The sequence below is a fragment of the Pipistrellus kuhlii genome, unplaced genomic scaffold, assembly GCF_014108245.1.
Source record: "Pipistrellus kuhlii isolate mPipKuh1 unplaced genomic scaffold, mPipKuh1.p scaffold_m20_p_1, whole genome shotgun sequence".
NCBI lineage: Eukaryota > Metazoa > Chordata > Mammalia > Chiroptera > Vespertilionidae > Pipistrellus > Pipistrellus kuhlii.
Genome location: NW_023425404.1, coordinates 117,788,965 through 117,861,053, shown reverse-complemented (window position 1 = coordinate 117,861,053; position 72,089 = coordinate 117,788,965). Strand labels below are relative to the sequence as shown.

Below are 72,089 nucleotides of genomic sequence, written 5' to 3'. Positions count from 1 at the left end.
AAGAGAAGTATAACCAACACCTGTCACCTCCATAGTAAGACAATATGTTATTTAAGCAAGCACACATCTCTATTTGTAGAAAATGTTTTGTAACCTGTCAATCAAAACAGTTTATAAACACCTAAAGAAAACTCTCTTACTTCAAATATCACACATTTTCCAACTTTGCCATATTTTTCACACTCTTCCTTGGTTTCAACTTCCAAGTCTTCATCTACCTCTCCTGCACCAACCATGTTCTATAAACAAAAATTAAAAAATTCAAGTATCAAGTATAATTTATTATTATATAAATAAGATGCACAAATAATTTTATGGTAGTAAATTCTCTCTATCTCAAATAACACAATGAAAATTTCATCCCTGTAATCCCCCAAAATTATTTCTTAAAAAAAATATATACACTAAACTCCATAGATTTACAAGAGCAATTATGCAACCATCAAAATACATAAACTAAGATAAACATCTAATAATTTCAAATATTTTAAAGCAATCACTATTGTCTTAAATATTATCTTTAGCAAAGAATCATTGGTAAAAAATTCTATTAGTCTTATGTGGAGTCTATCCAAAAATATCATTTGCAAAAGTATTTTGTTTCAGCAGTGTTTCCCAAAGTGTGGTATGTGTACCCCCAGGGGTACGGGAAGAGTTTGGTAGGGATACACGTTGCACTGGAGTTTGGTGGGGATATGCACTGCACCGTGCTTAGATGCGCCTAATTCTACGTTCTCATGGGTACAAGGGGTACTCAGCGTTATGAAAATTATAGAAGGGGTACACATAGGTCAAAAGTTTGGTAAACACTATATTATGGTATCAGTGGTGCTGAAAGCATACAGGAATAGGTTAGGGTGGAGTGACAATAAATCAAAGTGGGTAAACAGGTTGTTTCCTTCGGCTTCTTACCCTTAGTAGGACCACTTTAGTAGGACATTTAAGTATTTCAGTTAATGGATTTGAATCTGACTTCTTAGCTGCATCTGTAGAAAAACAAACAATGAGATATAGATATATTATAGCATTAAGTTTAAGTTACAATGAATAATTTATTTTTAATAGCAACCCTCTTATGTCCTGGAGTCATCTATAATCAGCTATGGCTGAGAAAAAAAATATAGCCCTATCTGTAATGGAAGCATATGCTTTACTTTGGTATAGGTTTTTACTGTAATTTCTGGAAATTTTTAGCTTCCCTGGTTACCTAGAATTTTTGCTTAGTTCACTTCCTAAGGGGTTGACAGAGCATATCAATTTCAACCCTTATACGTGAGTCTTGGCTTGGGAAGTGGTCAAAGGTCACTAGTCCAATATAATAAGCCAGCCACTGGCCAATTGCAGATATTCCCACAAATCAGGGTGGCTCTAGGATGACTGGCTACTTACTAAAGGTGTGTACTGAGAAAACAAAAAAACATAAACTAGGCATAATTTACCAATAAGAATCCTTACAAATTGGAATATAGCAGATATAATCATATAATGTACTATATATGGCTCTTTCATGCTATAAACATATAACCATAGCCCTAAGCAGTTTGGCTCAGCCTGGGGACTAAAGGATTCCTGTGTTCGATTCCAGTCAAGTGTACATGCCCGGGGCGTGGGCTCGATCCCCATAGGGGAGCATGCAGGAGGCAGCCAATCAATGATGTTTCTCTCTCTCCCTCTCCCTTCCTCTCTGAAATCAATAAAAATATATTTAAAAAACAAAACAAAACACATAACTCTGATCTTATCAATTTAACAAGATTATTTGCCTAGTAGAAGTAGCCATGAACTTATTTTCTTGGGAACTGTTCATTTTCTGCCAAAGTCATTATCTTTCCTCCTATGGGCCTTCCTATCTCTACATCCATTCTGAACAAATAAAGATGGTGAACCACAACACAGAATTGGAATGCATCATAATCAGAAATTCTCTTATTCTATTCAAGAAGGCCAGTCCTCTGCGTCTAGAATGCATCTCTCACTGCTTCTGGGGAAGACCCACCTTTCTCTGTGACTTCGCCCACAATGATCTTGCCTCCTCGCTTGCTTGTCTTCTCCACCGACAATGCCGTGCTCAGCCCTTGCTCATGCTTACCAAGACCTTGGCCTTCCCGAAAGCCATACTTCTGCATGATTTTATGTGCTACAGTGCCACTGGGAAGAAGAAAAGAGGAAGGTCCTTTACACTTAAGGTCATCAGCTATAGCATAAATTGAATTTTATATCATAACACTTTCCTTCTGGAAAGGAGAATAGAAATTCTACAAGGGCTTTGATGAGGTCACACATAATTAACAACAGGCCATTAGATGAAGTTGTGGGGATGTTCAGAATGAAAGATATATAAAAAATATTGGACATCCTGAGATTATCTTTAAGGTAAGGGAAATATTAGTTTCTCTAATGAAATTTCCCCAGTACCTCTGTTACAAAACATTAGCGTTCCTATGTGTTCTGCACTGCTATAGAAATATTTTTTTTTCAATCACAGTTTGCATTTAATATTATTTTGTATCAATTTCAGGCATACAACACATTGGTTAGATAATCATGTACTTTACAAAGTGGTTCCCCAGGAATTTTCAGTATCTACCTGGCACCACACATAATTATTACAATATCACTGACTATATTTCCCATGATGTATTTTATATCCCCATAACTATTTTGTAGCTACCAATCTGTACTTCTCAATCCCTTTTACCTTTTCTACCTTCTCTCTGGCAACCATCAGTCTGTTCTCCATATCTATGAATCTGTCTGTGTTGTTTGTTTATATTTATATTGTTCTTCAGATTTCATTCATTGATGTATGTCTTATGACCACAATTTACTTTTAAAATGTGCCTGTCAAGGAAGCACAGAGAACCCTAAAGTAGATGAACTCAAAAAGACCACACCAAGGAACATCATAATTAAAATGCCAAAGATTAAACACAAAGAGAGAATCTCTAAAAAGCAGCAAGAGAAAAGCATTTATCTACAAAGGAGCTCCTATAATACAAGACTGTCAGCTGATTTTTCAACAAAAACTTTGCAGGTCAGAAAGGACTAGTAAGAACTATTCAAAGTGATGAAAAGCAAGGATCTACAACTAAGATTACTCTACCCAGCAAAGCTATCACTTAGAAATGAAGGACAGATAAAGAGCTGCCCAGATAAGAAAAAGTTAAATGAGTTAATCATCACCAAACCAGTATTACAAAAAATGTTAAAGGGTCTTCTTTCAGAAAAGAAAGAAAAATAAAAATAAAAAATATGAATAAAATGGCAATAAATAACTATCAATAATTGGGTTAAATGATAAAATCTTGTAATCTTCAACAACATGATGGACATACAGGGCATTGTGCTGAGTGAAATAAATCAGAGGAAGACAAATACCATGTAATGACTTCACTTACAGGTATATGTGGAATCTAAAGAACAAAATAAATAAGCAGCCAGGACCGGTTTGGCTCAGTGGATAGAGCGTCGGCCTGCAGGCTGAAAGGTCCCAGGTTCGATTCCGGGCAAGGGCATGTACCTTGGTTGCGGACACATCCCCAGTAGGGGGTGTGCAAGAGGCAGCTGATCGATGATTCTCTCTCATCGATGTTTCTAACTCTCTATCCCTCTCTCTTCCTCTCTGTGAAAAATCAATAAAATATATTTAAAATAAATAAATAAATAAATAAATAAATAAGCAGAACAGATATACATATATATATAGAGAGAACTTTTTGCCAGATGGGAAGAGATTTGGGGAAATGGGTGAAAAAGGTAAAGAGATTAAGAAGCACAAATTGGTAGTTACAGAACAGTCATGGAGATGTAGAGTACAGCATAAGAAATAGTCAATAATATTTCAATAACTATGTATGGTGTCAGAGGGGTACTAGATTTTTTTGGGGTTATCACTTAGTAATACATAATATCTAATCACTGGAGTGTACACCAGAAACTAATATAATATTGTATGTCAACTGCAATAGAAAAATAAAAATTATTTTAAAGCCATAAAAATAAAAAAATTAAAACATGCCTGTCAAAAAGTATAGTTTCATGATGGAAATTACTGCATTTTTTAAATAGAGTTTACAATAACAGATTTTATAAAGAGATCCTAGAGATCATCTACTTAATCGATGGGAAAATAAACTGAAGCCCTGATTAGTCAACTAGGCTAGCTTAAAGCTGATTAGAAACAAAAACAAGACATAATGTTAGAAGTTATTTCTTACATATTAACAGTAAAATTGAAATTGGGACCCAAAATTCATTCTCAGTTCACTGCTCTTTCTCTAATACCTATTGCACTTGGGGATGCCTCACAGGTCTCAAGAGTGTCCCAGGTGACCACTGCTACTCAAGGCTTGAACCACAAAACCCTGCTTCAACTAGATTTACACCTACATTACTTCATGTTTATGTGATTTCCTTTAAAATTTCATTTGAAACTGTTCTAGGACTAAAAAGAAAAGACTGAAACTGCTGAATTGCACTGCACTACATCTTTCTCCAGCATAAGTTAAAGACTGAATTCCTGTTTAAAAAGGGATTCAGTAAGATATTTATTTATTGCAATTTTTATCATCAGCAGGAAAAAACACAACAGTTTCATGTGATTCCACCTTCCAGCATACATTCTAGGGCAGCCCAATGGACCTTGACGGGGACTGACCAATAGGGTAGCTGTTAGCCCTGTGTGGTTATTGAGCACTTGAGATGAGACCAGTGATTGAGGAACAACATTTTAAATTGTATTCATTTTAAATTAATAGCCAAACGTGGCTAGTAGTTACCATAGAAAACACAAGTCTGGGAAATGGATCCTAAGGTCAGAAACTCAAAATCCTCTAGCAATGCGGGAACCCCAGCCATTTACTCCAACTTTTGAATAGTCACCTCTCAAGGGCTCTAAGAATCAAAGTATATGCTCATAGGCGAGGGCAGATCAGTGTGATTACTATGGTCACAATATTTCTATCATAGGCAGAAGAGAACATAAAACAAAGGCCTTAGTGTAACACAGTTTCATTTGATAGTCTCTCATTGCGTGAAAGAAACAAAGTAAACATAAAACATGTTTTAACCAAAATGCACAGCAAATCCAGTGGGGATTTTAAATTCCACAAGCCACACCTGAAAGTCAATCTTAAAATTGATTTTTACATGCAGGCAAACAGTCTAATTATAGTTTGAATGACTTAAGTTTTTAGAGCCAAAGGTACAGAATCACGACCTTAAAGCAAATGGCCATTTTATAAAAAAAAATAAAGATGTCATTTACCTTTTGGAAATAGCATAAGTCATAATTCCTAAGCCACATTTTACTTGCAAATGTTTTGAAAATATATGTAAATAATTATGAGAAACTGTTTCTACCTAGAGAATATAATGTTCAGCAATGAAATCATCTGAAACTTACATCTGAAGGCTTTGTTTTGTATAGAATAAGATAACATTGTGCTGCAATACCCTCCATGTTACTCATATTCTCAAGAATGACACTGTGTGACTAAACACACCAAGCATCTTCCTACAATTGCAGAATGCCCTCACTTTCAACTAAGCTGTGTCTACTGAAAGGGCTGTCAACCCTTCACAATGAGTCTCGTCCTTCTTACACCAGCCAAGACGACAGCACTTGGAACCATTACCCCATGTTGGCGAGGAAGGAGTTGCCAGGGCCCGTTGGAGATCTGGGTCTCTCCTGCTCCTCATACACAGGGGGAGGAATGGCAGCTTTAGAAGACTGGGAACGAGGTCTTGACTCCTCTTCATAAGGAAATTCTCGGGGTACTATTGGATAAAAATAAAATAGGTTTACCAAAATACTACAAAAAAAATTCCAAACTGCACTTGTATAAATCAGTTATTTTGAACTAATTTAACTGATATTTTTAGTTTACTATAAAGAGAAAAAACAAAATCCATTTTACAGCTTCTACAGGGCTTTTAAAAATTATAGAGGTACAGTATTATTTTTCTAATTTTAGCTTTGTTCCAGCTGTTATCTTAAATGTCCTTTTTATACCGTACTAAAATGTTATCCTTTAACGGTGCTCTAAATGACAATTTTTATCTGAATGCTTAAGAGTTTTGTATGTTCCAGACAGATCCAAATGAAATCTCTTTTGATTCCCATAGCATCTTGTATACCTGTCATTGGACTCTAATCTATTTCATTAGCCTAGCATAAAATAAATAAAGGTCACTGGGTTTATGGACCATGTACCAGAGCAGTGATTTTCAAACCTAGCTATAGCAATAATTTTCAACAAGGAAGCTTAAAAAAAAAAAAATGGACTGGTTTCAATTGGGTTTATGGTTTGCTAGGTGTTTTTACACAAAAGATATTTAACAAAACTTTTTAAATTATCTTCTTTAAAAAGATAACATAAATAGTGTAACAGGTATTAAAAAGCATTAGGGATGTTTATATTTTCTTGGAATAGTTTAGGTATGGTCCAACCCAAAGGATAGGAAAATGACCTAGATGATATATCAAAGTTCAATTCTCCCAGAACAGATCACTGGGAGAAGAAACAGCGGGTGGGGTGTTCTGGCAAGGAAAGTGAAAGCATACAACCTGTGAGATGAAATCAAAACTAATGGCCGAAAATCTAATCAGGAAGGTACTGCCACCTTGTGGAAGGTCATGTACTAACAGCATCTAAAACACTGAGGACACAAATTGTAAACTGAGGGAGGAGCTATTATTGTTTTAGCCTAACTCCAAATATGAAATGTTGGAGAAGACAAAATGAATTTAAAAACAACAGTAGCCCTAACCGGTTTGGCTCAGTAGATAGAGTGTCGGTCTACGGACTCAAGGTTCGATTCCAGTTAAGGGCATGTACTTTGGTTGCGGGCACATCCCTGGTAGGGGGTGTGCAGGAGGCAGCTGATTTATGTTTCTCTCTCATCGATGTTTCTAACTCTCTCTCCCTCTCCCTTCATCTCTATTAAAAAAAATCAATAAAATACATATAACAACAGTAGGACGAAAAGAGAAAAACCAAAGAACTTATATACTTATATGCATAGATCATGGACACAGGCAATAGGGTAGTAAAAAACCTGGGGTGGGAGTAGGGGGTAGGAGCTGGGAGGAGGGGATAAAGGGGAGGGAGAATAGGAGATATTTGTAATACTATAAACAAGTAAAAAATATATTAAAACAGCCAGGACCAGTTTGGCTTAATGGATAGAGCATCGGCTTGGGGTCTGAAGGGCCCCGGGTTCGATTCTGGTCAAGGGTATGTACCTTGGTTGCGGGCATATCCCCAGTAGGGGGTGTGCAAGAGGCAGCTGATCGATGACTCTCTCATTGATGTTTTTGACTCTCTATCTCTCTCCCTTCTTCTCTGTACAAAAATCAATAAAATATATTTTAAAAATATATATATTAAAACAACAAGAAAGCACACCACTGTATAAAAACCCAAGTCTCAGAGCCTGGCATTAAAACTTCTAAAGTATAAGGAATGAAAGGGAACAGCAGTCTTAAGGATCCACACTGGGCCTCAGGGTTCAGGCCAGAGGACAGGCTTTGGGGCAATTTCCCTTTATATTCAGGAAACCTGGTTGATAGAGCTAAGACTGGCCATGGCTGGGTTAAAGATTTGTATCAAAATAAAAGAAGGGGAGACATAGATACATACACTCTTTGTCTTTCTCTACAAGAGAAGTGGGTGGTGCGATGGCGGCTCCGCCCATACCTGCAAAAATATAAAATTCCTCTGATTAAAGAAATGTTTCAGATGCCAGACTCTCAAAGACTATGATATATACCATTTGTTACTGGGGCTGACTGGCAGACCATGAGCGACGAATAAATGATTACTTTGACACACATTTCTGTGAAAGAAAGCGCTAAGATACTGCTTGGCTTGAAAAACCAAACAGCCCTGTTCACCTGCCTCCTTAGGCTTTTATTGTAGCAACAGCTTGAACTAAAATTAACTTCTAGATACTATCAGCAGGGTGAGTATACTTGAGATATCAGCAGAGAATCCCCCGGTATCCTTTCTAGATACTATTAGCAAGATATCCTTGAGATAACAGTAGAATATCCTTTCTCAGTATCCTTGAGAAAACCCATCTGCAGTGTCCTTTAAGCAAGGGTGTCTAAAGACTAAACATAAAGATTCCAGTAAAACACCTGGGGGCTCAGACTTGTTTGAAAAGTCAAGGCAGGGCCCCCGAGAGGCCCAGACTTTTCGGAGATTCTTTCTTATAGATGCTCCAACCAAGTTCCATACTTCCCAATAATTTGTCCTATCCCACAAGGAAGGAAGGAAGAAGGGAGGAAGCGGGGAGGGGAGGGAATGAAAGGGAGGGAGGGGAAAAAGGAAAGAGGGAGGAGAGAGAAGGAAGGGGGAGGGGGAGGAGAGGGGAGAACAGAGGGAGGAAAGGAGGAAGGAAGGAAGATAGAACTGCTACTTCATCCCTCCAGCTAATATCTAAAGAACTTAATATCTGAATCTAGGATTAAAAATGTAGAAAATGAAAAAGCCAGACAAACACAATTATTTTTTTCATAGTAGGCATTTAAGAACCCTAGAATCTGTACTAATAAAAGGGTAATATGCTAATTAGACTGGGAGATCTTCCAGACAAAGCCATGGTGGCGGGGCTAAGGCAGAGGCAGTTAGGGGCAATCAGGCCAAGAGGGTAGGGCAGTTGGGGGTGATCAGACTGGCAAAGGGTGGGGGCAGTTGGGGTTGAGCAGGCCAGCAGTGGGGGACAGTTGGGGGCAATCAGGCCGGCAGGGGGGGCAATTGAGGGCATGATGAAGTTAAAATAAGAAACATTTCATTCTCCCAAGAACAAACACTCAACTGCCTATCAATAGTAATCACTAAGGATTTAGTCTTAACTCAATTATAATTCAGCTTGTAAAATTTTAGAACTACAAGGTGCCTTATTAACTAGTTCAAATTCTCTATCTTCCTGCTCTTCAGATGACGTTGAAAGAAACCTACATCCAGGGAAGCTAAATGATATCCTCAGATTCATGCATGTCAGTGACAAACTTTCTGGAAACGAATGCTTTGTCCATTCAATGCTTAACAGCAATGAAGCTGGACACAGAGAATAGGTCAGTGTGACTATGCTACAAGTAAAGAAAAGTTTGTGTATATATTTCAAGCTATGCTCAAAGTATCTACTGAAAGTGGGTGGGAAACTCAAAAGAGAATATTCATAAAAATGTAATACAAATTAAGACTATGCAAATGTGTCATGCAGGAGGCAGCCAATGTTTTCTCTCCCATCAATGCTGCTCTGTCTTTCCCTCTCTCTCCCGTTCTCCCTAAAAACCAACGCAAAAGCATCCTCTGGTGAGGATTTAAAAAGGAGTAAGTGACTCCCTCTCAAGGACGACCATGTCTCTCTACACGAGCCTCTGAGGAAAAGCTACAAAACTCATTAACGGCTCTGAGTGCACCACACACTGACTTCTCATCGCTGTCTGCTTCCACGCCAGGCTCTGCGGGCAGACAAGGGGGCGTTTTAAATGTAAACACAGCCAGCCAGGCAGGTGTGGCTCAGCGTGGAGCATTGACCTGCGAACCAGGTCACGAACCAAGTCAGGACACGATCCCCAGTGTGGGGCGTGCAGGAGGCAGCCCATCCATGGTTCTCATCGTTGATGTGTGTGTATGTGTCTCTCTCTCTTCCTCTCCCGCTGCCTTCCTCTCTGAAATCAATAAAAATGTTTTCTTAAAGAAGAAAAAAAAAAAAAAAAAGACTATGCAAATGTGGATTGCTGGAATTCCAGAGAGAAAATTACCTAAATCAATGTCAACTGAACTGTATCAAATTGAATATGAAAAGCAAATAGTGGAATTGCACCATGTTGGAAATAAAATTTATGTTCATGCCTTACTTCTTTTTCTCCTTTCTCGCTCATAATCTTCATCTTCATCAGAATCTGGATCTGGTCGCCTTGAAAACCCACTGGCTTCATGTCTGTCTTTACGCCTCCTGTGATAATAAAAGAACTCATATTCATTACAGATGAGCCAATTTAGAGATGTGAACTCAATGACATCACCTTGACTTTATCTTAGCTAGAAAATATCCAAATCCTCTCTTTCACACTCAACTATTAATGGAAAGAGGGATTTGTGCAAAAACAACTGATTGAAGACTCTTTAGCACAAGTATGACAAGTGAACATATTTAATGGTTATATAAGTAGCAACACAAAAGTTTACTTTGTATTTACCTCTTTCAATTTTAAAGCATATCAACACAGGTAATAGTTTAACAATTCTAATTCTCTAGAACAATTTTCAACCAGTGTGTGAGAAGCACACTGGTATACCACAAGAATTTTTAAAAAAAGCAATACCTGACTATTTAGTCAAGGGCACTAACCTCTTTTCCCTTAAATGTTAAAAAAAAAAAAAAAAGAAAGAAAGAAAAAAGACAACACAATAGTCTGGTGTGAGTGAATCAAAATTATATCTATTGTTTTTTGCCAATCATATTTTGTCAGATTATATTTTTTTGGTATGCACCAAAATTTTAGTAATTTGTTTATGTGTGCCATGAGATGAAAAGGGTTGAAAATTGCCGCTCAAGAACATGCCTTCATTACATAAAATGATTCAATAAATAATGAGAAATACTGTATTACTATTTTATAAACATTTTTTTCCTCACACAATGACATGTTCATTGATATTTAGAGGGAGAACAGGATGCATGGAAGGAGGGAGGGAGAATGAAAGAAAAAGAGAACAGCCGAAGCCGGTCTGGCTCAGTGATAGAGCGTTGGTCTGTGGACTGAAAGATCCCGGATTCGATTCTGGTCAGGGGCATGTACGTTGGTTGGCAGGCATATCGCCGGTAGGGGGTGTGCAAGAGGCAGCTGGTCGGTGTTTCTCTCTCATCGACGTTTCTAGCTCTCTATCTCTCTCCCTTCTTCTCTGTAAAAAATCAATAAAATATCTAAAAAAAAAAAAAAAAAGAGAGAGAGAGAACAAAACATCCATCTGTTGCCTCCTGTACACGCCTCAACCAGGAATCAAAACCACAACCTTTCAGAGTACAGGACGATGCTCCAACCGAGTCACACCAGCCAGGCATATTTTATTAACTATTAACAATTAATATGCAATATTTTACAAAGAAATCATACACATTCTTATTGCCCATATTTTTATTTATTTTAAACTTTATTGATTTCACAGAGGAAGGAAGAGAGAGCAATAGAAACATCAACGATGAGAGAGAATCATTGATTGGCTGACTCCCGCATGCCCCACACGAGGGATTGAGCCTGCAACCCAGGCATGTGCTCTGACTGCGAATCAAACCATGACCTCCTGGTTCATAGGTCAATGCTCAACCACTGAGCCACACCAGTCAGGCCTTATTGCCCATATTATATATATATATAAATAAATAAATAAATAAATAAATAAATAAATAAATAAATAAATAAATAAATGAAGCATGTGTTGCCCTAGCTGGTTTGGCTCAGTCGATAAAGAGTGTTGGACTGCAAACTGAAAGGTCCCAGGTTCAATTCTGGTCAAGGGGACATGCTGGGGTTGTGGCCTGATCCTCAGAAGGGGAGGCATGCAGGCGGTAACCAATCAATAATTCTCTATCACTGATGTTTTTATTTCTCCCTTCCACTCTGAAATCAATAAAAATATACATATATTTTATTTATTTATTTATTTACATAAATATTTTTTAAAAGATTCATGTTTTAAAAAATTTCCATCTGGCACAAAAATAGTTAAAAATATAACAATTTGAGTATTTTATTTTTAGTTTGTGATTTTTTTTTAATATCAGCTTACTTTTTAATGTTTTTATTGAATTTTTTTTTTTTAAGAGAAAAAGGAAGGAAGGGAGAGGGAGAGAAACATCAGTATGAGAGAGAAATATCAACTAGTTGCCTCCCATACACACCTGGCCTAGGAACCAAACCCGAAACCAGGGCATATGGTCTGGAATTAAATCAGTGACCTTTTGGTACATAGGAAGAGGGTCAACCAATTTAGCCACAGTCACCAGGGTCAATTTAAGTATTTTGAATAGCTGACTATTGAAGAGTCATAGCAAAGGAAAGAAACTATTGTTCAACATCAGGTTAAAGTTGTTCTAAGGTACTTTTCTAATAACTCACCCAAAATACATACTTTTAAGTTTTCTGCATTTATACATGAAATTTGCTCTAGACTATGTTTTTTGTTTTAATGCTGAGATGTTAAAAAACTAATTTCAAAAAAACTAACTTCATCTTTACAGACAGCAATGAAGTTCATTCATTAACATTCTAATAAATATTTCAAATATAAAATAGCCCCGAATCCAAACAAGCCTTACTTTTCTCTCTCTTCTATTTCTTTTTGTCTTTCCAGCTCCCGCTGTCTCTGTCGTTCTTCTCTTTGGCGCTTCACTACTTTCTCATAATCATTAGGAAACATAGGATCATATTCATCAGCTAAGGGAATCAAAACTTCTCCTGCAGAAAATCCACTGGGTACAGGATCCTGAGAAAGATAAAAATGCCAAGGTATCATTCTCGTGTCTTAAAATTTTAGAATTCAAGTAAAAGAATATGAGGGTTGGAAGGAGACTTGATGACATCTACATGCCTCCTTTGTTTTATAGATGAGGAAACAAATGTCTAAGGAGGTTTAATGACTTGAGATGGTCACACAACTCACCAGGTAGCAGCAAAACCATGATAATGAATTTAGTTCAGTATTAATTCCATAAATATCCTATGGTACTTTTCTGAAATTTCCAAACTGCCACTACTTTTAAGTAATATAGTATACAATGAATACTTCTGTTTTTATATATCTCAGTGAAAACTTAAAAACCAAACAACACATAAATAACAATCATTCTGCCGAAACCTGTTTGGCTCAATGGATAGAGTGTCGGCTTGGGGACTGAAGGGTCCCGGGTTTGATTCCGGTCAAGGGCATGTATCTTGGTTGCGGGCATATCCCCAGTAGGGGGTGTGCAAGAGGCAGCTGATCGATGACTCTCTCTCATCGATGTTTCTAACTCTCTATCTCTCTCCCTTCCTCTCTGTACAAAATCAATAAAATATATATTTTTAAAAAAAACAACAACAATCATTCTTTTGGTCATTAATATTCTGAAGATATTTTTCCCATTGATTTTTTTAGAGAGTAAAAGGGAGGGGGAGAAAGTGGAGGGAAGGAGGGAAGTGGGGGAGAAAGAAACATTGATATGAGAGAGACACATTGACTGGTTGCCTTCTGCACGCACCTTGACCGAACTTGCAGCCCAAGTACATGCCCCTCGACTGGGAATCTAACCTGAAACCTATAGGTGCTTAGGCTAGTGCTCTCTAACACGGTCCAGGGCCTCTTGGGCTTTCTGAAATGCTCTGGAATACACCCCTTCCCTGGTAGACAGACACAGATGGATGTCATTCTCTTCATGTTTTCATTAATTTCTTTACATATGTTTTTATTGATTTTTTTAACAAGGGAGGAAGGGAGAAGGACAGGAAGATAGAAACATGAATCAGCTGCCTCCTGTACACCCCCTACTGGGGATCCAGCCTGCAACCTGGGCAGGTGCAATGACCTCTTGGTTCCTAGGTTGACAACCACTGAGGTCACTGGCCAGGCGCATTACTTTTTTTAAGGTCCACTAAGATCAGGTTCAGATGATAGATTATGCATTTCTCTTCTAAATATTTAGAAACTGGAGCTTCTTACTCTTTGAAAGAAAAGAGGTAGTCTTAACTAAGAAATCAAAAAGACAAAAGGCAGACAGTACAGCTAACTAGAAGATACATGATTAGAAAAGGGGCTTTACCTTAGGTTGGTGTCCTTGATCCCTATCTGGTTCTGAGAAGCTCCAATCTAATGTACAGCCTAAATTTCCTAAACCTCCATACTTTCTTCTTCCATGTTTTCTTAGCATAACTCTTTCTTATTATCCCTAAAAATAAGAGGCTTTAATTGGTCTCCATAGGCACCTAAAACAAACATAGCTTAGGACTAGTATTGTTGAGTGCCCATTCTGCATCTCTTCCAGGAGGCACACTGCCCAATACTATCAAAGGCAGAAAGATTGTAAAATGTATTTCATTTTGAACACAAAACTAATATAAGAAGAACCTTTGTTTTAGCCCTATGGTCGGCAAACTGCGACTCGAGAGCCACATATGGCTCCTTGGCCCCTCTATTTTGAAGAAGTGGCGTTAGAAGAAGTTTATGTTTTAAAAATTTGGCTCTTGCTGGAACCGGTTTGGCTCAATGGATAGAGCGTCGGCTTGGGGACTGAAGGGTCCCGGGTTCGATTCCGGTCAAGGGCATGTACCTTGGTTGCGGGCATATCCCCAGTAGGGGGTGTGCAAGAGGCAGCTGATCAATGACTCTCTCTCATCGATGTTTCTAACACTCTATCTCTCTCCCTTTCTCTCTGTATAAAAATCAATAAAATATATTTTTTTTAAAAATTTGGCTCTCAAAAGAAATTTCAATCATAGTACTATTGATATTTGGATCTGTTGACTAATGAGTTTGCCAACCACTGCCCTAGTCGGTTTGGCTTATATGCCTGGATTGCGGCCTCAATCCCCAGTAGGAGGCATGCAGGAGGCAGCCAATCAATGATTCTCTTTCATCATTGATGTTTCTATCTCTCTCTTTTCCTTCCTCTCTAAAATCAATAAAAATATTAAAAACAAACAAAAAACCCTGCTAAGTTTAACAATGAGTCATCCTTCTTTAAATGCTACAGAGAATAAAACAGCCTTAGCTGGTTTGGCTCAGTGGATAGAGCATCGGCCTGCGGACTGAAGGGCCCCAGGTTCTATTCCAGTCAAGGGCACATGCCTGGGGGTTGTGGGCTCAATCCCCGGTAGGGGGCATGCAGGAGGTAGCCGATCAGTGATTCTCTCTCATCATTGATGTTTCTATCTCTCTACCTTCTCCCTTTCCCTCTGAAATCAATAAAAATATAATTTTTAAAACACACACACACACACACACACACACACACAAATTGGCAATGAAAATTACTGATTTCTTTTTTTTTTTAATATATTTTATTGATTTTACACAGAGAGGAATTGAGAGGGACAGAGAGTTAGAAACATCGATGAGAGAGAAACACCGACCAGCTGCCTCTTGCACACACCCCACTGAGGATGTGCCCGCAACCAAGGTACATTCCCTTAACCGGAATCGAACCCGGGACCTCTCAGTCCACAGGCCGACGCTGAGCCAAACTGGTCCTGGCGAAAATTACTGATTTCTTAATGCCACCTCAGGAAGTCTATCCTAAGAAAATAACTTTACACACATAGAGCACTCTCTATGGAGCTGTGCATTACAGTGTTATTTATAATGCCAACATAAAAGCAGGTCTAGTTGGTTCTACAGTTAGGAAACACTTGTATAAGTTACAATACATTCACTTGATGGAAATTCTTTACAATTAAAAATTGGTTATGCCCTGGCTGGTGTGGCTCTGTTGGTTGAACGTTGTCCCCATGCACCTAAAGGCAGTGGGCTCAATTTTCAAACAAGGTACATGCCCAGGGATTTGATTCCTGGTTGGGGTGCATGTACTAGTAAGAGGCAGTCAATAGATGTTTCTCTCTCTCACATCACTGTTTCTCTTTCTCTCTCTCCCTTCCTCTCTAACATCAAAAAAGTATTTATTCTTTAAACAATTGGTTATGAACCCTGCCAGGTAGCAGAGTTGGTTAGAGCAGCCCAATATAACAATATAACAAGGTTCCTGGTCAGGACACATACTAGTTCAAGAATTAACCAGTGAATGCATAAATAAGTGGAACAACAAATCAGTGTTTCTTTCTCTCCTTCCCTCTCTCTAAAATAAATTTAAAAACTACTAAAACTAAAAAAACTAAAACTGGTTATGAAAACTACATAACATGAAAAAATGCTTATTGATTAGATATTTGGGGGTGGAAACATTATAGGTTCTAGAATCAATATACAATAACAGAAGATGAGGAATCAGCTTCTGAGTAGATAAAACTAGAAAAACTTAGGTGTTGCCGAAACCGGTTTGGCTCAATGGATAGAGCATCGGCTTGGGGACTGAAAGGTCCCGGGTTCAATTCCGGTCAAGGGCATGTACCTTGGTTGCGGGCATATCCCCAGTAGGGGGTGTGCAAGAGGCAGCTGATCGATGACTCTCTCTCATCGATATTTCTAACTCTCTATCTCTCTCCCTTCCTCTCTGTACAAAATCAATAAAATAAAATAAAATAAAATAAAATAAAAAAACTTAGGTATTGAATTTGTGGGAAACATGTTAAGCCACTAAGAACCCCCCACAGAGCATCTCCACCTGGGCCTCCCACCTCACTGTGGGGTGCCTGTCCCTCTATATAGACTATTAGCCTGTAGTAGTATCAGTTCTTCCAGCCAAGAAATCCTACCAAGAGCTTCAGCTATGCTGTGCCTGAGAATAAAAGCAAAGTGGGGGAGCAAAAGAATTCCAAACCAGAACAGTCAAAACTGAGGAGGATGAGAAACTAAATAAAGAAGGGAAGGGGCATGCAGCTGGAAGTGTGTCCTTTGGGGGTGGGGGATAAGGAGGAAGAGGGTGGTAGGAAGAGTACCTTGTAAGAAATAATCACCAATAACAGCATATTCTATCATTAACCTTTGGTCATTTCTCATCAAGCAACCTGTGCGCCTGGTATGTTTAAACTGCCACAGTCATATTATTTGAATGCCATATATAGAAGAATAAATGTATAAGTGTGGGTGTAATTTTAACTGTATATTATGTTTAATTAATTTGCCCCCAATTTTGTGTAGTTTTAACTATGATTTGGAATTATCCTTTTCCAGATCTTCCTCATCCTCAACCCATTTACAGAACTGTCTATGTCTATTTCTTAGTTTTTAAGCTATGCAAAATTATTGGGATAATAAAGGGTAGGGCAGTAGAATTGTCCTTTTTTTAATCCACAACAAAACAATGAATACTAAAATTCTTTATGATAGCAAAAATTGGGGGGATAGCATTAAGAAAATTAACTACAGTATACTTTCACAAGAGAATACAGTAAAGCCATTAAGATGAATATACAGTCCTATACTTTTAAAAATATATATATTTTATTGATTTTTCAGAGAGGAAGAGAGAGGGATAGAGAGTTAGAAACATCGATGAGAGAGAATCATTGATCAGCTGCCTTTTGCATAAACCCCACTGGGGATGTGCCTGCAACCAAGGTATGTGCCCTTGACCGGAATCGAACCCGGGACTCTTCAGTATGCAAGCCAACGCTCTATCCACTGAGCCAAACCGGTTTCGGCTACAGTCCTATACTTTCTTACAGAGATGGACAGTCCCAATATTTTAAGCAAAATAAGTATCGGGTCTAGTAATAATTAATGTCGTTTTTAACATTCGTTTAAAATCTTGCTTGGCGTTGACTTGTATTGACATAACCTTCAAACACGTGGTATCTACAGAACGTGTGAAGTGCAATTAACAAGTTTTGCTTGAAAAAGTTTGTGTTTGGTTTGGTTTTTGTTGCAAAACTAGGGCTAAGAAGATGGCGGATAAAGAGCATATTCGGCACTGCATGCTTTACGAGTTCCAATTAGGAAGAAAAGCAAGTGAGGCTGCAAAAAACATCTGTAGTGCTCTTGGTCAAGATGCAGTTAGCGCCAGAAAATGCCAGCGTTGGTTTGAGAAATTTCCCGAGGGAAATTTTTCGTTAGATGACAAGAGTGGTCGAGGCCGTGTGTCCAATTTTGATCAAGAAGCTCTTCAAGCTCTTTTGGTGCAAAATCCTCAAATTACCCAACAAGAGCTTGCGACAACTTTAAATTGTTCACAAAAAACAATTTCCAATCAATTGCGTGCACTTGGCAAAGTCCAAAAGTTTGGAAAATGGGTTCCTCATGAGTTGACCGACAACAACCGTAATCAAAGAGTCACAATTTGCAGTTCGCTCCTAACTCGTCAAAACCGTTTGCCGTTTTTAGAGCAAATTGTTACCGGAGATGAACAATGGGTGCTGTATGTTAATTTGAAAAGGCGGCCTCAATGGTTGGACAAAAATGAGGCTCCAGCAGCCCACGCCAAAACCTAACTTGCATGCGAAAAAAAGTGATGTTGTGTGTTTGGTGGAATTTTAAAGGAATTCTTCATTATGAACTTTTACCATCTAACCAAACCATTACAAGTGCAGTGAGTGTATAGTGCCCAATTGGAAAGGTTAGCCCAAGCTTTAAGAGAAAAAGAACCCGCGCTGATTAATCGGAAGGGCGTAATTCTTCACCACGATAACGTATGACCGCATACTGCAAGAATCACTGCTGAAAAACTGCGCCAGTTGGAATGGGAAGTTCTCCCTCAACCTGCATATTCTCCTGATATTGCCCCTTCCGATTACCATTTGTTTCGTTCTTTGCAAAACTTTCTTCTTGGAAAAAAAATTTAACAATGAAGAATGCCTCAAAAATGCATTGACCGAATTTTTTGCATCAAAATCACAAGAATTTTACAACAGACGGATTAAAATGCTTCCTGAGCGTTGGGCACAAATAGTAGAAAACAACGGCAACTATATTGTTGATTAAATTTTGTTGTATTGTTTAAATAAATTCGATTTTAAAAAGGTATTAGAAAACGACATTAATTATTACTAGACCTAATAAATTAGAAAACAGTAGGTAGAGGAGGCATAGGATGGGAAGATATTCCAAAATCTAAAGTTTTTAACTTCTGGGTCGGATTGAAGTCATTTGTTTTTCTTCTCGCATATCTCTAGTTTCTGATTTTTCTGTAATAAACTATTTTAAACAGCTAAATGTTTCAAACTTGATAAAATAGAGGTAAAAACTAAGTTGAAAATGATACTGACTAGGCTGCAAATGTTTACTGAAGACCGTGCCCAGAGTGACATATGCATGAAATAAGACATACAGTTAGCGGGAAAGACTGTCAAGGTCAGAGGACGGGCTTACCTTCAGGCCAGCTGCTACGTGAGGCGGGGTGTCCACAATCTGCCGGTCATCTGAAGAGCCGCCTCGCTTTAGGTCAATTACCGGGGCAAGGACTGTACTTTGTTTTGTTCTCTGGCTCTAAAATCATTGAAAAACAGAGTTTACTGAAGCTTCAAATTAAAATTCATACTATTTGTAACAAAGCTTTTCTTGAGGGGTCTGTGGAGGTCTTTGTAATTATTCAAATACAAGAAAATCATAATCTTAAAATAGCCTTTTAATTCAATTATTACTATAACCACAAACTAATTTCATTGGCTTTTTTTTTTTCCCAAAAAAACAAATTTTCTCTACTGTAAAAAGACTTATATTAAACTTGGTCAGTTTTATTTAAGTTTGCATGTGAAATCATCTCTACAATGGATTCTCCTTTGACCACGAGGGAAAATCTATAACAGCATATTAGGCTTTGACTAGTGTGGATCTTTCACAAAGAATGGGTATTTTTTTATAACCTGGGCAAAACATGAGAGTTTTTCCCCCTCCCAGTAGAATATAAAATCCTGCCCTACCTATTTTATTATGAACCTACAGAAAATTTTTTTTTCTAAAGAAAACATGATTATTCATATACCATCAACCATTGTTAATATTTTATCGTATTTGGTTTACCTTACACCTATATTAACGTTGAACCATTTGAAAAAAATTTGAAGACACCAGGATGCTATCCTTAATCAGCTAAAATTATGAACATCCTTTTACATAACCACTACACTATTACCACACCTAATAAAACCAATAATACCCTGTATCAGTTCCTATCCAATTCATATTCAGGTTTACCAAACTATCCCTCAAATGTCTTCTAAATAGTTGATTTTATTTTGAACCAGAATCCTACCAAAAGTCCACAATGCATTTGGTTTTTAAGTCTTCTGATTTAGGAATTATCTCCCTCCTTGCTGTCATCATTGTAATCATTTTTGTCTCCTCTTTTTCCTCTGATACTGTCTTGTAAAATCCTAAGATCTGTTTGATAAATTCCTGGTTGTCTAGTTTCACTTATTCATCTATGCCCTACAATTCTTGAAAACTAAGTTAAATCTTGATTAGGTTAGAGCAGTGCTCTTAGGATAGAATATGGCGGTATACTTCATGCTGCTTCACCCCAGCAGGCACACAACTCAGGCTGTCTGCTAATAATGCTAATCATGACCAGATGAGTACAGAGGTGTCTACCAGATCTTTTGGTTATAAAGATTTAAGTTCCCTCTCCCTTTGCAGTTTTAAAGTGTTATACATTTTCATTGTTATCAATCACTACAAAAGGCTCAAAATAAGCCACCATCTCTCTAGAATTTAACGTCACTTATCATGTCAAGCAAATAAATTTAATCCAATCAATAAGTTACAATTCACAAGGTAAAAACCAAAGTTTAAAGGACAATGGAGGTAAGTGGCATCAGAATCATACATTTTTCTATTTGATATGTTTTAAAAATGGAGATACAGATGAAACCACAATTTCAGTCTGTAGGTAACATTTTCTCTACCAAATACCTTTATAGATTTGGTTATGACAACCTGGTACTGAGTAATTAATTAGTAAATTAAATAGTTTATGAGAGCCGAAACCGGTTTGGCTCAGTGTATAGAGCGGTTTGGCTCAGTGTATAGAGCGTCGGCCTACAGACTGAAAGGTCCCGGGTTTGATTCCAGTCAAGGGCATGTACATTGGTTGCGGGTACATCCCCAGTAGGGGGTGTGCAAGAGGCAGCTGATCGGTGATTCTCTCTCATCGATGTTTCTAACTCTCTATCCCTCTCTCTTCCTCTCTGTAAAAAATAAATAAAATATATTAAAAAAATAAATAGTCTATGAGAATCAATGAAATGTATCTTTACCTCCCTTAATGAAAATACAACATTAATTTCACATTGAAATTGCAAAGATATTAGAAAGTTAGCAGAAATGATTTCATAAGCAACTTTTTATTTTGACCAATTATAAAATCTATTTGAAATCTTAGGAGATTTCCTGAAGTTAATGTATTTGGGTAAGTGAAAAGATGAAAAGCATAAGTCTGAAGCGTATACTACAGAGGATGTCTAAGAGTCTAGATTTTTTTTTTTAAGAGTCTAGAGTTCATATAAAAACATAACTTGCTTATCAGCACCCAATTCTTTACTTCTCATGTGAGTAAAATAATTGTACAGAAAAATCATAAATTTTATAACTTTTAAATATACTTCTCTTTGGAAGAATCTATTTTTCTCAGCTTTATTTTATTCAAGCTGATTTTTAACCTACTTATAATTATGCTGGCTGGGTAGAGAAAGTGATCCTAAAGTATTAGGCAGGAAGAAACAAATTATCTAGTAGTTTTTAATTTGTATATCTCTGGAATATTTTTATTCTGCTTTTCTATTTTCTGTTCCTAAAAGTATTTGACAGTAACATTTTAATATCAAATATCCAGTGGGCACCTATGTTTTTAATGTTTTACATGTTGAATAATTTCAAGGATACAGCCAATGCCCAACATGTATACAACTACAACAAAAACAATGACTTCCACACTACATATACCTGACATATTCACAACCAATCTGAGCCCTCAAAAACCCAAACTCATTATTATAGCTTACTAATAATTACTGCAGAGCTAAGTGCTGATTCAAAATCACCTACAACTAACAGTAGGAATATTACCAAAAATGCAAACGCCCAAGGGCCCCAACCTAGAACCAGAATTTACCAGAATATCAGGAATATGACCACCAAAGCAATACTTTAACAAAATTCTCAGTAATCTTAGACATACTGAAGTCTGAAAACCTGTACCACTGTTGGAAACAAAGAGTATTGCCTTTCTCCACTGGAATCCCTGAAATAGTTCTATTCCCAGAAATTGGGAAGAGCAAAATGACCCTTAGCTCCTTATTCTTCTCTACATAGAGCCTCTCTCCCCAATAATGTTTAAGCCTACATAATCAATAAAAAGGCAGCAGAGCAAGCTAAAATCATATTACACTTTATCTAAGGAGGAACCTGCTCTGTAGACTTCTACTTTCACACTGTGGGCTTATCTTACCTTTGCTTGAGTGAGAGCTGCCTTCTTCACCTGAAGCTGAGACTGTAGAAGTTTGAAGTTTTTGGACCAGCCTTCTGTTTTCGAGTCACTGGTCTCCACTCCCAGGTCATCATACAGTGACATCTTTTCAGTTTAATGCTGAAAGGCAAGGGAGGGGTTAAAAAATGCAAAATACAGTAAAGATTTAAAGTCTTTTCATGTTGCCTGGCCAATGTGTTCAGTGGTTAGTTGGTCAGCCCATGCACCGAAGGGTCATGGGTTCAATTCCCAGCCAAGGGCATGCGCCTGGGTTGCAGGTTCAGTCCCAATCCCAAGTGGGGTGCATGCAGGAAGCAACCAATCAATGTATGTCTCTCACCTTTCTCTCTCCTTTCTTTCCTCCCTCCCTTCCACTCTCTTTAAAAATCAATGGAATAAATATCCTTGGATAAGGATTAATAAACAAACAAAAAATATTCTTGTGTTAAAATAACTCATTTTCAAGGAATTGTAGAGGTAAAATGTATTTAAAGAGATTCCCCCAGCCTAGGAACCTTGGACAAAAGCCAAGACATTTGATATAACTAATAAGCGAACTTTCTAATATGCATGTATTATTTTAAAAATAAAGTTCTATAATTAATAAGATCATGTGGTCAAGGAATTTGTGAATGAAATCAGTCTGTTCTATAGCATATAATGAGCTAAAGATGAAAGGTTCTAGATCCAGGACATTATTAATTACATATATCCAATTTTTAAAATTCTATTTGGTCTCAATAGCAAAAAGGAGAAGGTTCACTAAGCACAATTCGCTACCTTTTATAGAAGAAAAAATTTAAACGTATCCCTAGAAATTAAAAAAAAAAAAAAAACAAAGAAGTGATCTCACAGAAGTAGGTTAATCAAAGGATATTTTTTTTTTTTTTTATTATTGCTTGTTAAGAGAAGTGTGGAGGGTTAGATCTTAAATATCCTAACTTCCTCATGACACTGGTTACAAAAAGATAATCGATCTACATGTGAATGATCAATACACAATATCCCTGCAGAATAGAGGAATACAAGATTACAACAAAAATGAAGACAACTATGGTTGCTCTAGCTGGTTTGGCTCATGGATAGACCATCAGCCTGCAGAGTAGATTTCGGTCAAGGGCTCATGCCTGGGTTGCCAGCTCAATCCCCAATGGGGGGCATGTAGGAGGCAGCTGATCAATGATTCTCTCATCATTGATGTTTCTCTCTCTCTCCCCCTCTCTCTTTCCCTTCCTCTCTGAAATCAATAAAAAAAATATATTTTTAAAAAAGAAGACAACAATTGCCAAAACCGATTTGGCTCAGTGGATAGAGCATCAGCCTGCAGACTGAAAGGTCGATTCCAGTCAAGGGCATGTACCTTGGTTGCGGGCACATCCCCAGTGGGGGTGTGAAAGAGACAGCTGATAGATGATTCTCTCTCATCGATGTTTCTAGCTCTCTATCCCTCTCTCTTCCTCTCTGTAAAAATCAATAAAATATATATATTTTTTAAAAGAATGTAATTAAAAAAAAAAAAGACAACAATGGCTAACATTTATTAAACCTTATCTGGCCAGGGTGGTTGTAAATGCAGTATTTGCTGAGGAAGCCTAGAATTAGGTTATAGATGGGGAACTGGGTGAGACTTCAGGAGATAAACCTGCCCCAAGTCATTTCAAACCCAGTCAGGTGAACACCACAGTCCTTTCAAGTAAATCCCTACTGCCAACTTAAAAACAACAACAAAAAAACCCTTAACATTCTGAAACCCACAACATGGCCCACTTCTCAATATAAGATATAACCTTTCTCAGGTGGAAAACAATTTTTTAAAATCCCTAAATTGCAAATAGGTAACTTCCTATTTATGAACACATCCAAAAATCTGACAGTTTCCAGGCCCGGACAGCATTTTGCTATAAACACTGTGTTATACAAAACCTGTTCTGCCTGAGTCTGTGTCTCAGGAAGAGAAAGAGACATGGACAAGGAGATTCCCCCCAGGGTTACATCTGACACAGGGCAAAAATTTCTCTCAGGTGTATGTTACTTCTCCACCCTTCTATGACAGGTATTCTAGGACCCTGCTGCCCAACTCTTTATCAATGGTGGGCAAACTGCGGCTCGAGAGTCACATGCGGCTCTTTGGACCCTGAAGTGTGGCTCTTCTATAAAATAATAACAATGTACCTACCTATATATCATAGTTTAAGTTTTAAAAAATTTGGCTCTTAAAAGAAATTTCAATCGTTGTACTGTTGATATTTGGCTCTGCTGAGTAATGAGTTTGCCGACCACTGCTTTAGCTGACCTTGGTTTCTTTGTGTGGAGTGGGAGGTGACAGGGGTGGATACCAACTTTATTCCCTCAGAATAGCTCTCTCTGTCTGGAAATCAGTGCCCCACTACATTGTTGCTTCTTAATATTCAAACCCTCAGATTACCTAAAAGCTCTGTTTTGATTTCTTAATGAAAGGGCCCCAAGGTCGCAAAGAAGCAGGATGAATAAAAGCAGAGTCCAGGGTACTGGTGGCTGCTCCAATGAATGACCTGGAAATCCAAAGATGCCTACATTAAGGCTTCTGTGAAAACTCAACAGCTCAGCTGATAGAAGCAGGTACAATTTCCTAGAGAGCACATCCAACAGGGAAATGCCCACTGCCTTCAGTGCCAGACACAGTGAACATTTTATTCAGGAACTTGGCAATGCCTTGTCACGTTACACTTGAGTCACTAAAACTAAATGAAGAAAAAGTAATGAACTCCATTTCTTAATTTAGTATGGCTGAAATACAACCTGTCTTCAAGGCTTTAGAGGGAATCCCTCTGGAGTCTACTTCCCCTTAGCCTACCTGGTATTCAGCACTAATCATTCTTATCTAAATTAAAATTTAGACAAGATATCCTTAAACTTTAAATTTAATCTGAAAAACTCAGAGCAACAGCAAGAAAATGTACCTATTTAAATTACATTATTATGAAAAAACTAGAGGCCCAGTGCAAGAAATTCGTACACTGGAGGGGGGCGGATCTCTCAGCCAGGCCTGCACCCTCTCGCAGTCCGGGATCCCTCAGGGGATGTCCGCCTGTCCGCTCTCCAGAGTCCGGGACCTTTGCTCCTTACTGCCTGCCTGCTCACTGCTCCTTACCTCTCGGGCTGCTGCTCCTCGGCGCTGATGCAAAGGCAGGAGAGGCTCCTGCTCCCACCACAACCACTGCGCTCGCCAGCCATGAGCCGAGTTTCTGGCTGAGCGGCACCCCCCTGTGGGAGCACACTGACCATTGGGACAGCTCCTGCATTGAGTGTCTGCCCCCTGGTGGTCAGTGCACGTCATAGTGACTGGTCATTCCGCCTTTCGGTAGACTTTGATTATATAGGATAAGATCTGCAGATCTGACCTTTTAGGGTATTAACTTATGGTAAGTGGTATTTGATATAAGTATGGTATATTTTAAATAGTATACTATAATTAATGGGACAAAAAAATACTACAACCATACAACTAATAATAAATCAAGGCCTGCCGAAACCGGTTTGGCTCAGTGGATAGAGCATTAGCCTGCGGACTGAAAGGTCCCGGGTTCGATTCCGATCAAGGGCATGTACCTTGGTTGTGGGCACATCCCCAGTAGGGGGAGTGCAAGAGGCAGCTGATCGATGATTCTCTCTCATCGATGTTTCTAACTCTATATCCCTCTCCCTTCTTCTCTGTAAAAAAATCAATAAAATATATTTTAAAAAATAAATAAAATATACTTTAAAAAATAAATAAATCAAGGCCTGTTCTGAGCACCACAAGAAGCAAGACTGGTAAGAGGCCTTATCATCACTAAATAGATATTCAGGTACCAAGAAGGGAAAATGAAACCTAAAGAATATGGGAAAAATATACCGACAGAAAGGAACAGGAGGTGCAACGTACATTGATGTCCACAAAAAATATAGGTAACACAAAGCATCTGCCTCGTAGAGTTACAATGACTTTTTAAAGAATTTTAAGATTTCACTATACCTCCATCTCTCATACCCTTGTTACAGTTTAATACTCCCACTAATTTTCATAGACTCAATTATTACCAAAATAACATAGGCTGGAGTGTATTCCAAACAAAGTCCCTGAGTGTCACCTGTAAGTTAGGTGTATAATAGAACATCCTTCACAGTTTACTATTATGAAAGACTAGAGGGATTACTAGTGCTGGATCATGAAGATAATTTAAAACAAACCAGGAAAGTCCTGTCCAGTATGGCTCAGTTGGTAGACCATCAAATTGTGCACCGATTCCCAGGCAGGGCACATGCCCAGGTTGCCAGTTCAATCTCCAGTTGGGTGGGTATAGGAGGCAACCAATTGATGTTTCTCTCTCCTAACATAAAAAGGCACATTTAAAAACAACAACAAACCAGGTAAAAAGAAACCCACTTGCCCTGGCCAGATAGTTCAGTTGGTTAAAGCTCTGTTCTGATATGCCAAAACAGTGATGCTAAAACTGGGCATATCAGAACGATGCTTTAACCAACTGAGCTACCTGGCCAGGGCGAGTGGATTTCATCATTCCCAGGATACATACAACCAATGAATGCATAATGAGTGGAACAACAAATCAATGTTTCTCCCTCTCTCCTTCCTTTCTAAAAATTAAACAAACAAAATCCACTTTATAAAGTTAAATTTGGGAACGCACAAACACCCCCCCCCCCAATTCTTATCTATAATAATAAAAGCACAATATGCTAATTAGACCAAATGTCCTTCCAAATGAAGTTGGAGCTACGAGGGAAGCTCAGATCCCGGTGCCAGAGGGAAGCCAGTGCAGGCAGCCAAGGAAAGGAAGGCCTACTCTTGCATGAATTTCATGCATCGGGCCTCTAGTTTTCCATCAAAGCTATCTTTAGTCATCAGAGAGCTCCACAACCAGAATAGCTCTTCACTGTTAACACTTTTATTACACCAGGTTATATTTCTGTCTATCTCAATCTACTGTAAACTGTACAGCTTGCAGCACATTTTTTTTTTTTTAAGAAAATCCACTTTTGTCAATTTTAGAGAGGAAGAGAGAAACATCAATGATGAGAGAGAATCCACTGGCTGCCTCCTGCATATCCCTATTGGGATCAAGCCCTGATCAGGAAACTGTGACTTCCTGGTTCAACAGCCCAGGCTCAGTGACACCAGATGGGCTACAACACATTTCTTTTAAAAAAATTTTTTTCTTTAAATATACATTTGTTCTATTGTTTCTTGAGAGGAAGGGAGAGGGAGAGATAGAAATATTAATGAGAGAATCATTGATTGGTTGCCTCCTGCAGGCTCCCCCCCCCCCCCCCCCCATGGAGGATGGAGCCCACAACATAGGCATGTGCCCTTGACCAGAATCGAACCTAGGACCCTTCAGTCCGAAGGTCGACCCTCTATCCACTGAGCCAAACCGGCTTGGGCTGCAACACATTTGATAAAATTCTAAAAATAACACACACTCCATTTTACAATAAGTTACTTAATTTGTTACCCCATATAGCCAAAATGTCTGCAACCTTTATCCCATAAAAATGTGGAAACTGCGTTGCATCCTTTAAAAACTCCACCTGCTGCTGGGAAATACAGCCTTCATCTACCGGTATACATGTACATTTTGCCCTTATCCAGAATACGTTTTCCATCCACTCGCCTGGCTCTAGCAATTAGTACCTTCAAAGGCTAGCTCTCCTCTAATGACTTCTTGAGGGACCTTTTAACCTGACCTGACTGCCTCTCTTCAGACCTCTCTGCCTGGCTGGCAGCTCCCAGAATGCTCCATGGTGCTTCTGGTAGCAGAAGCTACCTTTTCACACTCCTTTCCTCAGCAGGAAACCTTTCCCCTATCTTGCTCATCCGACAAAACACCTCGAAGACTCAGGCATAAGCATCACTCCCTCCTGGAAGCCAGTACAGATCCCATTCAGGTCCACGCATGGGTTTAGATGGCTGTTTCCTTAGAGACCAAACTCCGAGCAGGGACAGAATCCTGCTCATCTTGCAACTGCTGTTCACACCATCTGGTCTGGGCAAGAGGTGACCTTACGAGATGCTTGTTGTTTTAAAGCTACAACGCCGCTGTAAGGCACACACACAGACGGAGGCGACCCCAGGAAGCCCCTGTCCCTGAGGGGTGACGGCGGGGGCCCCGGCCCAGGAGGAAAGGCTCCTCTCCGCTCCGCCCCCGCCTCCGAGGGGGCGAGGGCGCTGGGCCACAGGTGACAGGGCCCGGCCCCCGGGACCCGCAACTTTTCCAAAAGCATGACCCCCCCGGGGGGGAGAGGAAACGTCCTCAGGTCCAAAGCAGACGGACGGACAGACAGACAGACGGACAGACAGACGGAAAAGAATGGGGAGAAGGAAGAGCCCGAGGCCCGGCGACCGGAGGCGAATAGAGGAAAGCGGCGGCGGCGGGCGCGGAGCAAACGGGGGGCCGGGCGGGGGGACCGGCCTCCCCGCTGCTGCGTGGCCTGAAGCCGCGGCCTCCGGACCCGGTGCCCCCGAAGGCGCTCCCGCCCCGCCTCCCGGCCCGGGGCCCCCGGGGCGCCACTTACCCGGCCGGCCAGGCCGACCCTCCCCATGGGCCGCAGCGGCGCACCAAGGCCCGGGCGCCCGGCGAGGGAAGGCGGGCGCGCTCGGCGTCAGCCCGTGACGGCCCGACCGCGGCCGGCGCCAACCCCTACGCCGAGTCCGCAGGGCGCGTGCGGGCGCGAGGTCGGGGAGGCGAGCGGCTCGGAGAGAGGAGCGCACTTTCGCCGCACTCGCCTGGCCTTGGCGCCCCCTCCCGGCGGGAGGGCCGCACTGCAGCTCCCTTCAGCAGGAGTCCTCTTCTGCCCAGAGGTGTCACAGGGATGCAAGTTTGTGGAGCTTCAGACTGCCAGGAGAGCTTTGCTGAGGAGAAGGAGTGGTCCTGGGCTGCAAAGATCATCCTTGGGAGCCAATTCTGTTGTAATAGAAGGGAAAGGAAGAATCCCTCCCAGCCCTTAGTTCTCATTCATTCAAAACCATTCCTCTATATGCGCAATGCTGAGCATGAATCACCATAGGCGGGCTAAATGGGAAAACTGCTAGAAAAGAAATGGTAACAAGCACTGAATTAACTGTATGACTAAGGAAACACTAACATGGATATTATAAATCTCAAAATTGAAAAACGATATAACAAATTTGAGATGAAAAGAGAAAATTGGATTTTGTGTGATTACAGTTTTCATATAAAAATTGTAAACAAAATATTTGTACTGCATTTGGACAGAAATCCTCAGTCCTATAATAATGGTATTCCCAGTGCTTCAAGGATCAACACCTCCACCACCACCATGTGAAGGGGAACATTCTGGCAGTAAGATAGCATGCTTGGCCTGGAGAGTTCAGGCTAAGCTTTCAAGAACTCTTAAAATGTTATCAATAAAAAAGGATAGGGAAAGTCGTTCTTGAAATATGCTAAGTTCATTGAACGTTTAAACAATAAATGAATGTACTGAGTGTCTCTGATAGCTTCTAGCTATGGGCCTAGACAGCAAAGACAGAAAATGTGTGGACTGGGTCTCCTACCCTCTGATCAAAGCACAGGTGGGTGGGCAAGAGGCCTGAGACCGAGGAGGCAGGAAGCCTTGGGGACGCTCCAAGTGGAACCTGCTGTCTACCACGCCTCTCTTATTTGCTGGGCATCTCCAATTTGCAGACTTGACTACCATGGCCCTCCTCCTGCTTGGAGTTTTGTGCATTTCCAAATCAGTAAGTCACACGTTGACAGGCAACTTTTTGATTTACAGGCCGTAGATGCAGTCACCTTCATTTTGGGGGAGTTTTCTAGTTCAACTTTCAGGAGGAAATCTTTTTCCTTCTTATCTCTGAATATATTAGAGACATCATTCTTCCACTTCTTGTCCAAGATAACTAATAATTACTTTTAGTTTACCAACTGGGAATGTGAGGCTTAATGAGAGGGAGGACTGTAACCCAGGATACGCAATTAGAAGGAAGGATAAACAAATTGTGGAGATTCAGAAGAGGGACAAGAGGCACAGGGGGCCAATTCAGGCTGGAGAGCAAACATACCTAGGGACAACTAGTGAAACAAGTTGTGCTCAGCATCCTGGAGGGAGGGGGCAAAAAGTAGTTGGTAGAATGTGTCAAAAACGAGAAATTAGAAAGGCAGATGTTCCAGAAAGAAAGGAGATGAGGGAGATGCTTAGGCCGGCAGGAAGTGGCTAGAATGAAAAGCCATCGCATACAGGACAGAGGCTGAGGAGGACCATGAACAGTGAAAATGAATGAGTGGCCACACACTGCGAAGAAAGCATTTTAGTTAAGATGACAGTTTGACCGAAATTACAATTTGATAAAAAGTGATTATTCCCTGGAACTCTGTGTAGAGTGAGACTTTTCCCATGCCATGAAGAATGATTTTTATTAACTTTTATGTAACTCTAAGCAGTTTTATTTATTTTTCAGAATTTTTGTTCACCCCCTACATTTTCTTTCTTGCTAAGTCATCCTCTACAGTTATTCCTGCTCTATAATGTTTATAATAACAAAAATTTAGAAACAGAACTAAATAATCAATAATAAAGACAGTGAAATTCAATTATTTGAGGTGACTATTTATATGGAAGAATTCCATTTGTTTTAAAATTATGTTAATACTAGTGCACCAGTTCATGGACTCATGCACATTGAAAGGAAATTCATTAGAAGGTGGCTGGAAGATTGGGACTGGGCGAGAAAGGCCGGAGAGACCCTAGAGCCAATCTCCCTCAGTCCCTCCCCAGCCTCTTCGGAGTGAGTGGGGTCCCTTTGGCAGATGGGGTTCCTTGGCCTGGCCTACAGGGATAGGCCGAAACCGGCTCTCTGACACCCCCTGGGGTCCTAGAAGTGCGAGAGGGCACTTTGCAAAGTTGCTGTCGTACAGGGTGTGGAATGCAAACACAAGTGTGCAGTAAACCAGATTTGGGGCCAACAATGCCCCAGCAACAACATAACCCATAGCTGAAGGTGGAATTGTGCAGTTCCCCCCCTCCCCCGCCCCTGTGAGGAATTGGAGAACCGCTACTGCCAAGTGACTGCAGCTCAGCAGTTCCTGCATTAAGTGTCTGCCTCCTGGTGGTCAGTGTGTATCATAGTGACCAGTTAGATGGTTGGACACTTAGCATATTAGCCTTTTATATATATATAGACTAGAGGCCTGGTGCACAAAATTAGTGCACTGTGAGGGTCCTTTAGCCTGGCCTGCACCCTCTCATAGTCTGGAACCCCTCGGGGGATGTCTGCCTGCCAGCTTAGGCCGGCAGTCAGACATCCCTCTCATAGTCCAGGGCTCTCACATTCTGGGACCACTTGCTCCTTAGTTCTACTACTCGCCTGCAGCGGAGGCCAGAGAGGCTCCTGCCACTGCCACTGCACTAGCCAGCCATAAGCCCGGCTTCTGACTGAGCAGCACTCCTATGGGAGTGCATTGACCACCAGGGGGCAGCTCCTGTGTTGAGCGTCTGCCCCCTGACGGTCAGTGTGCATCATAGTGACCAGTCATTCTGCCGTTCAGTCAATTTACATATCAGGGTTTTATTATATAGGATATGCAGATAAAGTATAAAAGGGTTGTCTGCCAATATGGCCTGATAGGTAAGGTTACAGCAGTTCTACATTTATATTTTTTGCTTATTTGTACTTTTTCCCAGTAAAAATTTTAAATATATTTTAATTGATTTCAGAAAGAGGAAGTGACAGGAAGAGGTTGACACATTGATGGGCTGCCTCCTGCAGGTCCCCTACTTTAGATCAAGCCTGAAACGCCAACATGTGTCCTAAGCCACACTGGCCAGGGCTGATATGTTATATTTCAACAGATTGAATCTATAAATAAATATGAGGATCCAGCTATATACTAATAATCCAAATATTAAAAGGGATTTAAAACAAAGTAATTCTTCTTACTCATGTTCTGTTTTGTCAAATAGTTATTTTCTTATAAAAATATTTATATTAACAAGCATTGGGTATATTATTGTTATTTTAAAATGAGTCAATACATTTTCTTAAATTTCTCAATCTTAAATTCTAACAAGAAAAACATTGATCATTATTTGCTTATGACCTACATTAAGGAAAGTTCTTGGGATACTCAAAAATTTTTAAGAGTGTAAAGGGCATGAGAGCAACAAATTTGAGAATGATTGGATTATAGCATTCAAAGGAAAAGGATGGAGTGGGGTGAGCAGCCCACATGAGTAGAAATGGTACTGTACAGCCTTGTAAAAATTTCCCTCCTTTTCTTCTGAAATGTAAGCAGCACTAAATGGTTTTTGTAGTTCAAAAAATACATGTTAGAAATATTTTAACACTTTAATTTCTAAAATCAGTTATCACCACCTAGTGTTATGATACTACATCATCTTTTTTTTTTTTTTAGAATTTTAAACAAATGTCTAAAACAATATATTAATAATAATATAATGTTACTCAATACAACAAAGTCACTGTTCATAACTCTTGAGTAATACATTATTCATATTAGGTCAATAATCACATGTTTAGGCATATAGTTTAGGTGATGTATTTAAAAATATATTAATCCTGTTTCCTTAAAATACATACATATATATTTACATTTCTTATGTGCTTCTGATAGCTAAAGTGCATCATTATTGAGTATTGATCCATGAACCAGGAGGTCACGGTTTGATTCCTGGTCAGGGCACTTTACTGGTGCCAAGAGGTATCCAATCAATGATTCCCTCTCAGCATTGATATTTATATCTCTTTCCCATTCTCCCTTCCTCTCTCTGAAATCAATAAAAATATATTTTTAGAAAAGTATAGAGGTTAATTACTAAAATAGAATATTTATTATTATACAGTTGTAATTAGAGTGAGGATAAAATATTCTCACATATTCTAACTTATAGAATTTACTTATGAGGTCTCAGTAAGTAAAAAAGAAGTTTATTTACATTTGCAGAAAATTCTAGTAATTATGTTGTTATATTTTTAAATTATCAGTTTAATTTTTTTCTTAGCCTAGCATTTAAGATTAATCATTATCAGCCTATCAACCCTTATTTGCTTCAGTCAGTGAGACTCTACAGCAGTGGTTCTCATGATCCACAAGTTGAGAACCGCTTATAGTTATGAAGTAGCAACAAAAATAATCTTATGGTTGGGGGTTACCACAACATGAGGAACTGTACTAAAGGGTCACAGCATTAGGAAGGTTGAGAACCTCTGCTCTAGAGTCTTTCAAATGTGATGCTTGGAAACCAGATAAGAACAATGACAAGTATAGTGTAGGAATATGGAGCAATGCTTTTCAACCAAGGTGCCACAAGAATTTTTAGAACAAGCAGTACCTGCCTATTTAGTCAGGGGCACTGGTATATTTTCCCTTGGATTGTCAAATTTTTAAAAATGACAACAGCCAATATAACAATAGCCATCTGGTGTGAATGAATCAAAATTATACCTTTTTCTTTGTCATACTAGCAAAGTACATTTTTGGTGTGCTGCAGGGTTTTAGCAATTAGTTTATGTGTGCCAGGAGATGAAAATCGCTGGCATGGAGGCAAAGAGGACAAGAGCAAGAAGCAAAAGCGGAATTGGAAGGGAAGGATCCAGTTCAGGGTCTGGTGGAGAGCTTCTTGAACTAGAGAGAGATTTGAGAGGGTTATGGGGAGAGGGTTGGAGAAGACTGCAGGTGGGAGGGGTGATGTGAGCCACGACAGAGGATAAGGATCATTATGATCAGACTTTACGGGAGGGCTACACTTCCTAGTTCAGAACTTGCTCTCACATCTGTCATCCTATGATTTTTCACAGTATTCCTGTGAGGTAGGTGGATGGGAAAGACAATTTACTTCTGAAAAAGATTTCAATGGATGTAATTGGTTAACTTTAGATGGAATTTAACAGGCTAGCAATGAACACCACCTGTTTATTTTATACTAGCTGTACCCGGCCACACGTTGCTGTGGCTCAGTCTGGTTAAATGGAAAAGAAAGAAAGGAGAAAGTTCACGTTTCTAATATGTTTAATTTCACAATGCTTGTGGGTATACAATACTTTTTGTTGTTCCATTGTCTGTGCAGATATAGAGATTGGTTTGCTGACTCTAGAACATGCAACATATAATTGTCCATGTGAGAAGCAATCCACTCTAGATCTAAACAGCCAATTCTAAAGATTGGCCCTGAGTTTTGTTGATGGTGATTGCAAACGCCAATCGAATGGGGAATTGCAATCTCTTAAATTGAAATGGCATATCAGTTGGAATCATAGGAATGCGAGAAATGAGAACACCTTTACCTTTGAAAGGTCGTGTCAAGATTGTTGCTTCTAGGATGTTGCTCATTAATTTTTGTACTGCAAGCCACGTGCCCTTGCAAAGCTTTGCCTTGTTGATATTTCACAACATAATAATTGGCACGCCGATTTTCGATTGCAGTATGTGCGGTGGCATCCTTGGCAGATCGAGTGAATTCAAAAATTCTGTTGGATAATTAACCGCTTCATCTGCTTCCACAACAGTGTCGACGGACTTGTATGTGACTGCCTCGCTTAGAACGTTAGATTGAATAATATTGTGAAGTTCATAGACGTTTTTGTTCTTGGCCAAAAGAATAGCTTATTCACTCAGCAATCCTGATTCTTATAATTGATTTGAATATTGGGAACTACTTTTTCAACCAATTCTTTTGACGTCACTAAATTGCAGAAGTTATGAGGCAATGAAATTCGTGCTGAGGTCAGATTAACCGGCACCTTTCTGTTCCCAATTTCCAGCATTTGATGGGAGAATATCTCAGCTGATTGATCATTTTGCAGCTGGACACGCATATTTGTAGTTAATTATAACGTCTTTATGTGTCGCCACAAAGTAGAGTATTTCAGGCAAGCATTTATTTCGTCCGCTGGTGTCGATAGAGGAATAAAGGTAAAGTTTGCCTGAAATCTCCTGTAAGCAATATTAATGCATTCCCAAATGGTCTGATGTTTCCATGCAAATCTTGCAATGATTGATCAGAAGCCTTGAGCGATTTTTTTGTGCACTCATCTCAAACAGTAAGTTTGCATTTCTGCAATACTTTTGTCATGCCGGATGCTTTGGAAATGTTACACATGGGAGTTTCCATGAATTGCATGTTCAATGGCAATTTCAAAGCGGAAGGAGCAATTCTTCCACCTGGTAGCAATGTCACAGCTATTCCGGATGACACAAGAGCTAAGGCTATGTCATTGTGGGATTGAAATGCTGCCAGAATCAATCTACTAGGAATGTTTTACCTGGCGCATCTAAGAAGAAGATTTCTCCAGCCCTGTTATTGACAGTTTGCATTATTGGATTGTAAATGCCTTTTTGCTCAAGTGTTAGCTTAGGAATATTTGATTGCACATATGACAAAAAAATCATCTATGTTGTAATTTTGTTCACAACGCAATTCTACATCGAACTAAGCAGCAGCAGATCAATTCAGTGATGGCATTCCTAATTGACTGAGAACTTTGTTCGCGATTTCTAAGCACAAATCTTCAATCATCAACACTGAAATGGAATCGTAAAATTGAAAATTTGGAAATCATAAATGGATCGTAAATCGGATACATTGAAATGGAATCGTAAAATATTTAGTATAGCGTGTGTTGCTTTTACTTCCAACAGATGGCGGTGTGTTTTTTTTTTCTTCAAAAAAGTATGTTTTTACCTGTCACATGTGTGACATCTATAGATATAAGCTATATAAAAACACGCGAGTATTCGAGTGCAACGTTGTGTCAAAATTTCACTGAGCCAAACCGGTTTCGGCTGTTGTGTCAAAATTTCAAAGCAATCGGTGAAGAACTTTCAGAGATTTAAGATTTTGCACAAACGAACATTTACATTTTTTTTTTTAGATAGATTAATTAATGAGCTGGAAATAGTGTTCAGATTTTTGCTCACTCACTAGTACATTGATTTTGGCAAGCAGCAACTTCAGAAACTCTGATGTGAACCTCTGGTATAATAAATAAGGATATGGTGTTATTTAACATAATCGGGGTCTATTGCTAGGAGGTTTTGGGGCCTGAATTAACAGGTATAATGTCATCGTTAAAATGAAGCTGGTAAGGTAGACCTCCCCACCATTCAGAAGACTCCTTCATATTCATTTGTACGGTGACCACTGCAGGCGCGCTGCCCGATGGTGCCGCTAGGGGCCGCTCCTGCACAGCGGCTCTGTCAGCAACGGGCGCCCTGGGCGCTCTCTCTCCGCCCGTCGCTCACCTCAGCTTCCGCCGGAAGCGGCTCCTGTCAGTGTAGGCTCCAGTGTTTGGGCTGCGGTTTCCGCGTACCCGCTGCGCCCGGCCGGGGGAGGCTTGGCCGGAGGAGCCGGAGAGAGGACCTCGGGCTTAAACCGGGCAGCGACATGGACATCCTGAAGTCGGAGATCCTGCGGAAGCGGCAGCTGGTGGAGGACAGGAACCTGTTGGTGGTGAGCAGGGGGGGTCGTGGCGCCGGGTGTAGGGGGGCGGCCAGGGGGGAGCCGGGAGTCAGGCTGGAACTGAGAGGGTTACTCCCCCGTCCCCCCTTCCTGCCCTGCTTCTCCCCTACACTCCTGACTCGGCAGCCTCCGGAGAAAGTGGGGGAGTGGCAGGAAAACCCAAGATTTTGGCAAACAACCCCCCCCACCCCCCCCACCCCCACCCCCCACACACACACATTTGCCCCTTATTCCCGCGCAGGTTCCCAGTGCCTTATACGCACGCCCACCTGTCGGTATTCTTCGGAATTCCGCCCCAGTTCTTCTGGTCCTTCACCTGTATGGTTTTACTGAGGGTTTGTGCCCAACTGAAACCCAGAGAAAGGGCAGCCTCAGAATTAGCTTTGTAAAGTATTAGATTCCTTCCGACTAGTAAAGCCGGTTATTTGTTACATTTTCTATCACCTCCACCCGCAACACTCATAGGAAAAGTCTGTCGGTCAGCTCTTCACCGAAAGGGAGGCTAAAACTTGGAGAATCAGTGGACATAGAGGAGGAAGAATTAGGAACGTCCTTAAATTGAGCTCCATTTACATTATTGCATAACAATAACTTAGATAATCGGTTCTCAAAGCTTTTGGTTTGAGGACCCCTTTACACGCTTCCAGATTAGTGAGGATCCCAAAGGGCTTTTGTTTAAGTGTTTATCGATATTTACTGTATTAGAAATTAAAGCTGAGAAGCTTTAAAGATACTTATATATTAATTCATTGACGATTTGAAAGTATTGGTTCAAAGTCATGCAGATCTTCCAGATGTTGATATACTTCATTACACCATATTTTAAAATTACATACTTAATATCAACAGGGACATCACGAGAAATTTCTTTAATTATTGGAACACCGACAAGCTCATGACGGCAGGTCTAAGACCGCCACAATTTTAGGGTTTTTTTGTGTGTTTTTTTCCACTTGAAAGTTGGAATTTTATCATAGGCAGCAAATACTATCAGTTGTTTCCCAGAAGTGGCAGGTTCACTTTGTTCACTTTTTTGGAAGTTAAGTCTGAATTACTATAGTTTATAGATATTCTTTCCTGTGAAAATGATATTCCATGATAAAAGCAGCTGGTTTAGCTTGCAGTTTAATCACGCAAGTGCTTTCTCATCAGACAACCATCATCCGTCCCTATAAATGAGAGGTCCTTTAGGAATACTTGCCAAGACACCAGGAGACTTACCATTGCCTTTCACCCTCAGTACACATGACCACGGAGGGAACAGGGAAACAGTACCTTAGTATTGAAAAGAGTTGACTTCACAGACTCTCTCAAAGGATCTTCAGAATCTCAGGGTCTGAGGACCACACTTGGAGAATATCTGCTAGGTCCTTGGATGTAATGTAATGTAATATTTATATAATCTAATATAAGTTGGAATTGTTTGGTGGATGGCTGATTTCATAATCAATGAAACTTTAAAAATACTTAGCAACATAGAATATATTTAGTAGATAGAGGGGGAAAGTTTGACCATATTTGTAATTAAATATCTTCAGGACCCGTTCACCCCCCCCCCCCCATATAAATGATTTGAGAGTATTTGAAAAAATAATTTAGATGTTGGGATGCATAGTTGATGTTAGGAAAGTCAGGATGTTGAAATTTAAGTATTAATACTTTAGAGGGAAAATTGAATCACAAAAAGCTGAACTCTTCCCACCAGGTTTATAATGTGTATATATGCAGAATCAGGTAAGTGAGTGCTCTTGAATAATACAAGCATACCTCATTTTATTGTGCTTCACATTATTGCTCCCAGCAAATGTTGCATTTTTTACAATGTAGGGCGAAGACCCTCCACCAGCAAAAAAGTTACACAGTAACTTTATTGCAGTACTCATTTATTGCAGTGTTCTGGAACCTAACCAGCAGTATCTTCAAGGCATGCCTGTATAAGAGAATATTTGGAACTAGAATCTTTTCTTGTATATGGGAATAGTCTTTTGATTTATAGCTGTATAATTGATAACTGTATATAAATTGTTACTCTATAGCCTTTATCTTTCTGCATCATAGTGTCAGTAACTTTTATACGTTTTTACTGCTCCAGCCACAGTAAGATATGTATTTTTTTAAAAATATATTTTATTGATTTTTTACAGAGAGGAAGGGAGAGAGATAGAGAGCTAGAACTGTCAATGAGAGAGAAACATCGACCAGCTGCCTCTTGCACACCCCCTACCGGGGATGTGCCCACAACCAAGGTACATGCCCTTGACCGGAATCGAACCTGGGACCTTTCAGTCTGCAGACCGACGCTCTACCATTGAGCCAAACTGGTTTCGGCAAGATACGTATTTTTTTATATTTTGTTCTGATATATATGAAATAGGTTTCATGAGATACTTCTTACCTTAACTACATGTGATTCTATAATTTGTTTTATTTAATCCATTCTGTTTCATTTTTAAGAAAATGCTGATTGGAGATCACTGAATTGTTTTCATTGCCCTATCTTTAGCTGGAAAACACCTGTATTCTTGATCATTTCAAGTGATGTCCTAGCTTTTTATTGTTAGTCTGACAGTTGAAATAATAAACATCTTGTGACTGCCCCTTTGTTAAACTGCAGAAGCTCCTAAGATAAGCCTCCTGAGCCGCCTGTCACCTCTTCTAAAACATTCTGTCTGATGTAGCTACTATGAGGTAATTGCTTGTGCAGCCACTGTGGAGAACAGTGTGGAGTTTCTGCAAAAAATTAAAAATGGAACTCCCATTTGACTCAGTAATCCCACTTGTAGGAATATATCCCAAGGTATCAGAAACACCAATCAGAAAGGACATATGCACTCATATGCTCATAGCAGCACAATTTACAATAGCTAAGTCTTTGAAACAGCCTAAGTGCCCCCGAGCAGATAAGTGGATTAAAAAACTGTGGTTCATCTACGTAATGAATACTATGCTGCTGTAAGAAGAAGGAATTCTTACCATTTGCAACAGCATGGGTGAACCTGGAGAGCATTATGCTAAGTGAAATAAGCCAGTCAGATAAAGACAAATATCACATCATCTCATTTGTGGAATATGATAAACAACATAAACTGATGAATAAAAAGAGATCCAGAGACACAGAAGCATTGAACAGACCACCAAACTTTAAAGGGAGGGCAGAATAGAGTGGGAGAGGGGGTAAGAGATCAACCAAGGTCTTGTATGCATGCATATAAGCACAACCAATGGACACAAACAGTAGAGGGATGAGGGCCTGTGCTTGGGGGTGGGGGGGGGGGGCGTGGAGTGGGCGGAGAGAGGTCAATGGGGGAAAAGAGAGATATGTAATATTTTAAACAATAAAGAGTTTTTTTTAAAACGCTGTGGTGCTGTATACTTTCTATATATAGGGAGGTGCATAATGTTTTCTAAATGTCAAACTGATCAGTGGGTTTAATATTGGCAGCCTGATCTTCCCATTGTTCACCATCAGCCTTTCTTGTAGTTGTCTTAGCATCTCCATTATGGTCATTGCCTGAGTGAATGAGCTGTGGATTATGAGGTGCTAAATACCTGAGGTAGTATTATAATTACTACTAATAAAGTAGGACAGTAGTTTTTACAGAAACAGTTTTATTGATTTTAGAGAGAGAGGAAGAGAGAGAGAAACATCAGTGTGAGAGAGAAATATCGATTGACTGCCTCCTAACTGGGGTTCAAACCTGCAACCTGGGAATGTGCCCTGAATTGGAATTGAACCCGCCATCCTGTGGTGCATGGGTCAGCACTCAACCAACTAAACCTCACTGACCAAGGCAAGACAGCATCTTTGAGCCAAGTCATCAATGGAATAAGAGCTGTAGATAGTAACAAGCCTCCAAATTAGTGACTGTAGGTTTAACATCAAGGATAGTTTTATATATAGTACTATAGTATAGAAAGAACTAATGTTTTTCCCCCCCACCATTATAATAGATTTAGAGCTTGTCTCTTTTGACATCAAATCATATTAAAACAAATGCCTTTAAACTGTCTTTAAATAAAAAGGCTCTAAAACCATTCTATGCCTAGATTATTTTAAGAGTTGGTTAATTCAATTTTAAGACTTAATAAAATACAGTTAATTGATACAGTAGGGTTTTTAGATGATGAAAAGAATTTGGACACACTCTTGGAGCTCTCTTGGAAATGAGATGTAAGATGTTAGTTATAGATACCATAATTTCTTTTTGGTTACTTCTGATAGAAAAAAAGTAAAGCGTTCTATTTTATGTGGTTCATAATAAATACATTTGTAGAGATTATCACTGAACTCAAATATTGGGAAGTGAAATAAAAAGTGTGAACATTTGGGAAAGATCGTTGTTTTCTTCCTTTTGCTATTGGATATGCCTGTTAAAATGATACTGCAAGAAAAATATGTACTTCAGATTTCGACTAGAGATTGAGGACAGGTGGTGTGTTCAGAAAATCAATGTAATTTCAATGCAACCAAAAACCTTTACCATTTCTTGAAAAAACTGAAGAGTGTTTTCAGGTTGTTGATTAGGGGACATTAAATTTCATGCAAGGATATATTATATATTACTAACTCACTTCTTCTTTGATAGGAAAATAAAAAATATTTCAAGCGTAGTGAACTTACAAAAAAAGAAGAGGAAGCATATTATGAAAGATGTGGCTACAAGGTATGAATCCCTGCTTTTATATTACATTGTCTTATTTCTGAGTTTAAATTTATTCAGCTGTTGTTAAAGTGACAACATTATTGATCTCTGTTCAATTTATCAATGTTATACATTAGCCTATAAATGAGAAGCCATCTGGAGAGGTATGAATTTTTGTTTTTGTTTATTTTTTTTATCTTGAATTCAAAAAAATACATGCATGACTTTTGGCTTGGAATGGTTTGGCCTTCTGTGGACAGCATGAAGTGGCTTGAGATCAAAGCTTGATTTTCTTTTCTTTTCTTTTTTTTCTTTTTTTTTAATTTAATCCTGGATCTGATGCTGCCTCATTTTCATCTCCTCACCACTCCCTCATTCCACCTCTCCCAATAAAAGTCCAATTTTAAAGGGCTAAAAATATTTTATTCATATAATAACAATGGTATTAGCAATGGTATTTTCCCTGCTTTCTCCTGAATATTTTAAACCAGTTATAGGTTTACATTGTTAATAATTCCTTTTGTCCTAAGCTCCTCTGCCTGAAGTATAATGCCGTATAACGTTTACATGCTTTTGTGTAATAAGGAATCACATTTCAAACACTGCTCAGTCTATTACATAGAAAATGTAATATTGAAATATTTGTTCGAAACAAATGAGTTGTCTGGAAGACTATACATTTTAAAAGCATGACTGAAATTATCTATGAGATTACCTAGTTGAATAACATTCAGGTTTTTTATTGGGAGGGGTTAAAGGTTATGAGTGAAGTTATGTTTAAATTTTTTAAAAAAGACTATATCTAGTTTAATAATTTTTAAGCCAAATTTCAGAAGGCTCTGTTTTGCTAAATCATAAATTTGAAATCAACTTTTTGCTTGTGAAACACCAATATAAAAGAATACTCTTGTGCATGTCATGTTAAAAGTTCTGGAAATTAATTTATCTGACATAGCATTTCTAGAGGGACCCATGAATAATGCAAATGGTATGTATGTGCATTTGGTTTTATTTTGTAGTATTGGGGAGAGGTCAAGTTTTAAAATGTAATTATATTTCTAATAGGTTTTTAAAATATGAAAATTTATATTGGTATTTTGATATTTTCCATGAATATATTGATTTCATTTGCTTCTAATTTAGGAAATTAAAATAATGTTTTGTGTTAGTAACCATTGGATATATATTCAGAAAGAATTCTCATCTTTTGCTTGCCCTCATATTGTCTAACTCCAACTTGATTTGGAATAAGAATTACTTCCCTGGGTATAGTCTGCTGACTTGTTGTTTTCCAAGATCCACAAATTTCAACCTTTCAGCTTTTTGATAAGGTAGGAAAAGAATTTAAAACAGTGGTGGCAGTTTTGCTTTGCTTAGATTGCTTCAGTGATAGTGCAGTACTTCCTTGCTTACACAGAGAAAAGCACTGAAGCAAAATAATTACTGTAAAGGTACTGCTTGTAATGTTGAATTCAGCTGCATTCTTTAATTAAAACTACTTTTCATCCTAAGATTTTTTGATAAATAACTCATTTTTGTGCTTAAAAGTAAAGCACAGGTTCTTTCTTAAACATTTTTAGTATTTTTTTCTTGTTAATAATGAAAATATTGCATGTATTATTTTCATTCCTTTATAGAAACCAGTTCCCATTTTTTTTAAGGCTTGATGCTGATTTGGTTTGTGAAAATATGAAAGTTTAGTTTTTATCTCAATTTTCTGTTACAGTCTTTAATACTGATAAACTTTACTGTTAATCATAAACTATAGAATCATAAGTTATATAGTTTTAACCATTTAGCCTTTGAATTTTTCCTTAAAGTTGATCTTCTTTTGTGTGTGTTTTTAATCTTCTTTTGGCATTTTAGATTTGTCTTATGATCAGTTGGGAAACGATGTTTCAATATCTTTTTACAGACCACACAATGGGCTTATAAATTGCTGAATTCAGTTTTCCCAAACTGTGACTTGGGCGGCAGACTCAAGAAAATATATGAAGAGATTTTTTTCCCTGCAGGTTCATATCAACAAGAATGTTCACTCTTTTCTTTGTGTGGTATGAGTAGTGAGGTGCTGTTTTTCATTATTTTCTCAGAAGGTTTGTAGCTCAGTTTTCTGGAAAAGTTCTGTGCAGCATTGGAAATTTTTCTATATATCCAACAGTGATTTCTGTGCACTTGGAATAATACCTTTCCAAAGTAGGGTAGGAAAAAGCTGGCTTTTGACGCTTTATAGGTTTCTGTTAGAAAGCAGTTCCTTTCTATTGATTTTCATTTTAACCCCAGGGCAAGAATCAGGCAACCTTGTAGGATGATTTTCTCAAGGAGGAGAAGCAGGTTGATTGTTTTAAGGGAGAAAAAAAATTTTTTTTAGGGTCGAAGGAGAAAGTGAGTCTAAGTTTCAGCTGTTTTACGGCTTTTACACTTAATATCACTTTTCTGTAGCAAAAATGCTGTCTCCGATGTGCATGCTTTCTATGTGTGCTGTCCCTGAAATTGAAAAGTTTGATACTAGTAAACTCTTAAAAGCTGGATATTTATTATGAGCTCTTTCCTCAGAGGAACATTTAGAAGACCTTCAATATTTAAAACATGTTTAACTGTCTTGAACAGCTAATCTAAAAGAATGATAAATTTTAACTATATTTTAAAAGCTAATTTTTTCCCCCTGTTAATATAGATACAGCCAAAAGAGGATGACCAGACACCATTAACTTCATCGAATCCAGTATTAGAACTTGAACTAGCAGAGGAAAAATTACCAATGACCCTTTCTAGGCAAGAGGTAAGTTTCTATATAGAGTTTCATGAAAAAAAAACACACAAAAAACACACAACGAAAAACTCTGTACAACATTTTCATTTATCTTTAGTTCTACCTAATAGTTTATCATTATTTCCCATATAAAATGACCTACTGAACTCAGTTACTGTGCAGGTAGCCAGTTTTCTTCATGGAGTTCTACTAGCAAATTACCTCTGCTTTTCTTGATACTATTATGTTAAACTTTTTAAAGTATCTATCATTCTAAACTTTAAAAACTAAACACTGTATTTTTAAAACATATTTTAATTGATTTAAAAGAGAAAGGGAGAGGGAGAGACAGAATATCAATCATGAGAGAGAATCATTGATTAGCTGCCTCATGCATACCCCCTGCTGTGGACTGGAGGGAATCGAGTCCACCACCCGTGTATGTGCCCTTGGCCAGAATCGAACCTGGGACCCTTCAATCTGCAGGCTGGTGCTCTACCCACTGAGCAAAACTGGTTAGGGCTAAACACTATTTTAAATGTATATATTCTAAATATTTATACTTAAATTATTTTAACTAATGTACTATTTTATAACTTACTTTCTTTTAATATCTCTTTCTAGGCCAAAATATACCTATGTATAATTTTTTATGACCATATACTTTCCCATATTTTTAAAGCCAATTCTTTATTAATGGTCATTTAGATTACTTTTGCATTTCCCTCTTATGAATCATACTAAGAGGAATATCCTTCTATAAACATGATTGCATGTATAATAATGTACGATTATTTTCTTTGTAAAATCTTTTAGAAGTATGATATCTGGAGTGTATGTACATTTCTAAGACTTTTGATACATAAGAGTGCTTTGTCTCAGTTATACCAGTTTATACTCCCATAGTGTTTGCCCATACCCTAGTCAAGATCAATTATTATTTTCTTTAAAAATATTTTTAAGGATATTTATGTGATATAAAGAATTCAGACTATTCAGAAGGTACAAAACAAAAGTGAACTTTGAACAAAGGAAACTCAGAGAAAAGGATGGCTAACTCTGGAAACTGTCATGTGAAAATTAGAGGAAGGTATTTTTAAATAATTAACCTAAATACTTTTAAAAGAGTTTATTGACCACAGCTTTAATTTTGAAAAGGAATTAAGTATTCTCTGTGGTTCCATAAAGTAGAGCTAAAATAAATGGGTAGAAGTTTAAGAGGGGTAGATTTTAGTTTATTTTGAGAAGCAAAACGTATCCAGAAATAGGGTGGGTTGTTTCATGAAAAGATATGATTCCTGTCATTTGTCAGACAGTGACCTGACAGTTGATTTTGGGGGCTAATTCTGCATTGATTAGAGAAAGCAGTACATGAACTCTTAAGTTTCTTTTTAATATCAAGCTTCAGTTAATCCATTGGGAGCCCTACCAGTGGTTTCTAAGTGTGTTCCCAGGTAAAGTTCTTGGTATTTATTTTTTATTTGGATAAATATATTAATTATAATCTTTGTTTTTCCTTTTTATTAACTATAGCATATATATCATGTTATATCACACATATGTTTAATATAATGTATAGTTATTAAACACCTGTATAACTATCATCTAAGTCAACAAATAGAGTAGTATTATCAGCCCCTCAATAGCCCCGCATGTGCCCCGTCCTGATCATACCCACTTTCTCTCCAAAGGGACAGGGTTTGGTTCAAAAATAGTATTGCAATGCTGACATTAGCTGTGGTCATCAGCTGAGTTATCAACTGACTCCAAACTTTATTTTCCTTCTCTATCTGAATATTATCACTTGCTACCATCTTAATATTTTTCTTATGTATTCGATTATACAGATTGTTACTTTATTGAACCAGCCAAAAATCCTAACCCCTTAGGACTGTTTAAGGTGTGACAATGACTCGGTATTTTTTTTTCATGGAAAACTAAAGAAAAAGTAAATTTTTTTTTTTCTGAAAAAAAAAAGTTGAAAAAAGTAACTTTTCCAACTGGCATTTCAAAATAAGTGTTTGGTCACCATTACTAATAATATAAGGAATTACTACTATCTTTTGATTTAAAAAAAATAGGTTATCAGAAGATTAAGAGAAAGAGGAGAACCAATCAGACTATTTGGAGAAACTGATTATGATGCTTTTCAGCGTTTAAGAAAAATAGAAATCCTGACACCAGAAGTTAACAAGGTAAGAAGTCAGACCAAAGCTAGAAGAATATTACTGTACTATCGATACATAATCTAGAATAGTATTATTATAGATATATGATGTATGACCAATTGCATTATTAGAGGAAGAAATGAAAAAGTTGCCAGATGACTGCTGATGAATATAAGTTAAAAAATTTTTTTTAAAGTACCTATTTTATGTATGTTCAGTCCATTTTGACACATACTAGTTTGTAACCACCAACCTTGTGAAAATACAGAACATTTTCATCACCCAAGGAAGTTCTCCAGCACCCTTCTTCACCAACCCCTAGTCCATCTTTTCTACTCATGGGCAACCACTTTTTTTTTTTAATTTAATTTTTAAAATTTAATAAATCTTCATTGTTCAGATTATTATAATTTTTTCTTTTCCCCTCCCCCCCATAGCTCCCCTCCACCCAGCTCCCACCCACCCTCTGCCCTTACCTCCCCTCCCATTGTCCTCATCCATAGGTATACGATTTCTGTCCAGTCTCTTCCCATACCCCCCACACAGACATCCCCCCCCCGAGAATTATCAATCCACTCCCATTCTATGCCCCTGATTCTATTATATTCACTAGTTTATTCTGTTCATCAGATTTTTAATTCACTTGATTTTTAGATTCACTTGTTGATAGATATGTATTTGTTGTTCATAATTTTTATCTTTACTTTTTTCTTCTTCTTCCTCTTCTTAAAGAATACCTTTCAGCATTTCATATAATACTGGTTTGGTGGTGGTGAACTCCTTTAGCTTTTTCTTGTCTGTGAAGCTCTTTATTTGACCTTCAATTCTGAAAGATAACTTTGCTGGATAGAGTAATCTTGGTTGTAGGTTCTTGCTATTCATCACTTTGAATAATTCTTGCCACTCCCAACTGGCCTGCATAGTTTCTGTTGAGAAATCAGCTGACTATCATATGGGTGCTCCTTTGTAGGTAACTAACTGTTTTTCTCTTGCTGCTTTTAATATTCTCTTTATCTTTTGCTCTTGGCATTTTATTTATTTATTTTTATTTATTTATTTATTTATTTTTTAAATATATTTTATTGATTTTTTACAGAGAGGAAGAGAGAGGGATAGAGAGCTAGAAACATCGATGAGAGAGAAACAACGACCAGCTGCCTCCTGCACACCCCCCACCGGGGATGTGCCTGCAACCAACGTACATGCCCTTGACCGGAATCGAACCAGGGACCCTTCAGTCCGCAGACCGACGCTCTACCGCTAAGCCAAACCGGTTTCGGCTGCTCTTGGCATTTTAATTTTGATGTGTCTTGGTGTGGTCCTCTTTGGATTCCTTTTTTTTGGGGTTCTGTGTGCTTCCTGGACTTATAAGTCTATTTCTTTCACCAGGTGGGGGAAGTTTTCAGTCATCATATCTTCATTTTTGTCAATAAAATTTAATATGGCCTCATGCGCCCTGAAAGAGGTCATGCCCAATTCGAAGGGGTGATTGCTATGTCCACATAATCTCTTATCTGAAACTTCTGGGACTGCAGTGTCATGGAATCATCAGTTCCCTTTCTCCTGGACATGAGAATCATCAGTTCCCTTTCTCTTGGACATGATGCTGTCAGTCTCCTTCACCCGATAATCAGGTCTTTTAATATCGGTAAAATCAGTTGCACAGTTGAAGTGTGTGCCCTTCTTTCTAGCTTCTGGGTAGACTTCTTTTACTAAACTAGTCAGTTCTTCAGGGTTGCATCCATCAGGTGTAGATCTGCAGCTTGCTAGATGGCACGTTCCTGCGGGAAAACTCGTCCATGCGGTGGTGGCGCCCGTTGGTGGTGGTGAAGATGCGCAGCAGCAGCAGCGGGCAAGTCTTCTCCGGTCGATTGGCTTCTCCGGTTCCTTCTTAATTTCCTCCTGGGTGATGTGCGATTCCACCACCATCTTCCTCCTGTGGTCCCCGAGAAGCTCACTCTGACCTCCGACCCCAGCAGCGAGTGTACAAATGATCAGTCATTATATCTTCAAATAGGTTTTCAGTATCTTGCTCTCTCTCTTCTTCTGGAACCCCCATAATTCTGATGTTGGTATGCTTGAAGTTGTCCCAGAGACTTCTTACACTATCTTCAAATTTTTGGATTCTTTTTTCTTTTTGTTTTTCCGGTTGAGTTTTTGCTTCTTTGTATTTGAAATCCTTGACTTGATTCTTGCGTTCCTCTAGTCTGCTGTTGGGTGTCTGTATAATATTTTTTATTTCAATTAGTGTATGTTTAATTTCTAGTTGGTTCTTTTCATATCCTCAAGGGTCTCATTGAATTTATCGGCCTTTTCTAGGAAATTCTTGAAAAACCTTATAACCATGGTTTTGAACTCTATATCCAGTTGTTTGTTTTCCTCCATTTCTTTTATTTGTGATCTGTTTCTTTGTCTCCACATTTTTGTTGTTTCCCTGAATTGGTAGGGTGGCTTTGTGTGCTAGGTGTCCTGTATGGCTCACGGGGTCAGCCTCCCAGTTACCTGAGGTGGACACTCCTGGTGTACCCCTTTGTGGACTGTGTGTACAGACTTTTGTAGTTAAGTCTTGATTGTTGTTGGTGTCACTGGGAGGAATTGACCTCCAGGCCAATTGGCTGTGAGGATCCGCTGTGTCTATAATGGAAGAACTGCTGTGCTGGAGACACGCTTATGGGGCAGGACTTGCTTCAGTGGGGCTTTGGTGCTCTTGAGTGTGTCACTTATGGATGTGAGTAGTTGAAATCTGGTGTTGTCTCACACTGACCAGTAGATATACTAGCTTCTGGATCTCCAATGGGGTGCAAGTCAGCTACTGTCTCAGGCCTCCCAGTTGGAGCTACAGCAAGAACTACAGTTTTTTACTTTTTGCTTGGGGTTTGGAAGTTTTGGAGCTATCTGACATGAGCTGCAGTTTGTTTGGTTAAGCTGTGATAGGGCAGGCCATTTATATGCAAAAGCTGCTGCTTGGGTGGGTTTGGGGTGGGGTCTCAGAGAATCACTAGACTAGGGTGTGGCAAAAAGTGATGGCTGCCAGTCAGCCTTCTCTGCCTTTCTGCGTTTCCACTTCCCTACATCCTGCGCCCCAGTGCAGTAAACAATGATTCCTGCATGCACCTCTGCAAGAAAGTTCCTCTCACTTTCTGACCCGATGACAGACAGTCCAGCTTTTCTTTGTAGGAGTTTGGGTCCCCAGCTTCTCTCCTGAAATGCTGAGTAATCAGGAGCTTGTCTCCCCCTTCAGGTTGAAAGAAGTAGCACACCCAGATACCAGCCGGCAGCCCAATTCATGCACCTCCCTACCTCAGCTTTTCAGCGCTGGTACACATCTCAGTGCTCTTTTCTCTTTCCTTCTAGTTGTAGAACTTCCACTCAGCCAGCTCTCCCATGGTTCTGGGTGATAGATGTTTTGTTTTTTAGTTGTAGTTTTGAAATTGTTGTGCGAGGCAGTGGTTTAGGTGTTTACTTATGTTGCCATCTTGGTTTCTCTGGCAACCACTTTTTAAAATCCTATCACCATGGATTAATTTTGCTTGTTCTGCTATTTTTTATAGATGAAGTCATAGTGTCTGGCTTCTTGATCGGCAAAGCATTTTTTAGATTCATCCATGCTATTGCGGTTATCAGTAGTCTGTTCCTTTTCATTGCTGATGGTATTCATTCTTATAAACATACTGTAATATGTTTTCAACATTGGGCTGTAATGATTGAAACTGCTCTGAACATTCTTATACAAACCTTTTTTGATCCTATATTACTTCTCTTGGATAATTATGGAGAAGTGTAATTGTTGAATAGTAAGAGTAAATGTATGCTTACCTTTTTCAGAAATGCCAAATATTTCCAAATGCCATCAGCATTTTTATTGTTAGTCTTTAAAATTTTAACAATTTTCTTGTATGTGTAATACAAGTATCTCACTGTAGTTGTTTTCACATTTTCCTAATAACTAAAGATTATGAGCATCTTCTCATGGACTTCTATAGGCTATATTTTCCCCTGTGCATTGTGTATTAAAAGTTTTTGTTCATGTTTTATTTAGGTTGTTTGTATTTTTATTTTGAATTGTAGAAGTTCTTCATTTATTCTGGATATAATTCCTTTGTGAGATACAGATATATATTTTGTGACTATTTTGTCCTAGTCTACAGTTTACCTGTTCTCTTATTCGTTTCTTTTGGGGGGGAGTTTTAGATTTTGGTGAAGTCCACTTTATCAGCTTTTGGTTTTATGATTATTGCTTTTGGTATTTTACTTAAAAAACATTTGCCTTTCCCAAGGTCTTAAAGACCTTTTTAGTCTTCTGGTTGTTTTTTTTTTGGTTTGTTTTTTTTAAGCTTAGCAGTTTTAACTTTTACATTTAGAGTTCTGATATTTTTTATGGCTCAGCATATGGTCTCTTTTGATTAATATTCCATGGGCTTTTGAAAATGTTTTATTTTATTTTTTATGCTTTGGGATAAATTCCATTTACAATAGTGTTGTTCAGAGATTCTGAATCTTTATTAACTTACCTACTTGCTCTATCAATTACTTAGAAACAGGTGTAGTTATTTATGGTTATGCAACAAACCACCAAAAACTTAGTAGCTTAAAAGAATTTATTACTATAAAATATTTTTCAGTCATCTATGACTGTCACAAATCCTTCTAAAACGTAGTAACTTAAGATAATTTATTATTATTATTATTATTTAAAATATGTTTTATTGATTTTGTACAGAGAGGAAGGGAGAGAGATAGAGTTAGAAACATCGATGAGAGAGAGTCATTGATCAGCTGCTTCTTGCACACCCCCTACTGGGGATATGCCCGCAACCAAGGTACATGCCCTTGACTGGAATCGAACCCGGGACCTTTCAGTCCCCAAGCCGACGCTCTATCCATTGAGCCAAACTGGTTCCGGCGAGATAATTTATTATTATCTCCCACAGTTCTGTGGTTTGATTGGGCTAAGCTGCCAGTGTTTGGCTCACGATCTTGCATGTGATTGCAGTTAGGTGAGTGGTTAAGGTCATCTGGACCAGTCTTCTAACTTAACATAAAACCTTTAAGGTTCATCCATGTTGTAGCATGTGTCAGAATTTCCTTTTTTAAAAATCCTCACCTGAGGATATATTTTTTCCATTGAAAGAGAGTAGAAGGGAGGAAGGTGGAGACAGAGAGAAAAAAACAAACATTGCTGTTCAAGAGAGACACATTGATTGATTGCCTCCTGCACATGCCCTGACTGGGGCTAGGGAGCAAACCCACAATCCAGGTACATGCCCTTGAAAAGGAATCAAACCCACAACCCTTCAGTCTATGGGCCAGTGTTCTAACCACTAAGCAATTGGCCAGGGCAGAATTTTCCTTTAAAAAAAAAGGCTAAAACATATTCCATTGTATGGAGGGAGAGAGACAGAAGGAAAGAAACATCAATATGCAAAGTTCTTGCTGAAAAACCTGCTGATTGTCTTATGCATGTTTCATTGTATATAATAATTTCCCCCCCTCTTGTTCCTTTTAAGATCTCTCCTTGTGTTTATTTTTTGACATTTTAATTATAACGTGTCTTGGTGTGGTATGTTTAACTTTCTGAGGTATTGCCAACAGTTTCCCACAGCAGCTCTACCATTTTACATTTCCAGCAGTGCAAAGTGTCCCATTTATTTATAGCATATTTATATGCTAGTGTCCGAGCAGTGCCAGAACCCGGCACGAGCTCTGTTGCTCTGAGTGGCTTTGAGTGCATATAGTTTTCTAAATTTTCCCATTCAACTATGCCAAGGCTGGTTCCTGCTTGAACCCTTACCAATGTACTAACTGTTGGGAACTTAATCCAAGTTCCTTCCTTATCCTCTGCTCACTAGATACAGGTGGTGGGTCTGAGCCCTCCTGCCTCGGGCTGGACCTCCTTGAATGCCAGGTCTTAGACAGAGAAGCCATGAGAGGTTGTGGGTATGTAAGAATGAGTCTTGATTGCAGAAGCCAGTAGCCATCAGACAAGAACAGTCCTCACGGGAAAGTCCATTTAGGCAGGCAGTCAAACACCAGCTGGTAGATCTCCCATAAAGTAGCATCAGTCTCTGTACCCACAGCTATTATCTAAGCAGCCCCACGCTGCCTCCTAGACTCACCACCTCACATCATAGTGGTACCTGAGCTCTCTGGCTCAGCAGCTTCTCCTGTCCTGCCCAACTGCTTTCTGTAGCAGACTTCTTCACACACTCCATCCTAGCTGTTCTCTCTCCATACTCCAGCCCAGTAGCTGGTCAGTAACCTACTTTTACACTATTTAGACAAAGAAGGCTTTGTGCCAATAGTTACATCAATCATATTGGCTACAGAAGGACACAGTGTACTATCAGAGTGCTATGGCCTTGCAGCCACTCATGGTATCTTGGTCTGGTTAGGATTCCCAGGCTCAGGGTCCTTGAACATCCCATTTAGGCTTATGCTCAGAGCGGCCTCTGGCTATTCTGGCGTAAATGACAAGGCCTCTGTGCTCCCACCGGCCTTGACTCTCTGGGGACCTGGCGTGGCTTCCACACCTAGCCACCACCCGTTATTTTCTGTGTTTTTTGTTTGTTTTAATAACAGCCATTTTGCCGAGACCAGTTTGGCTCAATGGATAGAGCGTCGGCTTGGGGACTGAAGGGTCCCGGGTTCGATTCCGGTCAAGGCATGTACCTTGGTTGCAGGCATATCCCCAGTAGGGGGTGTGCAAGAGGCAGCTGATAGATGACTCTCTCTCATCGATGTTTCTAACTCTATCTCTCTTCCTTCCTCTCTGTACAAAATCAATAAAATATATTTAAAAAAAAGGATTAAAAAAGTAATAATAACAGCCATTTGAATGGGTGTGAATTGATATTTCATTGTGGTCTCTACTTACTGGTGATGTTGAGCATCTTTTCATTTGCTTATGGGCCATTTGCATGTCTTGTTCTATTTAAGGCCTTTGCCCATTTTTAATCCTGTTAGTTGTTTTCTGTTTTTAAATTGTAGGAGTTTCTATGTGTTCTGGATATCAATCCTTATCAGATATGTGATTTGCAAATATTTTCTCCCTTTCCTTGGGTTATCTTTTCATTCTATTGATACTATCTTTGATGCATAAAACTTTTTAACTTTTCTATATTTATTGTAGTTGTTGCCTGTGCTTTTGCTGTTGTATATTATATAAAAAATCATTTCCAAATCCAATGTCATGAAGCTTTCCCCCTATGTTTTCTAAACATTTTATAGTTTTAGCTCTTGGATTTAGGTGTTTTTTTTATCCCTTTTAAGTTAATTTTGGTATATGATGAAAATTAAGGGTCCAGTTTAAAGCGTTTTTTTTTTAAATTTCTTTTTATTTTGTTTTGTTTTGTTAATACTCACCCCTGGATATTTTTTCCATTGATTTTTAGAGAATGAAAGGGAAGGAGGAACAGGGAGGGAGGGAGGGAGGGAGGGAGGGAGCGAGAAGCATTGATGTGAGAGACACAGCAGTTGGTTGGCTCTTGCACGTACCCTGAATGGGGCTGGGGGTTGAGCCTGCAACCGGACATGTGGCCTTGACTGGGACTTGCACCCACGACCCTTTGGTGCTCGGGCTAACGCTCTAACCACTGAGTGACAGCAGCCAGGGTTTAAGGCTTTCCTTTTTATTAAACAGTCACAGACTGAGTGTTAATAGAATGTGGAATTTGCTCGTGTTAGAAATGTAGTTGCTAGCCTATGATATAGAGGAGACACTAGTTTTATACTGTGGACATTTCAAAGGTTTTTGAAGTTCATAGTAGCCTTCAGGTGGTTCTCAGTAATGGTTGTTGTACCATTTAAATTGTAATTTTGATATGGTCATGGGAGGAGGCAAGTACAGTGTTTACCTACTCGGCCCTCTTAATTGGTAGTCTGAGATGAATTATACCTAGTGTTAGTGAAAAATCAAGTGAAAGATCGGTGAAATTTCAAACTCGGTATAATTTTTCATCTTTCTCAGGGATTGAGGAATGATCTGAAAGCAGCTTTGGATAAGATTGACCAGCAATACCTCAATGAACTTGTGGGTGGTCAAGAACCTGGAGAGGAAGACACACAGAATGACTTGAAAGTTCATGAAGAAAACACCACAATTGAAGAGTTAGAGGTAATTTCTACATCCACCTTATCTCCCGTTACACCTTTCATTCCCTGCAACAAATGGTTGAGTTCATCAGATTACTCTATCATGCTTTCATTCATTCAGTCTCTTTTTTCTCATTCTCTACTCACATTTCCCTACTTTTTGCCATTAAAAGTAGTTATTCGAATGTGTTTGATGTGCATTATTTTATTTGTTGTTGATCTTTTATAATTAGTAGTGTTTTGTGAGCATGTGTTTTTTATTTCCATAAATAGTATTGTACTGTGAAATTCTTCTTTCTGCTTTTTCCTTTTCATACTTTGAACTGTTTTTAAAATCCATCCTTGATGCCTTATATATGTCTAAACCTTTGCTGTTAACTGCTAATACTTTTTTTTTTTTATAATATATTTTATTGATTTTTTACAGAGAGGAAGGGAGAGAGATAGAGAGCTAGAAACGTCGATGAGACAGAAACATCGACCAGTTGCCTCTTGCACAACCCCTACCGGGGATGTACCCGCAACCAAGGTACATGCCCTTGACAGGAATCGAACCCGGGACCTTTCAGTCCGCAGACTGACGCTCTACCACTGAGCCAAACCGGCTTCGGCAATACTTTATATCTTATGGCAATCACTGCCTTGTGTTCCCTCATAATATAGTCAACTAAATTGCTCCCAGATCCCTGTTACCACAAGCAGCTTTGTGAAGAATTCTCTTGTACATTACCCCTATGGACTCAGAAGTGGGATCGCTTTATGTACAATTAACTTGTCTAAGTAATGCTAAGTTGCTCTCCAGATGGCTGTATTAGTCTGTATCCTACCAGTAGGGTGTGTCATATATCCCTAAACCCTGTCAACACTGACAATCTTTTGTTTTCTAATTTTTGTTAGAGTGTTGAATGTGGAGTGATATATGTAATCTCAACTAAAGAGCAGTATTATATTATTTAATATATACCTCAACAAACAATATGGCTTAGTTTAAAGCTCTTAATAAAGTGTGAAGTGTTTGTTTTGTTTTTTTCCTTTTATTCCTTGCTCTTGCACATGCTAATGTCATATTTGAGGAGGATGTCCTTTTAATTGTACTCTCCCAGCCACCACCACAGCACCTATCTATGAACTCTAAATTTTATTGGAATAACTGATGTGAGCAACCAGTTCTGAGTGTGCTGTTTTTTCTTCCTTTTAACAGCTTTATTGAGAAATTTGCATCTCACACAATTTACTGTTTTAAAGTGTACAGTTCAGTGGTTTTTAATACATTCATGGAATGGTACAATTATCACAGTCTAATTTTAGAACAATTTTGTTGCCCTGAAAAGAAATCTCATATGCATTAGCAATCACTCCCCTTTCCCCTTCTTCAGGCTTTTGATTCATAAAAGAGAACATGCTTTCAAAATTTAAATGACAAATTAGCGTTTTTTAAAATTTTTATTTAGAAATTCCATTAGGTTTTTAAGTAGAAATTGGACAGTCTGTGTAATAAAAAGCCATGTTTAGACTGGTGTTGATAAGATATATTCATTTGTTGCTCTTTACTAATGAGCAGGAGCATTATTTTTCTTCAGGCATTGGGAGAATCCTTAGGAAAAGGTGATGATCATAAAGACATGGACATCATTACCAAATTCCTTAAGGTATGTACTTTTAAGCTAAGAAAGGACATTTTGGTTAGTTAAATATTTTTATGATTTTGGATTATTAAGAGTTAAAGTCTGAAAAAAAAAAGAGTTAAAGTCTGGGAAAGGAAATTTCAATAAACATTTCTGGCATGTACATTGTTTATGATATTGCTATGTCCATGGATATAGAGGTTAATCAAAGACAGTATATTTCTTTCCTTTGGCAGTTTAAAAAAACTGACTTATTAACGTAAACACAAAGAAAAAAGTTTTCAGCAATGGGATGAACAAGATGTTTGGGGAGTTCTACATTTTTTAAAGCACTCTAGGAAGGAGTGTAGTGAGGGTAGAGTTCTAGAACCTTTTATGAGAGGTGATGATAATAGTAACAAAAGGAAGGAGGTAAGAAGACACTGGCAGTGATAAAAGCAAATACATCAGTAACTTTTTAGGGATTTCATTTCTCATTTCTACAGATAGCTGTTATTCTTCCTATGATATGCTCATTCCATCTTCTCAGCATTTCTGTCGTTAGTATTTTAGGTAGAGAGTGTGCAAATCCCAGGTTCATTTCACAAATAAATTATTTGTGGTCAGGCCATGAGATTTAAAGCAAGATATGCTTTTACTTGCATTTACAATTTAAATACAACATATTAGTCATCAAGATTCTGCATCGATTGAGGAAATGACAGGGAACCAGATAGGGCATGGGAACAGGGTAATATGAACAAAATTTTCTCTGAGAGAATTTATAGGATTACACAGGGATTGCCACTAGGGGAGTGTGTTCTCCTCAGCCTTCACTGTGTAACTGCCTCTGGAAGGGTGCTCTGTACATAGGTAAACCCAAGGGGCATTGTGGTAGTTTTCCAGGGTGGGATAGGGGAAGGAATGAGTCAAAGTTTCTTTTATTTCTGTTTCTTTTATTTCTTTCCTGCTCTTTTAGTTAGGCACTTTGGTGGGAATTTTTAATTGAACTATTTTCTCTACTGTAAAAGTAGAAAGTCCAAATACTATAATAAGATACTTGGGGGATTCATTAAATATCACAGCACATGTGGTAATATGGCTGATGATCTAGGTAAACTTTATGTAATAAAAATGCAAATAAAAGTTTATTTCCATCAGATAGTTACTCAGGTAATATTTTTAGGGGAAATGGATTATCTTTGAGTTAGGATATATAGAGAATAGGAAAGTTTATGAATTGCCAAAAGCGCTTCTTCAAAACATATGACAGAATAAGCATAGTTCATTAAATATTAGTGGATGGTATTGTAATCATTTGAGAAGTTTATTCTAAGGATGACAGTTAACTGTTTTGTGTGTTGGGGAACTTTAAACTTGTTCAACAACTGGATGGCATTGTAGTCTAATTTTACTCACTCTCGTTAGTTTCTTCTTGGTGTTTGGGCTAAAGAATTGAATGCCAGAGAAGATTATGTGAAGCGCAGTGTGCAGGGCAAACTGAACAGTGCTACTCAGAAACAGACCGAGTCCTATCTCAGACCCCTTTTCAGAAAGCTGCGGAAAAGGGTAAGCTTTCTCAAAAAATGCTTTTATTAACTAATTTTAAAAAATAGAACATATAAAATTAGAATAAATGCAGTCTGTAACTACAGAGTAGCTTCCAAATTTAATTATGCTTTTTTTTTCTTTTCCAGAATCTTCCTGCTGATATTAAAGAATCCATAACAGATATTATTAAATTCATGTTACAGAGAGAATATGTGAAGGTACATTATCATGCTGTGCATTGGAAGTATGGTTATTTGTCTGTCTATGTTGTGAACATTATATTTCATTTAGTGTGGGAGAGTATTACATAGGAAACTGAAGAAGAAATGTAAAATGAATTAGTAGTTAAAAAACAAAAATCTTTTGCCCTGGTTAGTGTGGTTCAGTGGTAAAATATTGGCCTGCACAACGAAGGGTCTCGGGTTTGATTCCCAGTCAAGGGTACATACCTCCACCGCAGGTTTGTTCCCCAGCCCTGGTCCTGGCTTGTGCAGAGGAAACTAATCGATGTCTCTGTCACATCAGTGTTCCTCCCTCCCTCCCTACCTTCCTCCTTCTCTCCCTTTGAGTTTCTTAAAAAAAAAAAAAAAAATCAATGGAAAATAGCCTTGGGTGAGGATTAACAACAAAATCTACCAAAACCAAAAACCTTTTATTTTCTTATGTATTGTCAGTTTTATCGTGGGGCATTCAATGTTAAACTTTCAGACCAAACTATATTTTTTGTCATTTAAAAAATAAGTGTAAAAATTCTTAAGATCATGTACTAGATGTGGGCAAGGTACATTTCACAAGTGGGACAGAATTTAGAAATTTGTAGATTGTTGGTTATAGCTTGGAACAAAATTTCCCATAGAAAAAATGCTATAAATATCAACTTAATTCATAATACAGCTAAAGTGTTGTACTAATGATACAGTGGAATTTGACCACCCTTTTTATGTGTTTCTATGAGAAATGTTCCAAGTCAGGCTCCTAGCGCTCATCTCCCGGGTTTCATGACTGCAGCAGTAGCAGACCCTTTGTAGGGGAAGACTTTTCCCTTGTTGCAGTGATTTCCTCCTGGGTAGGCTCTGGAGGAGGTGGCATGAGGAAGAGCTCTGGTGTCCAAGTGGTGCTGGGCAGAGTTTAGAAAGGAGAGAGTGGAAGGCTGTCAGCTGGAGGAGGGACCAAGAAGAGAAGGGCCTAGTGCCCCAGCAAAGGACACTGCTTGGTGGGCCATAAGCTGAGGGTGAAGAGGAGGCTTCGGGTGGCTGTACCTCCCAAGCGAGTAGCAGATAAGAATTTCAGTGCAGTTAGAGTGACAGTTCCAGAGCAGGAGACAGGTCCTGACAGAAATGTGGGAATGACATTGCTTATTTCTGTGCTCTGAGTATCTGTATTCACAAGAAGGGACCGCTGGCATTCCTGGGTGATTGGGTGGTCTCCTTGATCAGCGCCTCATGCTGATAAACCTAAGGTATTGTTTTTATTCCCTCCTGAGGAGAGCCAGTTAGTTTCTTCAAAGAAAATGCTTTTGTTTTATGGCTATAAACTTTATTCTTGGATAGATTCTGTTAATTGCATGCTGCTTACTAAGGACTGATTTGGAATGGATGGTTAGGTCACATCACTGCAGAAAGCATTTAGATCACTTGCCTTTCCTATTATTACATTTCTCATTCTCACATATGAGAATCAAGTGCAAGTTTATGTTGTGTAAACTACAGAAAGAACCAAGAAATAACCTATTTGAGCAGTTTTCTTTGGACATTTAGGGAAACTAAATATTGGAAATTTTCAGTTAATATCAAGTATTAAAATTAACATACATGGGAATCAGTGATAAAAATGTATATATGCCCTTTTAAAATTAAGTTTAAAAAAATTGAGAAGTTAGGCCAGTAGGGGGTGGCAGGGGTTGAAAAGTGGGAGCAGGAGGTTGGTATGGGGGTGCTGCAGTGAGGGTCGTAGGGCAGGAGTGTCCCCAGGTCCCCCATGCAGCCCCCAGATGAACCCACAGTATTTTCCTTATGTGACTGGGCCCGTTATATAATTGGCAGCGACATTTGCCCAGAGCCTAAGAGGATTATAACAGGTCAGGTGAATCGAGGAGCGGGATGGAGAAATGAGCAACCCATTAGGCTAGAGATGAGGGAGACTTAGGGAGACCTCTTCCGCTGAACTGTTAGCCCTGGTCGATGATGACAAGACCACTGCGCAATCTGAGTTCTGGAAACCAGATGATGGAGTGTGTTCAGACTGAGACTGGGCGGGAAAAGTTACAAAATTTGAATAAAGCAAATTCAAATTTATCTTTAGGATAGAAATGATCTTTCAGTTAACCCATTTGTAGTACCTGATTTTAAAAAAAATCAATACCGCATATCAAACACATAGGTGTTTGATGTTTTCAAATTAAAATCTCTTTGAGGCCTGGCTATGTAGGCTTCTCTGAGACCCTCAGAGTCTTTTAGAATTTAACTGCTTTATATTTTGTTTTCCTACTTCTTTTCCCTCTTCACAAATCGCCAGGCTTGGTTTAGAAAAGTAGCTATTTGTCTTCATTGGTTTCTGTCTTTATATTTTGTAGCTTTTATTTTAAGGTTCTTGCCAGGTGGGAGGTTTGGAGGGCCAATCTCATCCTTTAGCTATTAGACTCCTGGGCCAGTATTTAATCTTTGTTTACCATCTTCCGTGGGCCTTATACCCTGTTTAGCAGTCCCAGCCTGCAGAGCTCCCGCTGTCTCAGAGGTCTGACTGCTGTTCAGGGAGTGGACATGGTTTCAGGTTGGATTATGGAAAACTAGTCAGACTCTGTTTTCTGTGTGACCACCCGTTGAGAAGACTAGGCAGAAAGGAGACCCATACTAGAGTTTGTCAGTACATCAAATTACCTACCTGATAATTCCAGATCTGAAATGCATCAACTGTCAGTGCACAGAGGCTGCAGGGGAATGTTTGTCTTTTTACTCACAGGGTTAGCTTTGGTTCTGTTTTTCCATGGATATTTGTGGCCTGGGCAGGACAGTCATTCCATGTTTTAATTTCTTTTGTTTGAATAAGGAGGATGGTAATATTTTCAACATGCTTAAGAAATGGATGAAAATTACAGCATCAAGAGTTGTGAAATACTTGAAATAAAAATGTGGACCAATACATTATTTCTGCTTTTCTGATCTTTTCTTAATCTTTCTTTCTAGGCTAATGATGCTTATCTTCAGATGGCCATTGGAAATGCCCCATGGCCCATTGGTGTCACTATGGTTGGTATCCATGCCAGAACGGGTAGGGAAAAGATTTTCTCCAAGCATGTTGCACATGTTTTAAATGATGAAACACAGCGGAAATATATTCAGGTAAGCAGTTTTTATGGAAAGGACATTTCTCTGGAGGTTAACATTCTCCAATTTCAAAACTGTATATTTTGAGAGCAGAGGAATTATAGCAAATAGGATATAGCATGATAGGATTTAAATTCATTTCTTTTTTTAAAATATATTTTTATTGATTTTAGAGAGGAAATGGGAGGGAGAGAGATAGAAGCATTAATGATGAAAGAGAATCATTAATCGGCTGCCTCTTACACACCCTGGACTGGGGATTGAATCCGCAACCTGGCATGTTTCCTTGACCAGAATTGAACCCGGGACCCTTCAGTCCACAGGCTGCAGGCCGACGCTCCATTCACTGAGCCAAACCAGTCAGGGCTTAAGTTCATTTTTTATAAATACTTGTGATTAAGACATCTTCACTGAATAAAAGAAAAACTTTTAAAGTTTCATATATGATACAAGACAGGCTATAAGGTTATGCTTTTAGTTACCTTAGCATTGAAATAAAACTATTGTAGTTTGCTGTAGAAGTTTAGTGATGAGCAGTAAATTTAGAGTATTTTGCAATGTTGGTATTTTTAAGGTAGATTTATCATCTAGGATTAAGGATCTGAATAATATAAATTTGGCTTTAATGAACATAATTTTTAAGTAACATATAACAACAATACTTCTCTATACAAATAACTTTAAAGTGTTTAGAGTTTATTTTCTTAGTTGTATATACCTCACATGAACTCATGTGCACTGTTATTGGTTCAGTTTTTCTTTGTAGTGGGAAAAATCAACTCTATTCTTAGCATTTGCCAAGTTGTCAAGAATCCCAGGTTGTATCTGTGTAATGGCATTTGCTGGATGTTAATTCTAAAACTTGAAGATGATATTCTGAAAGTTTACTTAAAATTTAAAATTTGCCAAAACCGGTTTGGCTCAGTGGATAGAGCGTCAGATTGCGGACTGAAAGGTCCCAGGTTCGATTCCGGTCAAGGGCATGTGCCTTGGTTGTGGGCACATCCCCAGTAGGAGGTGTGCAAGAGGCAGCTGATCGATGTTTCTAACTCTCTATCCCTCTCTCTTCCTCTCTGTAAAAAAAATCAATAAAATATATTTAAAAAAAAATTTTTTTTTAATTAAAGTTCACTTAAAATGCATAAAGTGCTTTCACATTTGTTCAATCATTACCATATTCATGGATTATCTTTTTTGTTTGCATTTTAATTCCAAGTGATAAATGTTCATTTGTGTTAGGCCTTATCCTATCTAATAAAAGAGAAACATGCAAATTGACCATACCTCCGCTATACCCACAAGCCATGCCCACCAGCCAATCAGGAGCGAGTGTGCAAATTAACCCAACCAAGATGGCTGTAGCCACAGAGAGAGCAGGAAGCTTGGGTTTCCCTGGCAATGGAGGAAGCCAAGCTTCTGCCTGCCCTGGCTGGCCCTGAACTCCACTCAAGGCTACAAAGTTTCAATTATAGAAGATAAACAAATCCCAATAAAAATGGCTGCAGCCACAGAGCAAACAGGAGGTTTGGCTCTGCTGAAGGCTACAAAGTTTCAATTATAGAAGATAAATAAATCCCAGATACCAGGGCCTCTGCTTGGGTTGCTGGGGTGTGTGGCTGGCTTGCCAACCACCACAGGCCCCTCACCCAGGCCACCCAATGTCCCAAGGGAACCCCCACCCTGATCCGGGACACTCTTCAGGGCAAACCAGCCCGCCCCCACCCGTGCACCAGGCCTCTATCCTGTCTAATCCTTATCTAATAAAATAATAATATGCAACTTGACTGTTACTCCAATACACAATATGGCTCCCTTATGTGGTCAAAGATGACTTCCCCCATGTGGACACAAGATGGCCAGCAGGGGAGGCAGTTGGGAGGGACCAGGTCTGCAAGGGAGGGCAGTTGTGGGCTATCAGGCCAGCAAGGGAGGGCAGTTAGGAGGGACCAGGCCTGCAAGGGAGGATAGTTGGGGGCGATCAAGCCTGCAGAGGAGGGCAGTTAGGGGTGACCAGGCCTACAGGGGAGGGCAGTTAGGGGCAAACAGGCTGACGGGAGCAGTTAGGCATCAATCAGGCTGGCAGGGGAGTGGTTAGGGGTTGAACAGGCTGGCAGGCAGAAGCAGTTAGGGGCAATCAGAAAGGCAGGCAGGCAGGCAGGCGAGCAGTTGGGTTGTGAGAGGGAAGTCCGACTGCCCATTTAGGCCTGATCAAGGTAGGACATTCCTCGAGGGGTCCCAGATTGGAGAGGGTGCAGCTGGGCTGAGGAACACCGCCCTTCCTTCCCCTCACTCCCCTCCCCCCCCACACACACACATGAATTTTGTGAACTGGGCCTCTAGTTCACATATATTAGCATTTTAAAAGCTTGTTTGGCTCAGTGGATAGAGTGTAGGCATGCTGACTAAAGGGTTCTGGGTTCGATTCTAGCCAAGGGCACATGCCTGGGTTGTAGGCTTGATCCCCAGTAGGGGGTGTGCAGGAGGCAGCTGATCAACAATTCTCTCTCATCATTGATGTTTCTATCTCTCCCTCTTCCTCTCTAAAATAAATAAAAATATATATTTTTTAAAATGATTGCTATCTGATTCCCTGATATAAACTGTAGAATTTGTAGAATTCAAATATACTTACAAAAATTTTAGGACATTTTCATTTATTCAAATAACCACCAGTGACTGAATTGAAGGCAAAAAGCTTTTAGTTAGGAAAAGAAAGTTTGGGGCTTTACCAATAGAAAACAATTCCAATGATTAAGTTTGCTTAGTTTGTTCAGCTATACACTGGTCAGAGCAATAGTGTAAGTGTTCATATAATTAGATAAATTATCTTAATTAAAGAGCATTTCTTTTTTAAATAATGGTACATCCCCAGAAACTGTTTTTTAAAAAGTATACCTAGTGTTTATTTACTTGTTTATTTGAACCAAACTGATGACATGATGGAGAACAAGACCTCAAATGTTAAGTGACCATTACCCACTTACTTGTTCATCCATTTTAACTATTACCTTCTCATTAAAAAAAAAAAAAAAATTCTTTTTGTCCTCAACATGGTTAGGGAAAATGGCAAACATACTATATCTGAACTTTGGGAAGGTGTTTGACCTAAACCCAATAATATTTTTGTGGACAGATATAGACATGACAGACAATACAATCAGATGACTCATAGCTTGTTAAGTGAGTGAAGCCATGTCTACTTTGGTGCATGCTAGTAACATACACCATTAGTTCTTAGTGACCTCAGTACTGTCCTGGTCAACATTTTAATGACTGACTCATGATGATACAGAGAGGTATATTTATCAGATTTGTAGACAGCAAGAAGCTAAAAGGTGCTAAGGTAGAAAAGAAATTGTCATAAAAATTGACGAACTAAAGAAAAGGACAGATTGCATAAATAAATTTGGATCCAATAACCTAGTTTCTCAAGCATATATATATGATATGATCATTGTATAAGAGGAAAACTTGGGTAATTTAGGGGCTATAAATATAAAATTAGTAATATGATATGGCCACTGTAAAGCCTAATGATAACTTATGTTACATTATTACACAATAATTTAATGTTGGTTCCACAAGTTAAGAATATAGTTCACTATTATACCCTCAGAGTTTTATGGTGGGTACTCACTGAATATTTGTGGTTGAATGAATACTCTATAGAACAATGCATAGAAATAATTTATATTTGTGTTATCTCCTTACTATGGGGCCAAAGAGATTTTTCAGGAATTTTTGTTTTATTATTTTGAACTTACGAATTGTTTGAATACTTAGGTAATTACAAAGTAATTAAGAGTTCTAAATGTTTGATTATGTTTCAGGTACCTGTTATTCACATATATTAGCATTTAAAAAAATGATTTCATGGTGTTCCTTTTACCCTTCCTTCTTAGATTCCAGATATGCACCTCTAGTTTTGGGTTGTGAAGTTATAGCCACACTAGAGGCTTGGTGCACGGATTTGTGCATGGGTGGGGTCCCTTGGCCTGGCTGGCCATTGGAGCCTATTGGGGCTGTCTCGCCCCAGGTGGAGGGACCATGGGAGGTTGGTTGGCAGGGGGGAGGGACTGTGAGAGGTTGGCTGGCCACCCTGATCAGGGACAACTGGGGCTGGTCAGCTGAGGGGTAGGGACCGTGAGAGGTTGGATGGCCATGGGAGGTTGACTGTGAGAGCACACATTGAGTGTGTGCCCCCTGGTGGTCAGTGTGTGTCATAGCAACCAGCCGACCAGTCTTAACAGTTGCTTAGGCTTTTATATATATAGATAGATACTCAACTTTTCCACCATGTCAGAAAGCTCTTCTTTTAAGAACAGAAAATTAATTTGGGGGTAATAATAATTAAGTATCAAGCTATTCAATATCTAATATAGGCCTGAACATAGTCAACCTATGGATTTCATTAGTCTTATTACTGTGATAGAAATTGGGTGGTTTTAATTTTTGTGAACCAAACTGAGAATTAAACCAGCAATCTCTTGGTTCATAGGTTGATGCTCAACCATTAAGCCCCACCAGCTGGGAATGCCTATTATGTTTTTTAAAGATGGTACATATGTAGCACCCTTTAGATACACAGGAAAGGAGCTGTTTCATTACGTACAATGGATGCTTTATGCTAGGCAGTGGAGCTTAATTCTCTCCTGGAACTTGGTGAAGGGCTGAGCTGTTTCATGTAGGCCTAGTTAATTCATTTTGACTGCTGTAAAATGTTCCATTTGCGAGCACACTTTTTCATCTATTCTCCTCTGATGGACATTTGGGTTATTTCTGGTTCTTTTGCTATTATTGTTGTTATTGTGAACAATTCTGCTATGACCATCTCATTCATATCTTTGTGTATACATACATGAATAAACATTTCTCTATACATCTGAATAGTATTGCTGGGGATTGCCTTATTTTATTTTATTAAAATTATTTTGATTAATTCTGTTTTTAAATATTTTAAAGAGAGGAGTATGGAAAGAGAGAAAGGCAGACAACAATGTTTAAGAGAAACATCAACTGGTTGCCTCCCATACCCTGACTGGGGATCCAACACACAGTCTGGGTATGTGCCCTGACTTGGGATCGAACCAGCAACCATTCAGTGCTTGGAGTGACGCTCCACCGAGCCACACTGCAGTATTTTAATGGGGATATTGGTAAACAGGATTGAGTATAGGACAATTAAGAAAAGTTTGTATCATAACCAACCTTTATTTTTTTAGGGATTGAAGAGGTTAATGACGATTTGCCAGAAGCACTTTCCTACAGATCCATCAAAATGTGTGGAGTATAATGCACTGTGAGATCTGTATATAATGTGAAGATAACAATAAGAAACTTAAGGGAGCATGATATGGACTTCTGGAATTACCAATAGGAATGAAGGAAGAAGAAAACGAGTTTCTGGAGTGGTTTCTACCTAATGCAACTCGGAGTTTTAAGAACTGTCTTGGCTCTCATATCACATCTGACTGCATACTGATTTGTGTCTTGCTTTTATTTTAAACAGTTGAAAAGCTAAGTTCTAATAGACTCTTCCCCATAGTTTAAATGTGTAAACAGTGGTCACAGAAGGAGGTTTCAAATGACTCTTTCCCTCTAGACCTAAAAGTTGCAGTTAGATTATTAAAAAGGAACATTTGAGGATGAACTTAAATGTTCTGTATAATACGAATTTTACATTGTCTTTTGTCATATTTTTAGAAAGTATTTTTATATATCTTAACAAAAATATGGAATCATTTAATGAAACTTACGGTCCTTAAATGTTTCTTGCAATAGAACTTGAATGTAAATGTCATGACTGTTTACTCAAATGTTATTTTTCTTTCATTTCAAAGCTTGCTTTTATCTTCTAATGAATGTAAATTTCATATGTGTCATCTCTTGGAATAGATAGAATTAACAGGAAATAGAAGTTTGAAAATCAAAGATATACACATAAAACTTCAAACTAAACCACAGTGCATAGAGGTAAAGGTGGGAAAACGGACTGCCAAGCCAGCCAAGAATGGGGACATTCTGGTTCTTCCTAGAATAGGACTTCCTGTAAGTTTCATACTCATGAGACCTGGGGTGGACTGCTATTCCTAACTCCGTCCTTCTCAGCAGCAGAGAAGGGTGCCATCATTCTCACTGCCTGAGACAGTAGATCCTGGGTCTGATTTCAACAAATGAGAACTTCTGAATCTTGTAGTGTCATACCCAGAGAACTGTGATGAATCACTGTGCCTGGGAGTTGAGAGGACTCAGTTAATAGAGGAAAGTTGGTAATAAAATGTTAGCAGACCAGGTGAAGAGGTGGTACCAGATAAGTGGTAAGAGTGGGGCTCTGTCTGAACTCAGAACTTCTAGCTTCAAATTTTAGCTCTTCACCTGACTGAATGACTTGTGAGTGAGTAACAATCTTTCTGAGTCTCATTTTCCTTATCGGTAAGTAGTAGTTAGTAATAGTAGTTCATGCCTGCTGGCATCGTTGTGTTGTAAGTAAAAAAGAAAAAAAAAATGCTTGGTACACTTCCTGGCAAATAAGAGCTCAGTCAACATTAGTCCTTATCATCAGAGTGAAGCCAAAGTAGCTGTCATGAACCCTGTGGTTAAGGGCAATGTGTTAACAATGGTGGTGTGAGCAGCAGCTATGGTAATAGAAACTTTGCATATTTACTATATGCAGGCTCTATGGTGCTCCTGCTGTCAGCCAGCTCTGTGCTTACAAGAATAAAGATGTGGGAGCTAGAGTCAGCCAGTAGGTAATGGATGTAGCTTCACAGCCACTTACTCAGGCCCCTCTGGGGAAGGCTTGAAAGCTGGTTTTGGCTACTTATGGTCCGTGCCTAGGCTTGATTGTTTCTGCTGGTTAGTTGCATGGGTGGTGGCTGAGGCCCTCTGTGCTAGATTGGATCAGGTTCCTCATCCCTCAACTCACCCCACTTCCCTTTCTGGAAACTGTTTTTTAGACTTTCCTAAAATAAGACAATCTAGACCAGGGATTTTTCAACAGTCTAGCCTCATCACACTGGTGTGCTGCAAGAACTTTTAAAATATGCAATACCTGAGTAGTTAGAGCACTGATCTCTTTTCTTTTAGATTGTCAAGTAAGAAAAAACAACAGTCAACACAACAATAGCTGTTCAGTGAGAATGAATCAAATTAATACCTATTTTTTTTGGTCAGATCGACAAAACATTTTTGTGCATGCTACAGAATTTTAGTAGTTTGTGTGCCATAAGATGAAAAAGGTTAAAAATCGTTGATCTAGATTTTTGCTATGTGATATTGTATAGGATTTGTTTATAAATATTGTGGCTAAATACTCCCACATTACCTTTTTAAAAAAATACATATTTTATTGATTTTTTACAGAGAGGGAGAGGGATAGGATGTTAGAAACATCAAAGAGAGAAACATTGACCAGCTGCCTCCTGCACACCTTCCACAGGGGATGTGCCTGCACCCAAGGTACATGCCCTTAACAACAAACATGGCTATGATTAGAAAGAGGTATGAAAGATTTCTTGGGTGCTAATAACATTATTTTGCCTTACTTGGTGTTAATCCTTAGCCGAGGATATTCTTTCATTGATTTTTAGAGAGAGTGTGGCAGGGAGGGGAAGAGATGAGAAACATTGATGCAATAGAGACTCATTGACTGGCTGCCTCCAACCAGGGCCAGGGATTGAACCTGCAACCTGAGACAAGTCCCCTTGACCAGAAGGGAAGCTGAAGCCCTTCAGTCCAAAGACCAATGCTCTACTCACTGAGCCAAACTGGCTAGGGCATCATAGCCATGGTTTTGATTAAGCTCACAGGTTAATACACAGCATTTTAAAAAGGAACCATAAGTATATATGTTATAGGATAGTAAGTAGAGATACATACAAGGGCTACTTTAAATCGACAAATAGAACCTGGAACCCCTGTCCTTATCAGTTTCCAGCTATCCTCCCTGCCACCTCTAAAATCCTTAAGGAAGCAACATAGGATATTGACTCAATATCAGAGAAGATGTCTGAGTATCTCCGATTACTCTGCTAGATGATACACGGCTGTTGTCATTTTTTTATCCGACAGTTTAAGGAAAAGAGGTCAGTGCCCCTGACTCAGTGGTCAGGTATTGCATATCTTAAAAATTCTTGTGGCACATCGGTTGAAATCACTGACCTACAGGGGTGATAGGAGACAAAAGTTCAGAGAAGCACTTTGGTGGGGGTGACATTTGAGCCTTGCAGGCAGATCTCTACGGACATGATAAGGGAGAGAAGGACTTGCAGTCCTGATGGAGCAGCATCTTTGGATACAGCAAGCATTCTGTTTAACTGGCACAGTCAGTGCATGGAGAAATCTAGTGATACAGCTAGAAATATAGGTGAAATCCAAATTCAGGTTCAATAACATTGTTTCAAAAAGCTATCTCATAGTATGGAAGGATGGAATACAGAGTTAAATGACCAACTATCTCTTTAAGAATATTTCCAAACTTCTCATATGTTATAGAAGTTTCTTTACAGTACCTGAATTCCCTCCACTATTTATTTTGCTTGGAATGCTTATACATACTCTCTCTTTCCCACTAGCTAGCTTGCTTTTATGCATCCTTTGATACTTGGTTCAAATGAAAGCATCCGTCACTTCCAAGAGTTGAATTCCTTCACTTCGCTAATTACCAAACCAAGGCCAGTTCCCTGTGGGGTTCTTCCCATAACATCTTGTCTACACCAATACCTATCACACTATATTAACAACTTCTGATTTTTACCACTTATATGTGAGCTCCTTGAGATTCATCTCTGTACCTTTGCATCTAAGATGGGATAAATGTACAGTGCAAGTAATCAAATACAATAAAGGAGGCGGCTATTTTAATAATCTACAGGAAAGGTTCTAAAGCATGAAAGTGGGAAATGAAAAGTTTAGGGCAGATACCAAAGCTCATATGTTTTACTCAGGAGAAACCTTCAAGACCCCACCATAAATCTGTTCTTATTTTAAGAATTCTATCTAATAAAAGAGAAACATACAAATTGACTACCTTTGCTATGCCCACCAGCTATGCCCACCAGCCAATCACAGGCGAGTATGCAAATTAACCCAACCAAAATGGTGGCAGCCACAGAGCTGGAGCAAGCAGGAGGCTTGGGTTGCCCTCAGCAATGGAGGAAGCCAAGCTTCCTGCCTGCTCTGGCTGGCCCTGGCCTCCACTCAAGGCTACAAAGTTTCAATTATAAAAGATAAATAAGTCCTAGATACCTGCTTCCAGCCTGCCCTGGCGTCTGCTCAGAGGCACTGAAAAACAAAAGCAAGGAGCATCTGGGAGGTTGGGTCACGGGGGGCTGTGGCCAGCCTGCGTAGAGCTATCAGCCCCATATCCAGGCTGGCCAGGCACGCCAGTGGGACCCTCCACCCTGATCCAGACAACCTTCAGGGCAAACCAGCAGGCCCCCTCCTGTGCACCAAGCCTCTATACTAATAAAAGGGTAATATGCCTATTAGACTGGGAGACCGTCCAGACGTTCTGGAAAAAGCCATGGTGGCAGGGCCGAGGTAGAGGCAGTTAAGAGGCCAGGAGGGGAAGGCAGTTTGTGGGTGATCAGGCTGGTGGGGGTAAGCAGACCAACAGGGTGGCCAGTTGGGGGCGAGCAGGCCGTCAGTGGGGGTCAGTTGGAGGTGATCAGGACAATGGGGGGGAGGGGCAGTTTGGAGTGAGCAGGCCAGCAGGGGGGCAATCGGGGCGAGCAGGCCAGTGGGGAAGGTGGGGGCAAGGAGGCCAGCAAGGGAGGGGGCAGGTGGGGGTGATCAAGCTGGCGAGGGGGGACATTTGGGGGTGTGCAGGCCAGTGGCAGGGGGCAGTTGGGGGCAATCAGGCAGGCAGGTAAGTGGTTAGGAGCCACAGCGAGAGGGATGTCCGACTGCCAGTTTAAGCCCGATCCTGTAAACTGGCAATAGAACATTCTTTGAGGTGTCCCAGATTGGAGAGGGTGCAGGTTGGGCTGAGGAACACTCCCCACCCCCATGCACGAATTTCGTGCACTGGGCTACTAATAATTTTAATAAACACGATCATCAGATTTTATAACCTACAAAAATATAGTTTCTAATAAAGAACCTAAATCATTAAGAAAAGGTTAAATTACAGTGAGCATACTTCAGCTAAACAAGATGGAAACATGCACTATTTCTAAAATGTTTTCACCCAAATAAACATGAAGTGCTCTTTTTTGGCACACATAAGTTTACTGACATTCTGTGATAGACTGTAGCAAAACAGAACCTCATACATTTTGTGAGGGTGTAAACTGACTCAATTTTTATGGATATTAAAGATCAATAGCTTTAGGCCCAATCTATTTATATAAAGTTACCTTGCAGATACACAGGGTGTCCCAAAAAATGTACATATACTTTGAATAATTATAAAGGCAGTGTTTATTAAAATACACTTCATTTTCCAAACCTTTATTAAAGAGACTGTCTTTATTGTATGCTCTTGCCTCATTTTTAAAATATTTATTGAGCATAATGGCTTGCATCGATTTCTGGGGTCTCTGCTATGTTCTCCTGATCTATATTCCTGTTCTTGTGTTAATACCAAGCTGTTTTGATTACAAAGGCTTTGTAGTATAATTTGTTATCATCCCTCCTATTTTGTACTTCTTTCTCAAGATTGCTGAGACTATTTGGGGTCCTTTTTGGTTCCATATATATTTGGAGTATTTGTTCTCCAAAAATGTTGTTGTAATATGCCATCAGTATTTTAATAGGGATTGATTTGAATCTATAGATTGCTTTGGATAATATGGACATTTTGATTATGTTAGTTCATCTATTTCTCGAACATGGTATATTCTTACATTTGTTTGTATCTTCCTCTATTTATTTCAATGTCTTGTAGTTTTTCTGAATACACGTCATTTACCTCCTTAGTTAAGTTTATTTCAAGGTATCCTATTTTTGTTGTTGCATTGATAAATGGGATGTTTAGTTTTTAAAGACCTGACCTTGTAACCAAAACCAGCTTGGCTCAGTGGATAGAGCGTCGGCCTGAGGACTGAAGGGTCCCAGGTTCGATTCCGGTCAAGGGCATGTGCCTTGGTTGTGGGCACATCCCCAGTAGGGGGTGTGCAAGAGGCAGCTGATCGATGATTCTCTCTCATCGATGTTTCTAACTCTCTATCCTTCTCTCTTCCTCTCTGTAAAAAATCAATAAAATATATTAAAAAAAAAAAAAAGACCTGACCTTGTAGAAACATATACTTTCTCAAGGATACTTGCCCTATTGATTGTATCTAGAGATTAATTTGAGTTCAGGCTGTTATTACAATAAAAAGCCAACGAGGCAGGTGAACAGGACTGCTTTTACTACTGAAGTAAAAGAGTCCCTTAGCCCTCTCTTTCACAGAAACCTGTCAGAGTAATTATTCATCCAT

General features: G+C 39.0%; 2 protein-coding genes, 1 non-coding gene and 1 pseudogene across 6 annotated transcripts in view; 2 read left to right on the top strand and 2 right to left on the bottom strand.

Annotated features, from left to right (window-relative positions):
* RBM17 (RNA binding motif protein 17) overlaps positions 1-28,754 on the bottom strand; it is a 31,234-nt gene extending 2,480 nt beyond the window's left edge. The window contains exons 1-10 of one of the 2 annotated variants that reach the window (XM_036461145.2): positions 28,615-28,754; positions 22,045-22,182; positions 18,969-19,085; positions 12,334-12,500; positions 9,872-9,969; positions 7,644-7,700; positions 5,637-5,778; positions 1,997-2,148; positions 913-986; positions 141-239 (exon numbers count right to left, since the gene is read on the bottom strand). In XM_036461145.2, coding sequence (XP_036317038.1) covers positions 141-239; positions 913-986; positions 1,997-2,148; positions 5,637-5,778; positions 7,644-7,700; positions 9,872-9,969; positions 12,334-12,500; positions 18,969-19,085; positions 22,045-22,167 — 1,029 coding nt within the window. In that variant the 5' untranslated portion in view covers positions 22,168-22,182; positions 28,615-28,754. Of the gene's footprint in view, positions 1-140; positions 240-912; positions 987-1,996; positions 2,149-5,636; positions 5,779-7,643; positions 7,701-9,871; positions 9,970-12,333; positions 12,501-18,968; positions 19,086-22,044; positions 22,183-24,639; positions 24,783-28,614 lie in introns of those variants that run through there. The other variant, XM_045588540.1, reaches the window with a different exon arrangement.
* Positions 28,755-36,331: 7,577 nt separating this feature from the next.
* Positions 36,332-66,336, top strand: PRPF18 (pre-mRNA processing factor 18). Of its 3 annotated transcripts, XM_036461092.2 has the most exons (11): positions 36,332-36,525; positions 41,121-41,198; positions 41,315-41,341; positions 43,855-43,959; positions 46,011-46,124; positions 54,064-54,210; positions 55,769-55,837; positions 57,221-57,361; positions 57,490-57,561; positions 60,526-60,681; positions 65,889-66,336. In XM_036461092.2, the coding sequence occupies exons 1-11, from the start codon at positions 36,460-36,462 to the stop codon at positions 65,967-65,969; spliced, it is 1,056 nt and encodes a 351-aa protein (XP_036316985.1). In that variant the 5' UTR covers positions 36,332-36,459; the 3' UTR covers positions 65,970-66,336. The 3 variants fall into 3 exon arrangements, with proteins under 3 accessions (XP_036316985.1, XP_036317009.1, XP_036316998.1); XM_036461105.2 differs by lacking the exon at positions 41,315-41,341 and having other exon boundaries at positions 36,334-36,525; XM_036461116.2 differs by lacking the exons at positions 41,121-41,198; positions 41,315-41,341 and having other exon boundaries at positions 36,333-36,525.
* On the bottom strand, positions 47,646-48,074 carry LOC118732082 (annotated as a pseudogene).
* On the top strand, positions 59,518-59,593 carry LOC118710370. The gene has a single exon (XR_004985391.1). It is a non-coding gene; the product is annotated as a small Cajal body-specific RNA 18 (non-coding RNA).
* Positions 66,337-72,089: the final 5,753 nt, after the last annotated feature.

Excerpts from the sequence above, each read along its gene's own strand:
- PRPF18 (XM_036461092.2), top strand. The coding sequence starts at position 36,460 with ATGGACATCCTGAAGTCGGAGATCCTGCGGAAGCGGCAGCTGGTGGAG. Across the intron at positions 55,838-57,220 it reads TCATTACCAAATTCCTTAAG|TTTCTTCTTGGTGTTTGGGC; the intron begins GTATGTACTTTT and ends CACTCTCGTTAG. Across the intron at positions 60,682-65,888 it reads CACAGCGGAAATATATTCAG|GGATTGAAGAGGTTAATGAC; the intron begins GTAAGCAGTTTT and ends TTATTTTTTTAG.